This window comes from Rhinoraja longicauda, chromosome 23 (genome assembly GCF_053455715.1).
Source record: "Rhinoraja longicauda isolate Sanriku21f chromosome 23, sRhiLon1.1, whole genome shotgun sequence".
NCBI classification, from domain to species: domain Eukaryota; kingdom Metazoa; phylum Chordata; class Chondrichthyes; order Rajiformes; family Arhynchobatidae; genus Rhinoraja; species Rhinoraja longicauda.
This window is the reverse complement of record NC_135975.1, coordinates 7123263-7195351: the sequence shown is the minus strand read 5'-3', so window position 1 is coordinate 7195351 and position 72089 is coordinate 7123263. Positions and strand designations below refer to the sequence as shown.

The window sequence follows — 72089 nt, the reverse complement described above, 5'->3', positions numbered from 1 at the left end:
AAGGATAATGAAATGAATAAAACATCCCCTCTAGGCGGGTCAACCACAGGCCAGACGGGCACTCCACAGAGTGGCTCAGCTCCTAAACAACAGCACGAGAAGAGTCCGGGAACTCCATCAAGCTTGTCCCACCGAGACACATGGCAAACCCACATACTCCACCTCCATTCCCACCCCTGCCTCCAACCTAAAATATCCTGTGTAGAACAAAGCAATGGAAGGAAACTCGAAAGTCATAGTTTAGTTTAGAGATGCAGTGCTGAAACAGGCCCTTCGGCCCACCGAGTCCGCACCGACCAGCGATCCGACCCCCCCGCACCTCGCAGTTTCCGAGGCAGCAGATACCTGTTCCCCTGTACGCTTCTGGCACATGGAATGTCTGTCGCTGACATTTCAAAGGGTTGACACAAAGCGTTGGGAGTAACTCAGCGGGTCAGGCAGCATCTCTGGAGGATTTCAGAGATTCAAAAGCATTTCTCCAGAGACGTACGTTGGCTGTCCAGCCAAGTCACTCCAGCGCTTTGTGGCTTGTTGTTCGTGAACCAGCATCTGCAGTTCCTTGTGTCCACATCTCCAAGGACCATCGATTCAATCACGGCAGAAAGCCTCAATATCCAATGACAGGACAAACATTCCACACACGTGACGCACCGAGATTTTACTTCCTCTAACCACTGATTCAACAAAACTAGCTGTTGCTTTCCTTTGGGGGTAAAGGAAGACAGGAAGAGGGGAGGGAGATGGGGAAAGAGGGCAGAGAGAGAGAGAGAGAGGCGGGCAGAGAGAGAGAGAGGCGGGCAGAGAGAGAGAGAGACGGGCAGAGAGAGAGGGGCAGAGAGAGAGGGGCAGAGAGAGAGGGGCAGAGGGAACTACACTCGTCCCCCTGCAGGACCTATACATCAGGAGGTGCAGATCCAGAGCAAGTAAGATCATGAGGGACCCCTGCCACCCCAGTAACGGACTGTTCCAGATGCTACGATCAGGCAAACGTCTCCGCTGTCACGCTGTGAAAACGGAGAGGATGAGACAGAGCTTCTTCCCACAGGCCATCAGGACTGTCAACTTTTATAACCCCAGAGACTAAATTTTTGTCGACAATAATAGTAACTTATTAACTTTATTTATATGCTGTAACTGTAATTCTTTTTGTGCACAACCCGCAGGCATTGCCACTTTCATTTCACTGCACATCGTGTATGTGTATGTGACAAATAAATTTGACTTGACAGAGAGAGACGGGCAGAGAGAGACGGGCAGAGAGAGAGGGGCAGATAGAGAGGGGCAGAGAGAGAGGGGCAGAGAGAGAGGGGCAGAGAGAGAGGGGCAGAGAGAGAGGGGCAGAGAGAGAGGGGCAGAGAGAGAGGGGCAGAGAGAGAGGGGCAGAGAGAGAGGGGCAGAGAGACGGGGCAGATAGAGAGGGGCAGAGAGAGACGGGGCAGAGAGAGTGAGACGGGCAGAGAGAGAGAGATGGGCAACGAGGTGGGGGAATACAATCTGGTAGACAGACAGATAGATGGTGGGAGTGGGGGGGGGGGAGAGAAACTGTCTGGAAAGATATACAGCTCGTGGGCCTGGCACTGAAAGTGTCTGTCAAATGAGTAGACTGTGCTGAGAAACATAAGAAAGTAAGAGATGGTTGCCATAGATACAGAGCAGCAGTGAGAAGTCCTTTGAGAACTGAATGCCCTTCACACTTTTCAAAAGATAAGAGCTTTCATCACATCAGATAAATGTGTAAATCCAAGTTGCGCAACACCTTACAAAATAGGAAAGAGATTAGAGGGAGAATGAATCTGAGGTGCACATGTTCTAGAAATTAACACTTTTTAAATTATTTTTTATTTTTAGATCGCCCAAAATGGAGCCAGATCACAAGTCAATGGAACAGCGTCTCCATTTGAAGTCCAGGAACCTCTGTAAACGGGGGACATTATGAAGGATCGTGGCAAGGAACTGCAGATGCTGGTTTACCGAAAAGATCACAATGTGCTTGAGTAACTGAGTAACCCAGTGGGTCGGGCAGCATCTGTGGAGAACAGATTTCTTCCCAAGATGAGTCTCGACCCAAATCGTCACCTGTCCATGTTCTCCAGAGACATTGCAACTTGACTGGAATCACATTCTGTGCAATCCCTCTTCAAACTGACAGGATGCACCAGGTAGTTACCAGCTGGTTATTCTGGCAATAGCTGGTCCAACAATTACTCCACGTCAGTTCTTCATTATGATGTTCAGAATCATCACCAGCAATTTTGAAGAACAACTTTGAAACAAGCCAGCAGTATGAATGTTGATTTCTCCAATTTCAAGTAACCCTTGCATTCCCTCTGTCCCTCCCCCACACAGTCGTACTGCTAGCTTCACTGTTTCCTATCCCCCTCCTCCACAGCCAACAGTGGACCTTTGTGGGCTCTTTGGTCATCGGTGGTGCCTCTGATCTGTTCTGTACCTTTCCATACCTCCTGTGTCCTTGTCCCCTGACTATCAGTCTGAAGAAGGGTCTCGTCCAGAAACGTCGCCCATTCCTTTTATCCAGAGGCTGAGTGACTCTGGCATTTTGTATCTATCCTAGGAGGAAACCAGCATCTGCAGTTCCCCCCTGGAATTGAAACACGCCTCCTCTTCTCAATATGGTGCACATGTTTAAATAGCACAGGATATCCTAAAGGACCTACTAAGCCACACAGCCCTCCCGCCAATCTAGCTTTGACGAAGAGTTCACATTTACACATGGATCACAAAAGCTGGCTCATTGCACAACGTGTTTGAGTTTTTATTTATTGAAGCATGTGTGCGCCATATTGAGAAGGCAAGTTGACTTTGCAACATGAGCCGAAGAATCACAGGAGCCCACAAACTCCACCACCAGTCAGCATCGTGAGTTAGGTTGCTCCATCAAATATCCTTTCACTATCGTGTTCAGGGCCGTCTTAACGCATGGGCCTGATGGGCACTTGCCTGGGGCCCCACGAGCATAGGGGCCCCATGCTGATCTGTGTATGTTAAGTGACTTGCAATAAATAAATACTACTTTAAAAATGTAGGTTCAATAAGTGCTTTTTTCGCAACATTTTCGGTCCCTAAGTGTTTTTTTCGCAACATTTTCCATCCCTAAGTGCTTCTCACAGCGATCTGTAAGTGCTTTTCGCAACAATGTAGCACCCTAAGTCCATCGCTAAGTGCTTTTCGGTAAGTGCTTTTCGCCGGCACGACAGGGGGGGGGCTGGTAGGGAAAGGGGGGTGGGGGAGAGTAACGGTGGGGGCGACGGGGTGGGTGCGTGTGAGTAGTTGTCATAGGGGCCCCAATACTCTGCTTTGCCCGGGGCCCATAATGCTGTAAAGACGGCCCTGATCGTGTTCAACAGAAAAATAGTACTGATTAAATATTTATTCTTGGAAAGCGAAATCCAATATTTCGTGCCCAACCTTTCTCACCCCGAGGCTGTTAACATCAACCCCTGGGTGAAATTTGCAAACACAGATGACTGGCTGGATGAAGAAAGTCACACTTGCTAAAAGACAGGGGGACCAATAAAGGCAAAGCACTATCTTCTACTTTGTCCGCTAATATCGCTATCTTGCTTTGCTAGGTTGTCGCAGATGCACTTAGAAGCACGTAATATTAAATTAAGAAAAGGCATTTGAAGATACCAGAAGATAGTTTTGTTTAACCAATTTATTTACCGTCAGGACATTTGACAGGTAGATTGGAGGCGACAGTTTGACGGCCAGGTAAGCGTGGGAATTTCGCGATGTTTCCGAAGACGGTGTAATCTCTTAGACAGGTGCAAGTTTCACAAAAAACGGAACTTGTATCGACCTGTCGTGATCATTGTTGGAGGGTCAAAGAAAATTTTGGCGATCTGCTACAACTTTGACAGTCGCCTTAAAAATCGCATAACTGGGACTGGCCCTTAACAAGGATAGGGAGCTGTTACCTAGTAAAACCGTAAAGACTGATAAGTCCATGTACAGTCGTGTTAAAACTAAGCATAGGGAATATGACTAATCATACAATAAAATACAATATATCTTTATTGTCATTGCACAGGGGTACAACGAGATTGGGAATGATGACTCAGCAGGTATCCAAACTCGTGACGACTTACAAGGCTGTTTGTGTTGTGTATAGGTATGCTGCTAAAACACTCTGTGAGTGTGTGGGGCCACGAGAGGATCACTAGTATGTAAGTACACTGGTGATCGCTCTCTAACTCACGCATGCGTGATAAAGACTGGTGTTGTATCTGAGTTGACTAATGTGTTCTTTTGTCCCTTAGAGGGGATAGAACTTTTAGAGCGCAGCGGTAGAGTTGCTGCCTGACAGAATCCAGAGACCCGTGTTCAACCCCGACTACGGGGTGCTGTCTGTATGGAGTTTGTACGTTCTCCCCGTGACAGCGTGGGTTTTCTCCAAGGTCTTCAGTTTCCTCCACAAAGACGTACAGGTTTGCAGGTTAATTGGCTTTGTGTGAATGTAAATAGTCTCCAATGTGTTTAGGATAGTGTTAGTGTTAATGTTAATGTTGTTAGTGCTGGTCGGTACGGATTCCATGGGCCACAAGGCCTGTTTTTTGCACTGTGTCTCTAAAATTAAAAATGGCATCTATCTTCTCAGGTAAGTGCAGACCATGGAGATACTCAAACAACAGACCAATGATCAGACAACGAGAGACATCCAAAACTGACTGCTCATGTAGGAGCATGCATGGCTGTTTCAGAGTACAACTGCGGCCACACTTTAACATTGCCTCATCGGCTGTGAAGCACTTCGAGGAGTCTCGAGGGTGGAAAAGGTGTTGAGAACACAAAGTCTTTCTCTCTCCTTTGAGATCTGAATTGACGGTCTCTAGATTATAGTTGGCCGCCAAAACAAGCAACTGTACCCTAGGCAACGTGTGAGGCAGTTCTCAACTTGTTGTCAGTATGAATGAAATGAAGCATTGACCCAGGTCGCAGGTTTTATCCTGGAAGGCAGTTTACATCTACAGTCAGCCTGCTGAATTTACAAGATGGCTCCATGGATGGATGAAGCTGGCAAGGCAATATAAGAGAGAACATAGCATGGGAATGATGGGCCAAAGAGTCTGTTTATGTGCCATATCATGACTCAATAGCTTAAAGCATCATTGCTGTGGTGCTATATTGTTACCGTTTCTTTTGGAGACTGTGGGTTCACTGAATTATGAGAGCAAAGTGGGACCCGGTGGATGGGCTACCGAGAGAAGGTAATATGTATTAGGAACTTTAGAAACTTTAACCGCACCAGAAATGTGGTGACTCTTTGTGTATTGCGTAGGTGAAGTCTTCTGTGTGATTTTATCGGATTGTCTACAAAAACAAGGAATGTCACTGTACCTAGGCACATGTGACAATAAAATTGATTCAATTCAATCATCGAATCATTTGCCTACACAACACCAGTAAACCATTTTTCAGTCCCAAGTGAACTGTTCAGGATTTTTTTCTGAGAAACACAGTTTAGAGCATCTCTTTCAAAAGGAGGAAAAGATTCACTCCAAAATTTAGTATTACGGGAAAAGTGTTCATGATGTGGAATATCTGTGTCTGTGTGGACCTCTGGCAGAAGTAGTGTAAGAAAATAACTGCAGATGCTGGTACAAATCAAAGGTATTTATTCACAAAATGCTGGAGTAACTCAGCAGGTCAGGCAGCATCTCAGGAGAGAAGGAATGGGTGACGTTTCGGGTCGAGACCCTTCTTCAGACTGATGTCAGGGGAGCGGGACAAAGGAAGGATCTAGGTGGAGACAGGAAGACAGAGGGAGATCTGGGAAGGGGGAGGGGAAGAGAGGGACAGAGGAACTATCTAAAGTTGGAGAAGTCAATGTTCATACCACTGGGCTGCAAGCTGCCCAGGCGAAATATGAGGTGCTGTTCCTCCAATTTCCGGTGGGACTCACTATGGCACTGGAGGAGGCCCATGACAGAAAGGTCAGACTGGGTATGGGAGGGGGAGTTGAAGTGCTCAGCCTCCGGGAGATCAGATTGGTTAATGCGGACTGAGCGCAGGTGTTGAGCGAAGCGATCGCCGAGCCTGCGTTTGGTTTCGCCAATGTAAATAAATTGACGTCTGGAGCAGCGGATGCAATAGATGAGGTTGGAGGAACCTCTGTCTCACCTGGTGAAGTAGGGTTGAACTTGGGCCTGGTGGGTCCCACATCAAAGCCCGGTCAATTCAGTAAATAATATTCACACCCAGCAAAGTCACTGAGTGCGAAGCCCACATCCGAACCACAATCCAGTAATGCCAAGACCCCTCACTGCCCAGGCACTACCTTTAATACCAAAATGAATCACACAGGTGCAAAAGGAGCCAACAAATTATCACCACTCTCGACAAGGGCATGAGCAAAGCATCAAGTATTCCTTGGACCTTCTCTTGTGGGCAGGTCTACTGTAGTTTCCAGTTTAATTTAAGAGAAGGCAGGAGAATGGGGCTGAGAGGGAAAGATAGATCAGCCATGATTGAATGGCAGAGTAGACTCGATGGGCAGAATGGCCTAAGTCTGCTCCTATAACTTGTGAACTGCTTATCTACTATCAGTAGATAGTGAAGTGAGATGAGAAAAGTGGGATGAGATTGGTTTTTGACAAACGGTGCTGGTTTATTGTCACATGTACTAAGGTACAGTGGCAAGATTGGCTAGGCATGCTATCCAAACAACAGAGATACAGCATGAAAACAGGCTCTACGGCCCATCGAGTCCAAACCGACCAGCAATCATCCATTTAAGGCAGAAATTGATAGATTTTTGATTAATTTTGGTGTCAGAGGTTATAGGGAGAAGGCACAAGAATGGGGTTAGCAGGGAAAGATAGATGGGCCATGATTGAATGGGAGAGGAGACTTGATGGGCCGAATGGCCTAATTCTACTCCTATCACTTGTGACCTTATGACACGCTAGTTCTATCGCACATGCAAGAGACATTTTTTTTTTTTTACAGGAGCCAATTAACCTACAGGTCGACACGTCTTTGGAATGTGGGCGGAAATCGGCGCACCCAAGGAGAACGTACCAACTCTTTACAGACGACACCCGTAGTCGGGACCAAACCCGGGCCTGTGTCGCTGTGAGGCAGCAGCGTTACCGCTACCCCGCCACTTCCACAAAGACAATTTACAAAAGCAGTGGGAACTCTTGAACACCTGAGGTGCTAAGTAAGGATACCAGGCATATCATTCCTGCACCACTGAACTGGTCTAAACAAAGACAGCTGGCAAGGCAAGGCAGCTCTGAAAAGATAATCAACTCATGCCTGCCTCTCAGTATCTCTGATCCTCATTCATAAATAAATGAAGAGGCAAATGTACTGTGTCCCTGTTTAAAAAAAAAAGAATTTACAAAGCAAAATTCTCAATTAAATGCAGCTTTCTGACAGCATTTCATGGACAATGCAAGAAGCAGATTCAATTCCTTGCCTTAGCTGAGCAGAAAATGTTTAATTAACTGAGGGAACTAAGGGTGGACCGATTCGGGAAAAGTACAAGGTCTTGTAACCATCAGAAACTGAAGAACACGAGACTGTCGGGGGCATAGCTTCATGAGGGCACAATGTTGGAGGTGCCAGCTTTCAGATGCAGCAATAAATCAAAACACCCACTGGCTTCATGCAGAAGATCCCATGGAACGAGGTTGTGGAAGTGCGAAGTTTTCCCTCGTGCCTTGGATAACATTTAACCTTCAATCATCGTTCGTAAAAAAAGGCACGTTGCTGCTATTTGTACCGTCTTGCGCTCAGGCTAACAGCCGCATTTCTCTTCCTGACAGCGTTATACTGGCACAGGTACGTCACTGGCAGAGGAGCACTCTGGAGCATCAAGGTCACGAATGGTGAATGCAAATCCTCCCTTCGTGCAGTTGGAAAGACAGTACCAGTTCATGCCCTGTAGCCCGCTCCACCCAAAAACCATGACAATCAGGTACAACAGTTCTCTCACATCGGCCCACTGAACCGTGGCTAGATCTGGGCTGGACTAATAACGAGAAACTCTCAAACTCGAGACCTTTGGCATAGATAGAGTGGATGTGGAAAGGATGTTTCCACTGATGGGAGAGTCTAGGACCAGAGGTCACAGCCTCAGAATTAAAAGGTGCTCTTTTAGAAAGGAGGAACTTCTTTAGTCAGAGGGTAGTTAATCTGTGGAACTCATTGCCAAAGAGGGCTGTGGGGACCAACTCAGTGGATATTTTTAAGGCAGAGATAAACAGATTCTTGAGTAGAACGGGTGTCAAGGGTTGTGGGGAGAAGGCAGGAAAATGGGATGAGGAGGCAGAGATCAGCCATGATTGAATGGCGGAGTGGACTCGATGGGCCGAATGGCCTAATTCTACTCCTATAACCTGTGAACTTTGAATTATTTAATAGGAACCACGTTGGAGTGATTACTTTTTTGTTCAATCAGCACTGAAGACAATGGAATCAAATGCAAGGAACAGAGTTTACAAGCCAATGGTAGGAACATTGAATTCTACCATTTCAGGTAACTTCTAACTATCCCTCCCCCCCCCCCCCCCCCCCCTCACATTCCTCCCCACACAGAAGTCCAGCCTTCTTATTTTTGTATTAAAGTATTCCAAAAATAATAAAACTATTCTGTTTTTCTAATTACATGCGCAGCACGGTGGCGCAGCGGTAGAGTTGCTGCCTTACAGCCCCAGAGGCCCGGGTTTGACCCTGGCTACGGGTGTTGTCTGTACGGAGTTTGTGCTTTCTCCTTGTGGACCGCGTGGGTTTTCTCCGGGAGCTCCAGTTTCCTCCCACACTCCAAGGACGTGCAGGTTTGTGGGGATCGGTTTAATTGTTAATTAATTAGGGTTAATTGGCTTCGGTTGCAAATTGTCCCTGGTGTGTAGGCTGGTCCTAGTGTACGGGGATTGCTGATCGGCGCGGAAACAGCCCCTTGGTGAAGAAAGTTTGCCCAGAGATATTAACTATGCTTCTCTTTCCACAGATGCCGCCTGACCATTTGAGTGTTTCTCACATTTTCTGTATTTATTTTTGGATTTCCAGCAATCTGCAGTTGTTATTTAAAATCTTTTTTTTCCCTTCCATCTCTCATTCAGTTTGGGTCTCAATGAGACGGGCCTTGGATTCTCTTGGGAGGGGTGGTGAAAACCCAAAAATAAATTCTGGCGGCCTCTTCCAGCAATAACTTCCATGACTTCTCACAACAATAACACCAGACCCTGCTGTGGTGCTCCATTTGATCAAATGGCTTGTTGGCACAGGCGACATCGACAGGCCGGCTGCTCTCCATTGATGTGCACAGTAGTGAATAATAGCTGGAGGCCTCGTAGAAAATAAAACATTTTGTTTTGAGCAGCACTTTAGAAGTGGCGGAAGACTCCAAGTGAAATTAATGACGGTCCTTGAAGAAGATTCTAAAGCTAGATTTAATCCTATTGTGAAGTATTTAATTTCTTGCGCTTTAATTACATTATTAGCCTTTACTTTTGACATTAGAAATTTTAGTCAGCTGGGGGGAAATATTAATTTGAGTTACATGCAGTCCTTGCTGCATTGTTGGTACTTCTCTCCCGAGATGCTGCCTGACCTGCTGAGTTACTCCAGCATTTTGTGAATAAATCGATTTGTACCAGCATCTGCAGTTATTTTCTTATACTACTGGTTGCTCCACTGCGATTTCTCTTCGAGGTATGTCCACTTTGAAGAAGTTCTCCTCCTCTCTTCGACGAGAGTTTAGCAACATGCTCTCTCGCTGCTCCCCCTCTGTGATTTCTCCTGCCCTCACCCATTCCTTCTCTCCCGAGATGCTGCCTGACCTGCTGAGTTACTCCAGCATTTTGTGAATAAATCTGTTGGTATTGATACTTCATGACTTTAATGAAGTTGAGCCAACACAGAAACGAAGCTGCAAAAGACGAAATAACTGCACGGAACACACAAGGAACTGCAGATGTGGGTGGACAAGGTGCTGGAGTAACTCAATTGTCAGGCAGCATCTCTGGAGAACGTGGGTAGGCGACGTTTTGGGTCAGGACCCTTCTTCAGAGCAGTTCCGACGTGAAACGTCACTTATCCATGTTCTCCGGAGATCCTACATGACCTGCTGAGTTACTCCAGCACTTTGGACCTTTGCATGCTTACATTCATGCTTTAATAGTGGATTAACCAATTTGATGCAATGTATCGCCTGTCATGTGGAGGGTGTTATTCAGTTGAATTGGTGTTTTGTTCCCTTTAAGTCCCTGGTTTCATTTCTTTATAATCGTGAAAATACACTAGTCACAGCAAAGATCAACTATCTACCTCAGAGTATTTCAAGATTGCAAACTTCAGTTATTAGGCAAAACAAAGTTTAGATTGGTGAAAGTTTAATAGTTGGTCCGGAAATGTTTGCACGTTATCCATTTCAAGTAGGGCGGGTAAGAAACAAAACAGCATGAGGCCACAAGCCCTTTAGATTTCTCTGCATATTTGACATAGGTCACGACCAAATCAGAGCGATGATGAGGAAACATTTTAAAAGGCAGCAAAGTGTCACGATTTGGAATGCATCGAGGGAAGCGGGTTCAAGTGCAAGTTTCAAAGAGAAGTGAACAAAGATTTAGCGGGATAATTCTGCAGGTCCACAGGGCAAGATTAAAAAATGGGACTTAATTGGAAATTTTTTGGAAGCCAGTACGGTCACAACAGGCCAAATGGCCTGAAGCCCGAGTTCATAGATCTCTCTGACTACAATGTGGGGAAAGTCGGTGAAGCCTGCTTGCTTTGGTCAAAAACGTACAATTTTCATTTTCATTGCACCCAATGGCTACAGGTGTTACAAGGTTAATCACCATTAATCAGTAAGATTTGAACATAAATTATACCAGTGATTTAGAAAATAGGGTGTAACTGTCAGAGGAAGCCGACAGGATTCAGGCAATCAAATCTCACAACGACTGCTGGATTAATGGAACAGCCAGCCTTTGATGGGACATAATGAGATCTTAAAGAGTATTCAAATGAAATGGAGGATTGCCTTTTCTCTAAAATGCCATCTCAAAGAGTTCCAACACTCACTCTTTTTCAGATCTCATGGAAAGAACATAATTGAGGTAGCTTGAGGAAAGATGTGCTCCTCATTATTTCAAACCATCTTGTGCTAATTGTTCCTTGTTTTTTTTGTTGCATATTATCTCCTCACGGACTATATTCCTGAGGCAACTTTTTTGTTCGTTGTCTCTCTTTTCAGAAACTCACGGTAGACTCAGCGCTGCCACATGGAGTGGCCAGTGAAGGGTTTTTGACCCAGAAGTCAATGACAGCAGGTTCTTAAGGCTCCATATATCTCAGTAGCTTCAAAGATACAAACTCTCAGCTACACCACCAAGACCGAGGCTCCCTCACTGGTCCAGCCCTGTAAATGCAACACTGGAGTTATGCGATCCAATGTCCTAAATTGGTTCCTTCATAAAGTACGAGATGTACACACACATACATGCTGACATAAACAAGGTCTGCACTCGGTGTCTTTTCCTTTGCTCTTTGCTCTACCCATCGCACTTAAATTTGGCTTTATTGTACTCATAATGAGTGCCCCCGGAGAGACGGGGGCAGGCGGAGAGACGGGGGCAGATGGGGGCAGACAGAGAGACGGGGCAGACGTAGAGACGGGGCAGACGGAGAGACGGGGGGGCAGACGGAGAGACGGGGGGCAGACGGAGAGACGGGGGGGCAGACGGAGAGACCGGGGGGCAGACGGAGAGACCGGGGGGCAGACGGAGAGACCGGGGGGCAGACGGAGAGACCGGGGGGCAGACGGAGAGACCGGGGGGCAGACGGAGAGACCGGGGGGCAGACGGAGAGACCGGGGGGCAGACGGAGAGACCGGGGGGCAGACGGAGAGACCGGGGGGCAGACGGAGAGACCGGGGGGCAGACGGAGAGACCGGGGGGCAGACGGAGAGACCGGGGGGCAGACGGAGAGACCGGGGGGCAGACGGAGAGACCGGGGGGCAGGCGGAGAGACCGGGGGCAGACGGAGAGACAGGGGGCAGACGGAGAGACCGGGGGGCAGGCGGAGAGACCGGGGGCAGACGGAGAGACAGGGGGCAGACGGAGAGACGGGGGCAGACGTAGAGACCGGGGCAGACGGAGAGACGGGGGCAGACGGAGAGACGGGGGCAGCATGTGCAGTTCCTTGTTTCTACATCAGGGCAACATTGTGGGTCATACAGGTAAGGACTCTATTCCTTGGAGCGCAGGAAGAGGAGGGGTGATCTTATAGAGGTGTACAAAATCATGAGGGGAATATATCCAGTAGATGCACAGAGCCTCTTGCCCAGAGCAGGGGAATCAAGAACCAGATGACATTGGTTTAAGGTGATGGGGGCAAAGATATAACAGGAACCAGAGGGGTAACTTTTTCACACAAAGGGTGGCGGGTGAATGGAACAAGCTGCCGGAGGAGGTAGTTGAGGCAGGTACTATCGTAACGTTTAACAAACATTTGGACAGGTACATGGACAGGACAGGTTTAGAGGGAATTTGGGCAAAATGTGGGCAGGTGGGACATGTAGATAGGACATGTTGGCCAGTGTGGGCAAGTTGGCCCGAAGGGCCTGTTTCCATTCTGTATGACTCTAACCAGCAATGAAAGCAGGAAATCTGATCATTCATTGCTGTTTCTGACAGCCTGCAGTACTGACAAGCTAACAAAGATCAGTGGTTGTGTTTCCCTACCCATCAGCTTCAAGAGCCCTCCCTCTGCCTCTTCAGCCTCATAGGATGTCCTGCAGTCTAATTTTCCCAGTGCAGAATCAACAGCCAAACTCAACACCCATCAATGTGCCATTTCCATTGGTTATTTTGCTTAAAAAAATCCTCATCGGCCAAGCCTGTCGGCCCGGTTACGGCCCGAGCCAAAACCACCAGGCAAGACATGGACAGGACAGGTTTGGAGGGATATGGACCAAACGCGGGCAGGTGGGAGTAGTTCCACTAGGGGCAGGTTGGGCCCAAGGGCCTGTTTCCACCCTGGATCACTCAATGGCTCTATCACTCTGTGCCTCTATGACCCAGCGCCAACTTCCTGAGCCATTACATTGCCTCAACTTAGGTGCTTTGGTAGGCCGATCATACACACCGACAACTGCTTGTAGAAAGCTATTGTGTGTTTCATCTCAACACGGACAAAACAACAAAAAAAACTGCAGCAATTATGCCCGGATTCCTCAGAAAAGTAGGTTAGCTTGTCGATTTGCAAACAGCAACCTATAGAGAAAACCTTGGCTAACACTCCCATGGGGTCCTTCCAATAAAGGTAATGCAATACTAGAGCACAATTTCAAGCCTCCGATTTGATTTCTTTTTGTGCCCAAAACAGCAGTGGAACAAATCGATTTATATTTACTTTGATTATGTTTAAAATTGATTCTTTCTGTTCCGGTTCAGGCTGGAAGAGTGCATTCATTTAGATTAATGACTCTCAGCTCCCTTGGTCACTTCTGTGCAATGGTGTTTCTTTATTTGGATCGCGCACAAGCAATAACAAGAAAGTCAGGGTCATATTTCCCCGACGTGTTTTTCCCTTTTCATTTACATTATTATGTAATACAGAGAACCCACAACTTGTCCTCGGCGCCCGATAAATGCTCAGTTTCTCGTCCGAAAGAGCAAATCCTGATCCAGTTCCTGGGAATCAGTGACAAATAAGTGAAAGGTTAACAATAGTCTAAAACACAAAGTGCTGGAGGAACCCAGCGGGTCAGCCAGCATCCGATGAAGGAAAGAATAGACAACTTTTTGGGTCGGGACCCTTTTCAGATGGATTGTAGCAAGGGGGGGAGGAGAAAGATAGAAAGGCAAGGGTGGGGGCAAGACAAAGCCTGGCAAGTGATAGGTGGATACAGGTGAGATAGGGTGGGGGGAGGGGGAGGGGGAGGAGGTTAATAGGCAGATGGATGTAGATAGTGACAAAGATTATTAAGGGGTTGGACACGTTAGAGGCAGGAAACATGTTCCCAACGTTGGGGGAGTCCAGAACCAGGGGCCACACTTTAAGAATAAGGGATAGGCCATTTAGAACAGAGATGAGGAAAAACGTTTTCAGTCAGAGAGTGGTAAAACTGTGGAATTCTCTGCCTCAGAAGGCAGTGGAGGCCAAGTCTCTGAACGCATTCAAGAGACAGCTAGAAAGAGCTCTTAATGATAGCGGAGTCAGGGGGTATGGGGAGAAGGCAGGAACGGGGTACTGATTGAGAATGATCAGCCATGATCACATTGAATAGTGGTGCTGGCTCGAAGGGCCGAATGGCCTCCTCCTGCACCTATTGTCGATTGTCTATTGTCAAAAAGGTGTCCGATAAGCAAAGGAGTGAAATGTAAAGTCAGGTGAGGAGACAGAGATAGAGGTGGAGTGGATAGTGCACTTGTTCCATGTCAGAAGGTAGTGAGATTTCACTCTCAGAATTGGCATCATTTCTAACACCACCGTATGGCGCAGAGGGAGGATGTAGTAAGGAACTGCAGACGCTGGTTTAAACCGGAGATAAGCACAAAAAGTCGGAGTAACTCAGCAGGTCAGACAGCATCTCTGGAGAAAAGGAAATGCGTGTTGTTTCATATTCCTTCTCTCCAGAGATGCTGTCTGACCTGCTGAGTTTCTCCGACATTTTGTGTCTATCTTTGGTGCAGAGGGAGTGTTGCTCTGTTTGAGCCGCCGGTTTTCAGGCAAGTTTAACTGCGGCTTTGTCTGACTTCACAAGTGGACACTCAGCACCCTCTATATCACTCCAATATTTATAGAATTCACTCCAATATTTATCCCTCAACACAAATTACATGAATTGGAAACACTGAGAACTGCAGATGCTGGAATCTTGAGCAAAACACATAGTGCTGGAGGAACTCAGCTGGTCAGGCTGACGAAGGGTCACGAAATAAAACATCGCCTGTCCGTTCCCTCCACAAATACTGTCTGACCCGCTGAGTTACTCCAGCACCTTGCACTTTGAATCATCTGTACTGATTGTTTTTAGTGTTGCTGTTTTTTGGGAACGTGCCGATTAGCTGCCAGCTTTGTCACATAACAGTGTCTGCACTTTGAAAGCAGCTAGACACAAAATACTGGAGTAACTCAGCGGGACAGGCAGCATCTCTGGAGAAAAGGAATGGGTGACGTTTCGGGTCGAGCCCCTTCTTCAGACTGAGATCGAGGGGAAGAGAGGAACTAAAGGTATGGGAAGGTACAAAGCGAGTCTGGGTTAAAACGTGGTTGTAGAGCCAGATAGCAGGAGGTACAACAGATGGGGTGCAGCATGGGAGGGTGTTGCAGAACTCCCAGCGGAGAGAGGAGAGCCTCTTCAAAGTAGGCATACCTTGAGGAGATTTTGCAGTGCAGCAGGCTATCAGTTGCCTGGCAATATAGGCCCTCTGGGGCGCAGACGGTTCACTAAGCTCCAGGTAAATGAGCATCTTTCCATTCGGAGAGTTGGAATGATTGCCGTCTTCAATTGGGAATCAAAGGACTTGGCTCAGCAGGAAACTTCCTGCAGTCCCACAATTAAACAATTAAACACAAAGGCAGCAAGGATCCCGATTTCACCACTGGCAGCAAATCTGCTGCTCGCTGCACAACCTGCCCAGATTTGCATTGTGGAGACCGCTGGGCATCAACAACAGCCCTGGCAAGAGCGACCATTGTTCCACTGGACGCCAGCCTTTGAAATGAATGCATCGACACAATTATGGCCGTCTTTGAACCCTGGCTCCAGTGGGAGTCCCATCTTCATTTCACAGAGGACGCCTGGCTCCTGTATCCAACAGCTGCTGTTTGGATCTTAACCAGACAAAGTCAGCGGTGGCCCGGCCCAGTTCTGACCGATACAGTGGATTCTCATCAAAGACTTGTAGCTGCCAAGTGAATGGTGACTTTATAGTCATAGAGTCATGCAGTGTGGAAACGGGCCCTTTGGCCCAACTTGCCCACACCAGCCAACATGTCCCATCTACACCAGTCCCACCTACCTGTGTTTGGCTCATATATCCCTCTAAACCTGTCCCATCCATGTGCCTGCCTAAATGTTTCTTAAACATTGCGTTAGTACCTGCCTCAGCTATCTTCTCTGGCAGCTCGTTCCTTACACCCGCCACCCTTGTGTAAAAAATGTTACCCCTCAGGTTCCTATTAAATTTCCCCCTTCCCCCCTCACCTTAAACCAATGTCCTCTGGTTCTCCTTTCCCCCACACTGGGCAAGAGAGTATGCATTTTTTACTGTCAATAATAAACAACTGGCAATTCAGGAACAGATCAACTCAATGGAGTGGCTTTAAAGGCAGAAAAATCTACGCAGACAATTACAGCAACTTTGCAGCAGCTTTGAAGACACTGACGAAGAAGTTTACCAGAATCCCACTTGGATTAGGGAGTACTGGCTATAAGGGAAGATTGGAGAAGGTTCGATTGTTTTCTCTGAAGCATAAGACGTTGAGAAGAGACCTATTCACAAAATGCTGGAGTAACTCAGCAGGTCAGGCAGCATCACAGGAAAGAAGGAATGGGTGACGTTTCGGGTCGAGACCCTTCTTCAGACTGAAGAAGGGTCTCGAACATCAGTCTGAAGAAGGGTTTCGACCATCAGTCTGAAGAAGGGTCTCGACCCGAAACGTCACCCATTCCTTCTCTCCCGAGATGCTGCCTGACCTGCTGAGTTACTCCAGCATTTTGTGAATAAATCGATTTGTACTAGCATCTGCAGTTATTTTCTTATACTACTTGAGAAGAGACCTGATAGAAATCTATCAAATTATGAGAGGGGTAGATCAGGTACAGAGTCAGAACCTTTATCCCAGGGTGAAATTGTCAAAGCCGAGAGGATGTAGCTTTAAGGGGAGAGGAGCAGAGTTTAAAGATGTAAAGAAGAAAAATATTATTATTATTTTTTAAAACGCAGAGGGTGGTGGATGCCTGAAACTGTTATTAGGGGTTGGTGGTGGAGGTAGATGCAACAGTGGCATTTAAAAGGCTTTGAGATAGGCACACGGGTATGCAGGGAGGAAGGGCGGCACGGTGGCGCAGCGGTAGAGTTGCTGCCTTACAGCGAATGCAACGCCGGAGACTCAGGTTCGATCCTGACTACGGGCGCCGTCTGTACGGAGTTTGTACGTTCACCCCGTGACCTGCGTGGGTTTTCTCCGAGATCTTCGGTTTCCTCCCACACTCAAAAGACATACAGGTTTGTGGGTTAATTGGCTGGGCAAATGTTTAAAAAAAAATTGTCATTAGTGTGTGTAGGATAGTGTTAATGTGCGGGGATCGCTGGGCGGCGCGGACCCGGTGTGCCGAAGGGCCTGTTTCTGCGCTGTATCTCTAAATCTAAAATGGATCACGTGCAGGCAGAGGAGATTGGTTTAACGGCTCCATGTTCAGCGCAGACATTGTGGGCCGAATGGCCTGTTCATGTGCTGTACTGTTCAATGTTCTACGTAAACTGTTAACAATTAGGGTACGAATGCTGACAGACCATTAACTGCAAATTATAGTGCCCTCTTCTTAAAGTCCTCAGAGGTTTGCCTTACTTAATCCCTCACACAAGGCAAAGTTTCAATGTGCATCTCTTCAGACACCCAATTCCAGTGAGTGTCATCCTCGACTATTACCCCGCCCCTCCTTTCCCCTGGTTCCACTGGAAATAATGTCCACACCTCCTTCTGGTTCCGCTGGTCATTCCTGAACTTGCTCCTTCAGCTCTTTTGGACTATGCTGCACTTCGGAGCTTAGACACATATCACGCAGTGATTCCCATCTCACAGGCTGGGTTATCAGCGTTCAACATTCAGACAGCAATCGGAACAATCTCTACGAAACATTAATTCACACCAGCTTCTTGGCCAGAAAGACTGTTGGTGGTGCATTATTAATCTGTGCATAATCCCTTCGTCACGGCAGTTAATGGTTTTAGTGTTCTTTCCCTAAATAGCAGCGGTTCCTTCAGGGTAGTGTGATCATCAGATGCCATGTACTCTGCATTGCGTGATCAGCTCACTGTGCAGAGTACAAATTCCTCAGGCCAAGCAATCGTGTATGAATTTCTCCCTCTCAATGCCTCTGTTGATGGCTCAAATATTTAGCAATAACTTCAAATGTTATGGACTTAACTAATGTGCTGGGGGGCATAGACCAGTTAAAAATAGAGTACGTTATGGTTGCCTTCATGCGTCAGGGCATTGAGTGCAAGAGTCATGATGCCACTTTACAGGACTTTGGTTAGGCCGCAGTTGGAATATTGCGTTCAGTTCTGGTCACCCCATTACACGAAGGATGTGGAGGCTTTGGAGATGGTGAAGAAGAGGTTTACCAGAATGCTGCCTGGATTAGAGGGCATTAGTTGCAAGTACAAGTTGGAGAAACAAAGGCTTGTATACACTGGAATTTAGAAGAATGAGAGGGGATCTCATCGAAACATGCAAGATTATTAAGGGGTTGGACACGTTACAGGCAGGAAACATGTTCCCAATGTTGGGGGAGTCCAGAACTAGGGGCCACAGTTTTAGAATAAGGGGTAGGCCATTTAGAACTGAGATGAGGAAAAACCTTTTCAGTCAGAGAGTTGTAAATCTGTGGAATTCACTGCCTCAGAAGGCAGTGGAGGCCAAGTCTCTGAATGCATTCAAGAGAGAGCTAGATAGAGCCCTTAAGGATAGCGGAGTCAGGGGGTATGGGGAGAAGGCAGGAACGGGGTACTGATTGAGAATGATCAGCCATGATCACATTGAATGGTGGTGCTGGCTCGAAGGGCCGAATGGCCTCCTCCTGCACCTATTGTCTATTGTTTATTGTCTAAACTTGGATTGTTTGCTCTGAAGTGTCGGAGGCCGAGGGGAGACCTGATAGAAGTATTTAAAATTATAAGGAACATAGATAGGGTAGACAGTCAGAACCTTTCTTCTCCAGTGTGGAAATATCAAAGATTGGAAGGCAGAGCTTTAAGGTGAGAGGGGCAAAGTTTAAAGGAGATGTGCCCTTAAACTGTGTTTTTAAAAACAGTCTTTTTTTGTTTTTGTGGTGAGTACCTGCAACACATTACTGCGGGTGGCAGTGGAGGTAGAAATGATAGTGGTGTTTACGAGGCTTTTTGATATGGAGGTGCAGGGAACGGAGGGATACGGGTTATGTGCAGGCAGATGCGATTGGTCTTGCAACTATGGCCGGCACAGATAGCATGGGCCGAAGGGCCTGTTCCTATGCTATACTTTTACGTGTTCTATTATACCAGCATCTCCACCAAGTTAAAAGGATCTTGGAAACTACTGTGCAACATTCATGCCATTCTGCATCATTTAAGATAATGGGATAGCCTGGTCAAACCACAATGAAGTACTGTGTCCAAATCTGACTGCCCATGCTTGTAAAAAAAATCAAGGTGGCTCTGGGTGCAACAATGGAAACATTTACAGAGCAGAAGGGGGAATGGTCAAAGTGAGACTTCACTCGAGGTACAGATTCGTTGAGACATAGAGAGGAACGGCATAGAATAGGCCCTGCGAGCCCATAACTTATGAAAGAGAGGGGGGGTATAATTTAAGGGGAACATTAAATTTCAAGATTCGCAATACTCGAACAACAGTGAAAAGATTTTCTATATCAATCAGTGGAGTAAAGCTATGGAACAGAATGAATGCGGAATTAAAACAATGTTCAAACATCATCCAGTTTAAAAACAAATATAAACACATGATCTTTTCTAGGTACAGTGAGGAGGGGGATTAACAGTCACCAGGGGTCTACATATAATAACACATCATTATTTAAATAAGTATATCTATATGAACATATAAGGGTGTATGAGTATTTTTGTATTAATATCTGATACTTGATCAATATTGATTAGGGATTGGGGGTAGGATTAAATAAGTTCACACTTCTTCCTACTCCTTTTCGCACATGTTAAGTAATGGATGAAATTCCTTGTATTCTGTTTTTTTGTTTATTTTGTTTTTTAATTGATGTCTTTTAACATGTTCGAAATAAAATAAAATGAAAATGAAAATGAAAATAACAACAATCAACCATGCATCCAAATCGTTGCCTATCCATGTCCTACACAGAAGTTCTGACCCGAAACGTCACCTATCCCTTTTCTCCAGAGAGGCTGTCTGACCCGCTGAGTTACTCCAGCTTTTTGTGTCCATCCTGCACAGATGCTGTCTGGCCCGCTGAGTTACTCCAGCACTTTGTGTTCTATTCCCACCAACTACTCCCCCCCAGATCCCACCACTCATTTGGACACAACAAGGGCCATATATATTTGGCCAATTAACCTACCAACCTGCACACATTTGGGACAGGGGAGGAAACCAGAGAACCCTGAGGAAACCCACGAGGTCACACAGGGGGAACATGCAAACTCCACGCAGACAGCATTCGAGGTGAGGACTGAACCAGGCTCGAAGTGGGACGATGCTACAAAGCGTCAGGTGGGTCAAACCATCCAGGAATATGACCCATTTTCCTTGGCACTTCCTGACCTGCAGCCTAAATCATAGTCATCAAAACTCGGCGAGTTGGGAGATACGATGGTGGGGAAGCCACAAACTGAGTGACGATAGTTCTGCTCACTGGATCTGTGACTTCCCACCAAATTGTCCTTCAACAAAAGATGGAGGAAGTATATATATTTTTTTTAATGCTGTGTTGGAATGAGGCACAGAAATGGCAGACGGTCCACAAGACTGCAATGCACACAAAATAATGCAGTCCGCTGCACCATGAGGGACCCTCAAGCCTTTCCCGAGCTATTCCTCTCACAAAGCACTGCTCCCATTTAAAGTGCACAGAAGTGCGTCTTCACCTACAGCTGGAGAGAGACTGATGTCACACATTGGAGTCAAAACCCACAACTACATGCAAACCAGTCATGCAAACAGCGGGAAATCATCTCAGGTTTTTTGACTTGTAAAATGTTTTTGGAAGAAAAATAATCCATTGATAAAACTTACCAGCTAACAAATTAATTTTACATTGCAGACTGTTCAAATGTTTCACTTATCCCATGGTGAACTTGGGCAAGTTCTTCTAACCATCCTATATCTGGAAGAAATTTCCGTCCCATCAGTTAACGGACACTTCCATAGTAATAACATTTTCACTGGAGTTCAAGTTGTGGATATCTCTGCTTCCGACATGTGGAGAAATGTAGTGACAAATGTTAGATCAATAAATCTTTTTCTCTTGTATGGAGATATTTAAAAGACGACGCCAATTAACAATCTTCTCGGCTTTCTTTAACAATAGAAGCGGTTAAAGACAGGGTGAAATTGGCTTCTTAACATGAAGCAGGGATTCTGCATCTAAACCTTTAATGCCAACATCACTTGGCAAAGTCTTATGCCCAGGGTAGGTGAATCGAGGACCAGAGGACATAGGTTTAAGGTGAAGGGGAAAAGATTTAATAGGAATCCGAGGGGCAACCTTTTCACACAAATGGTGGTGGGTGTATAGAACAAGCTGTCAGAGGAGGTAGTTGAGGCTGGGAAGACCCAACGTTTAAGAAGCAGCATAGAACAGGTTTGGAGGGATTTGGGCCAAACGCAGGCAGGTGGGACATGTTGGCCGGCGTGGACAAGTTGGGCCGAAGGGGCCCGTTTCCACACTGTATCACTCTCTATGACTCTGTTAGGTACATGACCCCATACCTCAACACAACACAAAAACAAACGACAAAATAGTAAAGTACATTGCCACAGAAGAGCAGGCAGCTGATTATTACTATGCAACCTCATCTTATGCATCAAACAAGAAAACAGTGAGTACCTGGCCAGAAAGAGGAAGTGGCTAAAACAACTATTCCTGAAGGAATTTGTTTAGTTTGGAGATGCAGCATGGAAACAGGCCCTTCGGTCCACGAGACCATGCTAACCATCGACCTCCCATTCACACTGGTTTTATGTTATCAGTTCATTAGTTCATAAGCCACAGGAGCAGAATTAGGCCATTTGGCCCATCAAATCTATTCTGCCATTCAATCATGGCTGATCAATCTTTCCCTCTCAACCCCATTCTCCTGCCTTCTCCCCATAACCTTGACACCCTAACTAATCAAAAACCTGCCAATCTCTGCTTTAAAAATATCCATTTGACTTGGTCTCCACAGCCATCAGTGACAATGAATTCCACAGATTCGCCACCCTCTGACCAAAGATATTCCTCCTCATCGTCCTTCTAAAGGTACATCCTTTTATTCTGAGGCAAAACCCTCCGATCTTAGATTCTCCCACTAGTGAAAACATCCTCTCCACATCCACTCTATCCAGGCTTTTCACTCTTCGGTAAGTTTCAATGAGGTCCCCCCCTCATCCTTCTAAACTCCAGCGAGTGGAAGCCCAGGGCTGCCAAACACTCATCATATGTTAACCCAATCATTCCTGGGATCATTCTCATGAACCTCCTCTGGGCCTTCTTCACCTCCAGCACATCTCTCCTCAGGTATGGGGCCCAAAACTGCTCACAATACTCCAAATGCGGTCTGACCAATGTCTTATAAAGCCTTAATGTTACATCTCTGTTTTTATATTTACTCCTCTCAAAATAAATAGCCAATAGGCGCAGGAATAGGCTATTCGGTCCTTCGAGCCAGCACCGCCATTCAATGTGATCATGGCTGATCATTCACAATCAGTACCCCGTTCCTGCCTTCTCCCCATATCCTTTGACTCCACTATCTTTAAGAGCTCTATCTAGCTCTCTCTCGAAAGCATCCAGAGAATTGGCCTCCACTGCCTTCTGAGGCAGAGAATTCCACATTGCATCCGGCTTCCATATTATTGATTCAACTTGCAAATTGACATTTTGGTAATAAGCTGGCAAACTGAGATTTCCCCTGGCATGCCCCAACTCCAGGGAAAGGCAAGGGAACCATAGAGTCGTACAGCACGGAAACAGGCCCTTCGGCCCAAATCGTCCATGCCGACCAAGATGCACGATCTTAACCAATTCCTTTTGCCCGAGTTTGGTCCATATCCCCCTACACCTTCCCGTCCATGTACCTGCCCAAAGGTCTTTTAAATGCTGATTATAGTACCTGTCTCAACAATCCCCTCTCGCAAACTCTGTGCATTCACAATCAAAATGGGTTGTCTATACAATAAATGGCACGGGAAAAAAAGTCCCACCGATAAACAACCAGGCATGTCTGTGTCAGGCTGTTGTTGGCCTGTCTGCATATTTTGGTGCAATGATCATTATTCAACCTCAAATTCCTCTGTGCTCCCCAGTCACTTGGTCACAGTTTTAAATATCACATGTCCACATATGACTATGTTCCACTTCCTACCTTTCTATATCAGAATCTTTCTATATTTCTATATCAGCTACCATTGGTAATGGAAACTCATCTGGTTCATTTATGTCTTTTAGAAACATAAAATCATAGAAACATAGAAAATAGGTGCAGGAATAAGCCATTCAGCCTTTCAACCCCAAAGCTTTCTACCTTTCTATATCAGAATCAAGATCTGTTTTATCTCATCCTTTCATCAAAATTTGTTAACTTGTTTAACGATGACCGAAGGAAAAAAAAAAGTGTTCCCAGTGTAATTCTGCCAGATGTTTGCAGAACATAACGGAGGAGTCTATGCGGAGGCACAGATATGGATGGAGATAGGCAAGCATACATTTTTACAGGATGCAAATATATCTGAGAAAGGTTTGATAGGGTTAATATGAAGACATTTCTCCCCCATGCTAGAAACAAAAAAAAAGGAGCCATCAACACACAAAAGCTACCAATATTTGTATTAAAACGACAAGATCACGCATTGTATCAAGTTCATCAAGCTGTGTGAAAGACAAAGGAACAATTCAGCTCACCCGTCTCTTTACAGAGAACAGATCATTTCAGATACATGGAGGTCACGAGGTTAAAATGCAGCCGTTATGATCTTTTATGACCTCATTCTGTTCAGCTCGTGCAGTTCGGCCTCACACAGATGTGCAGCAGCATACGTCTAGACTGAAATTCAATAGTCAGCTCCAAATTTAATTTACTTTTTACCATCTCAACCCCAGTGAGTTCTTGCTTGAAGTCAATAAACAGGGCAAGACCACTTGATTATTCTTTACGGCTGCTCAGTCTTATTATCTTTTTCTTCTAAAATGATATGACTGATTTGGCGTTTTGGATGCAGGATGTATAACAGTGCTTCATGCCACAGTTTGTGGATGGGGTTTGGAACCAAAGATGTGTTTCCATACTGCCAAATCAGTCGTCCCCTGCCGTGGCAACAAAGAGACTTCCTGCTCTCCATGATATGCAACACACAGTTAAGTGCCATTGGCCATAGCCGGAGCTTATCACTCATCTCGATCTGCCCTTGAACTGAGTGTCTTGCTTGCCCATCCCTCTTAACCTGGAAGCACATGCAGACCAGACTGAAGAGAAAGAGCACATTTCTTCCCCTCTAAAATTATTAAGGGATTGGACAGGCTAAATGCAGGAAAAATGTTCCCCATGTTGCGGGAGTCCAGAACCAAGGGTCACAAAGTTTCAGGGTATGAGGTGTAGGCCATTTTGGACTGAGATGAGGAAAATCATTTTCACCCAGAGTATTGTGAATCTGTGGAATTCTCGACCACAGAAGGCAGTGGAGGCCAATTATCATATCATATCATATCAATACAGCCGGAAACAGGTCTTTTCGGCCCACCAAGTCCGTGCCGCCCACGATCCCCGTACATTAACACTATCCTACACCCACTAGGGACAATTTTTACATTTTACATTTACATTTTACCCAGCCAATTTACCTACATACCTGTACGTCTTTGGATTAACAATTCACTGGATGTTTTCAAGAGAGAGTTTGATATAGCTCTTAGGGCTAACAGAATCAAGGGATTGGGGAGAGGGCAGGAACGAGGGGAACTGATTTTGGATGATCAGCCATGACCATATTGAATGGCGGTGCTGGCTCGAAGGGCTGAACGGCCTATTCCTGCACCTATTTTCTATGTTTATGTTTTTATGTTTCTAAAAGACATAAATGAACCAGATGAGTTTCCTTTACCAATGGTAGCTTTTCATTCCAGATTTATCTAATTAACTAATTCCTAGTTTCTCAGCTGTCATTGTGAAATTCCATCTCTTGTCTCTGAGGCCATTAATCCAGATACTCAAAGTCTACATAGGTCTGCATTTGTCTCACATCTCTTAATACCTTCGATTAAAAATGTATTGCTCAGGTTCAAAATTAATAATGGATACCGATTTTATTCAATAGTATTAAAGCAACAAAATCTATTTGTTTTTCAATTCATTGATGATGGGATGTGGGAATGACTGGGTAGGCCACCGGACTGTTGTGGAGACCAAGGCACTGGCAGGTTTTAATATAATTATTGACACCGTCTTGATTAGAACGGGTGTCAGAGGTTACAAGAATGAAGGAGAATGGGGTTGAGAGGGAGACATAGATCAGCCATGATTGAATGGCGGAGTAGACTCGATGGGCCAAATGGCCTAATTCTGCTCCTCTCACTTCTGAACCTCTTTGGAGTTTATGGCCCTTCCTTCTTTGCTCTCTAGAGTTCTGGAGCTGGTGCAGTTCTCCAGATGAAGGTATTGCCACCATGCACTTGGGGAGTTTCTGGATTTAGACTCAGCGACGAAGGGCGGCACGGTGGCGCAGTGGTAGAGCTACTGCCTTACAGCGCCACAGACCCGCAATGTAGTATTACAGTTCCAGAGGAAAAAGTTCAATGTCTACAGCAGGGTAGGTTGGAGGATCAGGGTTACATCTTAGTTTATGGGTGACTGCTCAGTAATCTGGTAACAGAAGGCAGAAGCTGTTCCCACTCTGAGGCTATGTGCTTTCTAGCTTCTGCCCAACAGAATAGAGAAGAGGGAATGACCAGAGTGAAAGTAGATCCTTTGGTTTCCCTGAGGTTAGCGTGAATTGTCAATGGAGTTCCTTTAAGGCTGGCATCAAATCATCACCCTGTAGTGCAAAAGCCTTCTTTCACCTCAGGGATCTCATCTCCCTCAGCCTCTGTTCCCCTGAAGGCCCCGCCAAATAGGCCTCAGCTGTATTCTCAGTAAGTTAGCCCACTGGGTTATTATTCTGTACGAGGATGACTGGTATGTGTGAAACAGTTTCAGCTGTTTGTGCAGCAAAGCAACAGCTTCAACATATCTACAATGGGGAAACAGACAGCAGAAGATGCATTATTATCTCCCAGCTGATTCCATACTCCACTCAAGTAACAAGAGATGTGCTTTCTTGTAGGTTTTTTTTTCACACACAGAGGATGGTGGGTGGGTGGCAGAATCATGCTGCCAGGGATGGTGGTGGAGGCAGACACGATAGTGGCGTTTAAAAGGCTCTTAGACAGACATGTGGATATGGAGGGAATGGAGGGATATGGATCATGTGCTGGCAGATGAGATTAGATTGGCTTGCTATTGTGTTCAGCACAAACATTGCGGGCCGAAGGGCCTGTCCCGTGCTGTACTTTTCTACATTCTATGTGGCAGAGGGGGAAAAAAATAGACCATAGCACCCATTCTGGATCTTTTAATCCTCAAGAGTTACGAAATATGCACCTCTGGACAGTTTGCATTCTTAAAGAAACGATAATGCCTCCTTGCATTTCAGTGGTATACAATGATCTATTGATACCATTATGGCGAGTCTGGAGGCTCGTTCTTTGTTAAAGAAGTTTATTGCGACAGCAATATTCGATCACAAAGTATAACGAACGAGATTACAGACAACCATCAATTCTAACTGTTCACTTCGAAGAAGTCTCCTCACTGACTGGTTTTGGGCGCCAAAACCACACGTGACGACGCTGTCCAATCAGCGGGCTCACTCCCTGAACCAATCCCTACGGTCGCACCCACACGTGACCTTGCTGGCCAATCTGAGGGTTCGACTCCCAGGACCAATCTCTATGGTCGCTACACCATGGCAGTTTACAGGTTGGTCTCAATCCACTAAATAAGCCAGCATTGCATGCAGGTATATTAAAGTCTTCCCCACCACCCCCTGCTCGCTCTTCCCATCCCCATTCAAGACGACGGCATCCATCCTAGGACCAAGTTTCAGTTTGAGTTTAGTCTATTGTCACGTGTACCGAGGTACAGTGAAAAGCTGTTGCTGCAGGCTGACCAGTCAGCGGAAAGACAATACATGATTACAATCGAGCCATTTGCAGTGTGTAGATACATGATAAGGGAATAACGTTTCATGGAACGTAAAGCCAGTAAAACCCGATCACGGAGAGCCCGAGGGGTGCCAAAGAGGTAGAGGTCACCTAGAGGTAGTGGGTCCACTTAAAGAAAACTTGTCACTTGATTTTTAATTACATCAGCGAGTTGCAAATTAAAACAGCCATTGGGAGATGTAGCATGGCCCCCCGATACTCTCAGATGCCCACAGGCCTGTGATAAATCCAGTCACAGGGAATACCTGACAGCGCGATAATCATTGACAAGATGGTGACCTTCTTTTGATCCAACCACATCACTAAGGAAATCAAGAGGAAATATCAAAATGGATGAAACCTCTCAGTGCCAGGAGATTCAACCCCCCCCGACTGATGACAAAATGCCATCAAACCTGAAGGCAGTATTTTCTCTTGCAAAATAATTATATGTGGCGAGGCGGGTCTTTGCTCGTTCAGTCTCTGGGTGTCACCTGCCACAGCCAAAACTCACAGCATGCTTCTTACATCATTCAGAATCAAACCGCACAGAAAGATCCCATTGTGTTTTCTCTCCGTTCTCGTTGGAGAAGCCATCAGCAGAGAGGGATGCAAGTATACGTCCAAACGAAGAAAAAAAAAACACAGAAAACGCTGGAAATACTCTGCAGGTCAGACAGCATCTGTGGTGAGAGAAAGAGTTAACCTTCCAGGTCAACAGGGGATATCGTGAACCAGAGGATATAGAGTTAAGGTGAGGGGGGGAAAGATTTAAGAGGAACTTGAGGGGTAACTTTTTTTTTTACACAAAGAGGGGTGGGTGCATGGAACAAGCTGCCAGAGGAGGTAGTTGAGGCTGGGACTATCGCAATGTTTAAGAAACATTTAGACAGGCACATGGATAGGACAGGTTTAGTGGGATGTGGACCAAATGGAACGAGTGTGGGACATGTTGGTTGGCGTGGGCAGGTTGGGCCGAAGGGCCTGTTTCCACATGACTCTGAGACTCTAAAAAATGGAACATGTTTTAAGTTGCAGAGGAGAGGGATGGATGGGGGGGACAAAAGGAACGATTGTGATGCAGTGCGGGCCAAGTGAAATTGAAGGACACAAGTGGCATTGATGCCAGCTAAGAGTGGGTGGCAAAGGCTTGACCGCTCAACTGATCTGTCTGAAGTAGACAAACACAGAAAGATGAATGAAAACAGGGGACAGAGGGGAAAAAAAGTGTAGGAACCGAGAGATAAAACAAGCAATTGTTGGAAACCTAAGTAAAAAGAATGCTCGAAATACTCAGTGTCTGCAAGAGGAAAAGTGGCCAATACTGATATAAATCGGAAAGGGGGGATATCTGAAATCATTGAACCCAGCACAGAATTCTGACATCGATAATATTGATACTGGTTGGAAAATAAGAGGCTCTTCCTCAAGTTAAAGGTGGCATGGTGGGAGAATTGCTGCCTTACTGCACCAGAGACCCACGATCAATCCTGCTACAGTTGCTGTCTGTGGGGAGTTTTTATGTTCCCCACGTGGGTTTTCCCCAGGTGCTCCGGCTTCCTCCCACATTCCAAAGGTGAGCAGGTTTGTAGGTGAATTAGTTGCTGTAAATTGTACCTGGTGTGCAGGATAGAACTACTGTACTGGTGATCATTGGTCGGCACAGACTCGGTGGGCAGAAGGGCCTGTTTCCGCACTGTATCTCCACTGGCTCCCTGTACGGTACAGAATCAACTTCAAGCTACTCCTATTCACATATAAAGCCCTAAATGGACATTTCCCTCCCCCCTACATCAAAAATCTTCTAACCCACCTCTCTAACTCCAGGTCCCTCAGGTCGGCCGACTTGGGGCTACGCACTATCCCGCGGTCTAGGCTTAAGCTCAGGGGTGACCGCGCTTTTGCAGTTGCAGCTCCTAGACTGTGGAACAGCATCCCTCTCCCCATCAGAACTGCCCCCTCCATCGACTCCTTTAAGTCCAAGCTCAAAACCTATTTCTACTCCCTAGCGTTTGAGGCCCATTGTGAACTGTTTTGTATGTGCTGTTATGTTTGTGTGCTACTGTATGTTTCATTTTTTCCTTAGTACCTAATCAGATGTACAGCACTTTGGTCAACTGTGCATTAGGGTTAGGGTTAGGGTTAGGGTTAGGGTTAGGGTTAGGGTTAGGGTTAAAAACGTGGGTTGTTTTTAAATGTGCTATACAAATAAAATTGACTTGACTTGACTTGACTAAACTAAAGTTAACAAGTTATGGGGGGGGGGGCTTCATTGGGGAACGGAACAACGTCGAAGATAAGAGCGAGTGTAGACTTGTAATAGAGAATTAAAATGACAGTCAAGTGGAAGCCCAGTCATTCTCGTGACTGAACGGATCTGCGATGCAAAGCGGTCATCCTATATGCATTGAAGGCGAGACCAATTTGAGAACATCGAAGGCAGTAGAATAATCGGGAGTAAAGCGAATCGCCACTTTACCTGGAAACAGTGCTTGGGTCCCTAGATGGTGGAAAAGGAAGAGGTAACAGGACAGCTGCTACAACCCAAACGCTAGCATGGGAAGTTGAGCTGATAAGATGTCACACGGGAACTCAGAGCCTGAGGGATAAACAATAGTTCCCTTCATAAAAGTTATAAAATGAGCTGTTTTCTCTCAAGTGCTTTCCAAGTCCCATGTCGCCAATCTCAAACCAGTTTAGAAGCTATTTACCAACTGTGATAATACATTTATATAGCACATTCAACAGGCTTAGTGCTTCACCAGGGTGGAACAGACAAAACTTGACACAACATGTTCAACTATTTCCTTCGACTGCTGAGGTTAAACTTGCTTGATTAGTACGGGTGTCAGGGGTTATGGGGAGAAGGCAGGAGAATGGAGTTGAGAGGGAAAGATAGATCAGCCATGATTGAATGGCGGAGTAGACATGATCGGCCAAGTGGCCTAACTCTACTCTTTTAACTCAGGAACACGAGCTTCTTGGAGAAAGTGAGGGTCCAGGCAGCTGAAGGCAAGGAAGTCAAACATAGGGAAATGTAAACCCCGGAGGCCAGAGTAAGAGATGGAGAGATCTGGCAGTCTTTCAGAAGTCGCCAACAATAGTGAGAGTCAGGGCCACTGGATAGATTCAAGGAATTACCACAACTCAGGAGCTGATGTCGGCCAACACAGTGGATCATGGGCCAGGCCAGCTGGATTTGGTGCAATATAAGATATAGTTGGAGGTCTGGGCAAGGGGTTCAGAAAGTGAGTCAGAGCAAGATTGGAAATGACAATGAAGCCAGGTTTAAGCAGGCAACCCAGGAACGGGAGCGGTTGAGTGGGCAGCAGATAATGCTCAGAGTCTACTAGGTTAATTCCCGGAATGGCGGGACTGTCATATGTTGAAAGACTGGAGCGACTAGGCTTGTATACACTGGAATTTAGAAGGATGAGAGGAGATCTTATCGAAACGTATAAGATTATTAAGGGGTTGGACACGTTAGAGGCAGGAAACATGTTCCCAATGTTGGGGGAGTCCAGAACAAGGGGCCACAGTTTAAGAATAAGGGGTAGGCCAATTAGAACTGAGATGAGGAAAAACTTTTTTAGTCAGAGAGTTGCGAATCTGTGGAATTCTCTGCCTCAGAAGGCAGTGGAGGCCAATTCTCTGAATGCATTCAAGAGAGCTAAATAGAGCTCATAAGGATAGAGGAGTCAGGGGGTACGGGGAGAAGGCAGGAACGGGGTACTGATTGAGAATGATCAGCCATGATCACATTGAATGACGGTGCTGGCTCGAAGGGCCGAATGGCCTCCTCCTGCACCTATTGTCTATTGATACCAAGGCTCAACAAACGCAGGCCGCAAAGAACCTAGAACAGGAATCTGAAGAAGGGTCATGTCCATAAATGTCACCCATTCCTTCTCTCCAGAGATACTGCCTGCCCCGTGGAGTGACTCCAGCAATTGGTGTCCATCTTCAGTTTAAACCAGCATCTGCTGCTCCTTATCAACACATAACACAAGAACATATTTTGATAAACACATGGAATCCAATTCTGACCATTCTGATGATAAAATGACCAAGTGCACTCACACAAAGTCACGGATCACATGCTGGGTCCCATGGTCTGTCTCAAATGCATGGAACTGAAACTAGATAACAACGTGGCAACTAAAATTGGGGTTGTGACTCTCAGTTTGGAATAGGGACAAGATGAAACAGTAAGTCGGCCTTGTTTCCTCTTCCCGATGTTACAGTAGAAAGTTCAGACCAAGGCCAAGATAAAATCTGCTCCCATGGTCAAAAGCCTAATGACACTCTCAGTCGAGAACTGCCTGCAACAGAAGAACAAGCCCTAGTTAAGGCACCAAGGAGCTGATAGCCACTCTACAACCAAACACACTGAGAGAACAGAATGCTTTAGAAAGACGTAGAAGGCCTTAAGTGGTAAAAGTGCCATTGTCCCAAATCAGTCAGTTGACCACAGTGTGTTTTTACATCCAAACACACTGATTTTAGACTGTTTGAAAATTGCATTGGATCGCGCAAGTGCGCAGGCTATACTGGCATCAAGCAGCTCCTCAGCTTTCTAATCAGCCTCTTTAGGTCCTTGTTTCCAGAGTGCTGATTGCCAGTGAGCCTCCCCTCTTTATGTTAAGTGCCACCACCACTGTCTCAACCACTTCTTGCTCTTTGACTTCTGTCATGAACAAGCAATCATTAAACCTCATTAGTGTGCATTCAGCGTAACTGACATTCAGGGAAGGGATTGCTAGCAAAACAATGCGGGGACACTGAACTAACGTTTGAACTCGATTTTTGGAAAGAGATGTTGAAACACTCATTGAGTTCAATTTTAATTACATGTTTACTTGTGGATGCATGGCGGCAAACAAATTCCTTCAGTTTCAAGCAGACTGGCTGGCCGTATCACAGCCTGGTTCAGCAACTCAGTCACCCAGGGATAAAAGGAGATGACAGAGAGTGGTGAACGCTGCCCAATCCATCATGGGTTCTGACCTCCCCATCATCGAAGGGATCTGCAGGAAGCACTTGCCTCAAAGACCCTCACCACACTGGCCACAATCTCATCTCACTCCCACCATCAAGGAGGGACAACTTGAAAACAGTGACTGCCAGGTTCAGGAATAGCTTCTTCCTAACAGTTCAACAGTTCAACAGAGCTTTATTTTAACAACTATTAGGCTCTTGAACACTGCACAACACTAACCCCAGCATCTGTGAACTACTACGGGGCAACCTTTGTTGCACTAAAGACTGATCTTTCAACTATTATGTTTATTTAAATATTTTAAATATATATATTTAAAAATTCTTTATATATATATATATACAGAGATTCTATCTATATATATCTATATATATATATCTATATATCTCTCTGTATATATCTCTATATATATATATATAAAATCTCTATATATTATATATATATATATAATCTCTGTATATAATCTCTGTATGTATTATATATACATTATATGTATTATATCTCTGTATATTATATATATATATAATATATATATATATATATATTTATTTTTTTCTATAATCTCTGTATATATAATATATATAATCTCTGTATATATTATATATATATATATAATCTCTGTATATATTATATATATATATATATAATCTCTATGTTTATATATATAATCTCTGTATATATTATATATATAATCTCTGTATGTATTATATATATATATATATAATCTCTGTATATATTATATATATAATCTCTGCACATTGCATTTACGTGCCTGTTAAGCTTCAAGTAAGAAGGGTGGCAGAGTGGCACAGCAGTAGAGCTGCTGCCTCACAGTGCCGGAGACCAGGATTCGATCCTGACTTTTGCTGTCTGTGTGGAGTTTGCATGTTATCCCTGTGACACCGCAAGCTTCCTCCGGGTGCTCCGGTTTCCCCCCACATCCCATAGACGTGCAGACCTGTCGGGTTAGTTGGCTTCTGTAAATTGCCCCCAGTGTGAAGGACATGAAACTAGTGTGAACGGTGATCGACGGTGGGCGTGGACACAGTGGACAGAAGGGCCTGGTTCCACACTGTATCTCTGTACCTCTAAGAATTTAATTGTGACAATTGAACACTCTTGACCTTTCTCAAATCCTCTGTTCAACTTTTAAGAGAATGGTTCTGATGGAAATAAAATTGTCAGTTCAAAAATGCATCGTATATCATGGGACCAACCAGGAAGAACCCATTAAATCAGTATTTTTTTAAATTTCTCTGTCCTTCTCCTCCACTTTCAACTCCGTTCCATCCTCCTCCAGCTGGGAAGAAACTGCAACAGATTCAGGGACAGTTTCTTCCCAGCTGTTATCAGGCAACTGAATCATCCTACCACAACCACAGAGCAGTGCTGAACTGCTATCTACCTCTTTGATGTCCCTCCGACTATCCTTGACCGGACTTTGCGGGCTTTATCTTGCATTAAACGTTATCCCCTTATGTATCTATACACCGTAAATAGATTGATTGCAATCATGTGGTGTCTTTCCGCTGATGGGTTAGCACGCAACCAAAAGGCTTTTCACTGTACCTCAGTACACCTGAAAATAAACTAAACTGAACTGAAACAGTTTCAATTGCAGCCTCCCCCTCCCTTTTACATAGAAACATAGAAAATAGGTGCAGGAGTAGGCCATTCGGCCCTTCGAGCCTGCACCGCCATTCAATTATGATCATGGCTGATCATCCAGCTCAGTAACCTGTACCTGCCTTCTCTCCATACCCCCTGATCCCTTTAGCCACAAGGGCCACATCTAACTCCCTCTTAAATATTTTCAGACCAGTGCTACTCCAGAGCCACTGAAACATTTTTATTCATGAAACGGCAGAGATGGTCTCTCTCCCACCAGTCTGAAGAAGAATCTCGACCCGAAACGTCACCCATCCCTTCTCTCCTGAGATGCTGCCTGACCTGCTGAGTTACTCCAGCATTTTGTGAATAAATCTCTCCCACCATTGGTCTCTCTCCCACTCACATCTAACCGGGGCACAGGGTCTCTCCTCTCGGAGACGGCTCTGGGCAAGACCTGCCCATTACGCGAGAGAAGTGGGCGAGATCGTGAAAGGGTCGGTGAGCTAGGCCAGAATGCTTACCTAGTGTAGAATCAGCAGGAACTGGCACTTTCCACAGATAGAAATGGAGCAAAGGGGGGGGGGGGTGAAAGAAATTCAAAATAACATTGTATTTCCTTTGAGAAACCTATGTTAAAATATCCTACAGGTTCCCGCAGATTTCACAGCTGCTCCAAGAGAAATAATTCAAACCCTAGTGCTTTGGCAGAAGGGAGATTATTCCCCACCCGGTTACTTTCCTTGCTGCAGTAAGTGGGAGAACCAAGAACCACAAAGGAGCACAGAATCAGCAGGTTTGCTCTGAAGATGGACACCTTTGTGGTTGTCCTGCAACAAGCGAAGAAACAGGGCCCTCTGGACATGTGGGGAGGGGGTGGTGCAGAGATGGGGGGAGGGGAAGAGATGGTCAGAAAGAGATCAACCACTTCAGATGCAAGATTATAATTGTTCCCTCGGTGCACTCCTTGAACAATGCAAAGCTACAACTCCATGCCACACTCCTGAACACAGCACGATCAACCTTGGTTTTAATGACCCAAGAAACCAAGGGGCCACAAAGCCAACTCCATTCAAAGAACATCCCGTCCCTTGTCCACATCTGGCAAGAATTTCTCCTCCGCCTCCAATCCTCTCCCTACGTGATATCACTGCTGAAGCATGCAGACCTCCAGGGGACTTTGTCCACGGGATTACAAAAAAGGGATTTGTTCCAGTCACATTTTTATAAATCACCAGAGTCATGCGTTTCAACAAAGTCGGCCATTCAGTGCCAGAGCTCCATCCCGTCCCGAGGGAGTCGGAGAATTGCATTCACCTCAGAACAGTACGCGTCACAAGAGGCCAGGGGCACAGACAATGGTATGGTGGTCAAAAGCAAGCAGCAGTTACTAACTTCACACCAGCAGCTCGAAGGAGCAACACCAGAGGAAAAGGAGAGGTGCTAAAATTACCAAGCAGCAGCACCCCAGGTTAATTAAACGCAAGATAAAACAAGCACTGAGGTGCACGCGTGGAAGATTAGAATCTGAGAGCAAGTAAGGCAGCACAGTGGCAGATTGCTGCCTCATGGAGCCAGAAACCCTAGGTCGATCTTGACTACAGGTGCTGTCTGTGTGGGAGTTTGTATGTTCTGCCCCCATGACCTGCGTGGGTGATCCCTGGGATGGCAGGACTTTCATATGAAGAAAGACTGGATAGACTGGGCTTGTACTCGCTGGAATTTAGAAGACTGAGGAGGGATCTTATTGAAACATATAAAATTCTTAAGGGGTTGGAGAGGCTAGATGCGGGAAGATTGTTCCCGATGTTGGGGAAGTCCAGAACCAGGGGTCACAGCTTAAGGATAAGGGGGAAGTCTTTTAGGACCGAGATGAGAAAACATTTCTTCACACAGAGAGTGGTGAGTCTGTGGAATTCTCTGCCGCAGAAGGTAGTTGAGGCCAGTTCATTGGCTATATTTAAGAGGGAGTTAGATGTGGCCCTTATGGCTAAAGGGATCAGGGGGTATGGAGAGAAGGCAGGTACAGGTTACTGAGCTGGATGATCAGCCATGATCATATTGAATGGCGGTGCAGGCTCGAAGGGCCGAATGGCCTACTCCTGCACCTATTTTCTATGTTTCTGTTTCTATGTTTCTCCAGGTCCTCCGGTTTCCTCCCACTTTCCAAAGACGTACAGGTTTGTAGGTTAATTGGCTTCAGTAAAATTGTCCCTAGTGTGTGGGATCGAACTAGTGTACGGGGTCACTGTCCTAGTGTACGATCACAGGTCGGGGTGGACTCCGGGGCAGAAAGGCTTGTTTCCACACTATCACTAAAGTCTAAAGAAATATGGAATGTTAACCTTGCAATCGACCTTTAGTTCGTTCAACTACAATGCAAGGTCTTCCTGCTTTATAAATAATCCGGCTGTATGTATATGATATGATATGATATGATAATGAAATATGGAGGCGGTGGGGAAGGTGAAAGAGAACACAAGAGGCATAGATGGCGTAGACAGTGAGAAACTTCGTCCCAGGATAGAAAAGTCAAATACTAGTGGACAGAGCTTTAAAGGAAAGAGGGGCAATGTTTAAAGGAGATGTATGGGGCAAGTTCTTTTAATAAAGACACAGGCTGGTAGGTGCCTGGAACTCATAACAGGAATGATTGTCGAGGCAGATATGATATTTAAGAGATTTTTGGATAATCATATGGATATGCAGGGAATGGAGAGATATAGATTTTGGGTAGATAGGTAAGAGATGAACTTGACATTATGTTCGGCATAGTCATTGTGGGCTGTGAAGTGCAGACATTCTAGTGCTGTGGTGATCTACGTTCTATATATTATGATTTGTCAGTGCCCTAAACGTGATGGTTCTTTGCTTACGGTATGCAAAACAAATAATTTCACCGTGACATGCCACATGCGATCATAAACCACCAGTCGACATTATACTGATAGTAAAAGCTGAACAGTCTTCCTCCCTCCAGGAGGTGACTCAAGGGATCTTTAAAACTGCAAGGGAGTTCATTAGCTTCTCTCTCATTATTTTCCTTGGACGCTATCACGGTTATGGAAGATGTGTGTTTCCATAGAACTTTCACAACAACAGATTATTTTCGAACAATTTGTTTCGCAGATGATAAATGCAGCTGGCAATTCACACCAAGCAGAGTCCCCCAGCAACAGAGTGATAATCTGTGAGGGAGGGAGGTTTTCGTGAACTGATATTGGTTCCAAACGCTGGCCAAGACACCGGGATTACTCGAGAGCAGGCGGGTGCGCCGATTCACATTTTAGCCAAGAGGAAGGGTCTTCATTTGTGCAGAGCTTTCTCAGAACAGCTTGGAGAAGAGTCTCTGACACGGTATCTAACTTCACAATCCTTCCATTTCAGGACGGGGTTGATTCCCCCCCCCATCAAGTTACAACTTAACCCAAGGTGCAACCGATGTCACCAGTCCACTTCCTGCACACATTAGAGTCAATTTAAAGTTTGAGAACACGGCAAAGGGGGGTCACACAGCGGCGTGACAAGGCCTTCTTGAAGTGGTCTCCTGTTTCCTGCTCGAGCTGGCCAGCCAATTTCACACTAATTTACACTGCCCAGTTGGCCAAACTGAGACTGCAATCAGTCAAACTATTTGATGCCCGATCACAAGGCATTGTATGAATGATTTCACTGTTGAACCCAGAGACAACAATTCCGACAAATTCCTATTCCGACGAACAGCGTACACGGCAGGAAGTCAGAATTGCCTCCAGGAAAGGTCAATGGATGAAGTGAAGTACGTGACCTTCCCTTTGACAGGCCCTGATCATTGTTCATCCTGTGGAGGGCCTTTCTCGTGAACGCCGATGACGTGAGCAGATGGGAAGAGGACACGGGGTATCGATCCAGTGGAAAAAATTAACTTCCCGAGCTCAGACTCGGCTCCTGTCCAGGCTCCTGTTTAAATGCTAGTGGCCCAGAGTCTAATTCACCAGGAGAGTTTTAAAGTTCAGCTTAGTTTAGAGTTGCAGCGCGGAAACAGGCCCTTCGGCCCACCGGCCCCCACACATCAACACCATCCTACGCTAGGGAGAATTTTTACATTCATACCAAGCTAATTAATCTACAAACCTGTACGTCTTTGGAGTGTGTAAGGAAACCGAAGTTCACGGAGAACATAAAACTCCATACAGAGAGCACCCGTAGCTAGGTTCAAATCTGGGCCACTGGTGCTGTAAGCGCTGTAAGGCTTCACTACCGCGCCACTCACTATTTTCTACAACAACTTATACTTCAACATTGATGAATAAAGAAACACTGCATCCAAGAAGGATCCTGGCATCATTCAATGCGTATTATAAACCCAGTTATTCAAGCACAATTAAACAATATGCCCGAGGGCTCATCAGAGGGTTTCCAGGGTTTACAGGTAATTATCAAAGCACAGCCCTTTTCTGAGGGCTCATGTAAGTTTTAATCATTGAATAAGCAAGCGGACATGATAGACATTCACTTTTCACTGGAATTTTTATGGTAGATGCAGAATACAGCCAACTCGGCCCTTGACCAGGGATATAATTGGAACCCAAATAAAATCAACCCAGCCCTCCGCAGTTGAATCTGGATCTTTTCACACAAAGACCGACGGTGCTCTTGGCCACCGAGAGGGCATTCATTCACGAGTCGTTATCCCTTCGTTTGTCGTGGTCAAGTGGCACGAGTAACTATCAGTGAAGCAGATTGTCAGCATCAATCTACGAGTAAGCAGTGATGGTCTGGAAGCAAGACAAGACCCCAGCACCAACACCTAGACTTGTAACTAGATCACCAATCCCCTTGGAGGCACCACGGTAGCACAGCAGTAGAGTTGCTGCCATACAGCGCCAGAGTCCCTGGTTCGATACCGAGTACGGATTCCCTCTGTGCAGAGTTTGTACGTTGCTCCTGTGACAGCATGGATTTTCTCCGGTTACCTCCCACATTCCAAAGACAAGCAGGTTTTTCGGTTAATTGGCTTCCGTAAATTGTCCCTAGTGCATAGGATGTGAAACTGGGATAACGGGTGATCATTGGTCAGTGCAGACTCGGTGGGCCGAAGGGCCTGTGTCCACGCTGTATCTCCAAACTATACCCACTGGACCCGCCAGCACTGTGGGAGGGTCTTCACCTCATGAAAGGCCCCGATTTAATAAAGATGGCTGGCTCGCTAATCTTCTGAGAGGTTAATTACACGTGGGAAATAAATACCAGTGATGGCCACGTCCACAGAATGTGCAATTAAAAGGTTTATGGTTCCAACAATTTAATGGAACATTGAAACTCGAGAGTAATTGAAGAAAAAATGGTGCATTGAATGCACAGTAAGGTCCTTGCACTTGCTCTGCTTTGGATGAGTGCAATAATCTTCGACTAACAAGCATCCAGATTGGTAAAAGTGCATTTGTCGGAAGCAAAGAAAATGCATCCTGTTCTAGACTTTTTTTTCCCCGCTTCGGTGATGTAGAACAAATAGAAACCTTCACAGCTATTGTCTTTTAAATCAAATTAAAATCATGTTGCACCCTCCCTCCATAACAGGCTGCCAGGAAGTAAAATGCAATCATTTTGCTATTCACTGTTTGTTAGCACTTCCTCGATTGTTGGGATTCAATTAATTAGAGAATGTAATAAATTGTTCTTTGTTCCCCCTTGTTGCAGTCGCTTACACGTTGTGCTGTGCCAGAGCTCCACGTCTCTGGTGTGGTGCTAAGTTCATATGTGGAAGCCTGGTTTGACCACATTCTTATTTAATATCGCACTATGCACTTCCCAAATTAGGGTTATAGGACAGCAATATTAAAATGCGGCTGGTTGATTTTTCACCCGGCTCTGACCAACACCCCTCAAACCGTGCCACTGATCTCAACTACATTGTGCAAAAATACATACAGACACTGACTGTACCTGTTAAAGTCATTGTCACACATCATGGAAACAGGCCCTTCAGCTAACATCCATTCTGACCGAGTTGCCAACCCAGCTGGTCCCACCCATCTGTGCCTGACCATATCTATTCAAACCTTTCCTATTCATGGAAATGTTTGCGTGCCTTTTAAATAACGAAGCTGTATCCTCCTCTACCACATCCTCTGGCAGCTTGTTCCATGCAAGCACCACCCTTTGAGTGAACAAGTTGCCCCTCAGATCCATTTTGAATCTTTCCTCTCTCACATTAAAGCTATGCATCCTAGCCTGGGGAAAGGACTGCGGCTGTTCACCTTTTCTCCTCACCTCACGATTTTATGTACCTCCATTCGGTCACCCCTCAACCCCCTACGCTCCTGTGAAGAAAGTCTCACCCTATTCAGTCTCTCCTTGTATCTCAAGCCCTTCAAGCAAGGAACCATTTGCTCTCAGGCAGAAGAATGGTCCTCAGCCATTAATAACAGAAATAGCATCTGCAGTTCCTTCCTACACAATACTCTGTACTCCTTTCTTTTGCATTCTTTTGCCCCAAGGGCAAAACTAAGTTTAGAAATCCTTCAACATCCAATATCCCCGTACACGGCAAGAACCGAACAGGTTTTCCCCAAAGCATTCAAAAAACATATGTTTTAATTGATTTAGAATGTTTCAAGCTGTTGGTTTTTAACATCAATGACGTGAATGTTGACACAAATGTAGAGGTTAACAATTTAATTAAAATAATCAAGCCAACACCCCTCAAACCGTGCCACTGATGGTGATCTGAATCCATTCCCTTGCCATCCACTCTGTGTACAGTTGACTGTAAGGCACAGTACAATGCCAACTCGATCTTTAAGTTAGCCGATGACACCGGAAGTATAGGAAAGAGATCAAGAACCTTGGGTCATTTTGTCAGGACAACAACCCAACAAGACGAAAGAGTTGGTTGTTGACCTAATAACCAATGGGATGAACACAACCCTGTCCTCATCAACACAGCTGCTGGAGAGATGGTCGACAGCTTTGAGGTTCCTAGACATCCATAATCACTAGCAAACTTTCCTAGTCTCTTCACATTGATGCAGTGATCAAGAAAGCCATCACGATATTTACTTTCAAGGCAGCTCGAGAAGACTTGGTACATCCATGAACATTCTCTGGAGCTTCTGCAGACGTGCTGTAGAAAGTATTCTGATAGGATACATCTTGGCCTGACCTGGCCTGGCGTTTGCTCGTTACTGCCTGAACCTGCAGAGAGTGGTGGACATTGACCGGTCCATCACGGGCTCATCACTACCTTCCATTCAGTCCATCTTCACAGTGCGTTGCATCAGGAAGGCTGGAATTATCCTCAAGGTTGACTGCCGCCCTGGCCACTTCCCTTTCCCTCTTCTATGTTCCATGAGAAGATACAAGAGCTTGAAACCTCAGATGGACAGGCTCAAGAACAGCTTCTTCCTTCCGCTGTCGGAAGGAACTGCGGATGCTGGCTTCTACCGAAGATGGACACAAAATGCTGGAGCACCTCAGCGGGTCAGGCAGCATCTGTGGAGAAAGGAAACAGGTGACATTTCAGGTCGGAACCCTTCTTCAGACTCCGGAATCTTCTGTCTGAAGAAGGGTCTCAACCCGAAACGTCATCCATCCCTTCTCTCCAGGGATGCTATAAACCAGCATCCACAGTTCCTTCCTACACATTACTCTTACCCCAACCTCAGTTCACTATTCCCTTGTACTTTAATGCATTTTGCACTACTTCAGATTGTATTGCAGTATTTGCACTCTCGTATTTATTGATGTGATTATCATTACCTGACCTGACCGACCTCCTCCACAGGCACACTCCCACCTGCACCCCCCGCTCTGCTGCTGCCAATCTCCTATCCCCCCACATCCTGACCAAACTCAGATCCTGGGGGGACAGGGCTTTCTCCATCGCTGCTCCCACCCTATGGAACTCACTACCCCAAACCGTCAGACTCCTCCACACTCACCACATTCAAAACATCACTGAAGTCTCACCTGTTCAGTACTGCCATCAACCACTGAAGGTCACCTCACCTTCTGTCTCCTTTCTCTGTTCGTTTACTTATTTATCTATTTATTCACTTCCCTATGTTCTCTAAATCCCTGTAAAGCGTCTTTGAGTATATGAAAAGCGCTATATAAATGTAATGCATTATTATTATTATTATTATTATTATTACTGTATCTAAACAGTTTAGTGTGCGAGCTTCATGTGAACAAGGAATTCCATTGCACCCTGGTGAATATCATACTAAGAGACAAAGGTCAAACGCACGTATTTGCCACCAGATCTGAACCAGAACAATTAAATACCTACTTGCAGCAACATGAACATTACAGGAACATTAGATGCAACAAAATGGGTATATTTAAGATTATCCTGCTCAACCACTGGCAGTGTTATACAATCGAGCTCCATTTTAAAAAAAGCACAAATATACACCAATGAATAAGAACGTCAGTTGAGTTTTATGGTTCCAAGGTGGTTTCTGTGGCACAGTCTCTATCACAAGTAGTAGTGCACCGTAGACGGTTATGATGTGTTCCATCTGCCATTTAGATGAGACCCATTGAATGTCCACATGTGCTTCTGCCCATGCAGCACAACCTGGTCTGCAATTGTCTCAGTACCTCTTACTACAGAGATTGCACTCTGCCAAGCATATTTTTCTACCAACAACACGATATTCATGTGATAGGAGCAGAATTAGGTTGTTTGGCCCATCAAGTCTCCTCCGCCATTCAATCATGGCTGATCTATCTCTCTCTCCTAACCCCATTCTCCTGCCTTCTCCCCATAACCTCTGACATCTGTACTAATTGAGAATCTATCTATCTCTGCCTTAAATATATCCACTGACTTTGCTTTCACAGCCTTCTGTGGCAAAGAATTCCACAGATTCACCACCCCCCGACTAAAGAAATTCCTCCTTGTCATCTCCTTCCTAAAAGAACATCCTTTAATTCTGAGGCTATGACCCCTAGCCCTAGACTCTCCCACTAGTGGAAACATCCTCTACACATCCACTCTATCCAAACCTTTCACTATTCTGTACGTTTCAATGAGGTCCGTCCCCCCCTAAATCTTCGAAACTCCAGCGAGTACAGGCCCAGTGCCGACAAACGCTCATCATACGTTAACCCACCCACTCATTCCTGGGATCAACCATTGCTGCTGTGTGCATTTTTCTTTTGACAATATCAAATTCAATGGCTTCGCAAACCAGATTCTCACCCCAGGAGTTGAGGTTTTTAAACCGAGCCACGTCAAGAGATAACTTCCCTCTCCCTATTGCGTCAATGGATCTGAGCTTTTCTTGTGCGCACAGCTCAGTTAGGCTGCCCAAGGGTTGGTAAAGATCATGCTATCAGCTGGAATTTTGTTTCCATGCCACTAGTACCTCCTCCTTTCACTGCAAAGTGGGTGAGAATTCAACAATTCCTTTTTCTCACACTGCCCAAAATTAACTGGCTGCTTTATTGATTTTCTGAGTGCGTGTGACTGCGAGCCATATGCATATTTCAATTTATAAGTAGTGTATGAAAATAACTGCAGATGCTGGTACAAATCGAAGGTATTTATTTCACAAAATCCCGGAGTAACTCAGCAGGTCAGGCAGCATCTCAAGAGAGAAGGAATGGGTGACGTTTCGGGTCGAGACCCTTCTGAAGATCAGACCGTAAGGATGTTGGAAAGAATGGAAGGGTCTGAAGATTCTGAAGAAGGGTCGATCCTGACTACGGGCGCCGTCTGTACGGAGTTTGTACGTTCTCCCCGTGACCTGCGTGGGTTTTCTCCGAGATCTTCGGGTTCCTCCCACACTCCAAAGACGTACAGGTATGTAGGTTAATTGACTGGGTAATATGTAAAAATTGGATAGTGTTAATGTGTGGGGATCGCTAGGCGGCACGGACTCGGTGGGCCGAAGGGCCTGTTTCCGCGCTGTATCTCTAAATCTAAATCTAAAAAAAAAAAACTTCATCAATAGACAGAGCTCTTCAAATGTCAGCTTTAGCACAGCATTTGCGTTCGAAAACATATATTTGAATTTATTTTTGTTCCATTCTTTCCAACTGTGGAGAGAAGCAGGTGGTAGAACAAGACCTGAAAATCTCTCTCCAGCCAACAACCATAATAAACATGGTTGGCTTGGAAATCAACCTATTTACACAGAGAGCGATGAGAGATGGGCATTGTAAATATTTACCACGGCCAAATTATTCACTGCAACACTACATGCAAGTACAAGCTGCATCCTTTATGCACACATTTCAGGGAGAATCCTCACTCTCAAAAGTAATATTTTAATACACAATCCTTAAGGTCTGATCAGTAGAATCTGAAATTTTGAGAGAGATTTGATATGTGCACTTCAAAACGCTGACACAGATAGACAATAGGCAATAGGTGCAGGAGGAGGCCATTCGGCCCTTCGAGCCAGCACTGCCAATCAATGTGATCATGGCCGATCATTCTCAATCAGTACCCCGTTCCTGCCTTCTCCCTATACCCCCACATTGCACTAGGTAACCTCGAGGTGGCACAGTGGTAGAGTTGCTGCCTTACAGCGCCAGAGACCAGGGTCCAATCCCGCACGGAGTTCGTACGTTCTCCATGTGACCGCGTGGGTTTTCTTCGAGTGCTCCGGTTTTTCCACCCACATTGCAAAGACGTACAGGTCTGCAGGTTCCCTGGTGTTCAAGGCATAAAATTGGGATACCAGAGAACTAGTGTACTGGTTGGTGATCACTGGTCGGTACGGATTCGGCGGGCTGAAGGGCCTGTTTCCGCACTGTACCTCTAAAAACTAAAAAAACATGTTCAATGTCAAACTGGTGTCAGGAGCTCCAGGACGACAGGTTTCTCTGCTGCCGGACATATATCATTTGATGCACCACCGGTGGTGGTCATTCCCCCATCCTAACCAGCCCTTTGAAAGAACTTTGCAATTAGTCCCACTGCTCCCTCGCTCTCCCTCGCTCTCCCTCGCTCTCCCTCGCTCTCCCTCTCTCTCCCTCTCTCTCCCTCTCTCTCGCTCTCCCTCCTTCTCTCTCCCTCTCTCTCCCTCTCTGAAGACCTGCACCTTATACCTCAGTTCCAAGTGCATGACCTTGCATTTATTTGTACTGCAAGTTCACTCTTATGGACCAATGTGGATCTTATGGACTTACATGGATAGGACAGGTTCAGAGGGATATGGGCCAAATGCAGACAGGTGGGACTAGTGCAGATGGGACATGTTGGCCGGTGTGGGCAAGTCAGGCCAAAGGCCCTGTTTCTTTGCAGTAAGAAATGCAGTGCAGAGTAAAGATGACCATTGCTCCCAGCTATGCTCCGATGTTATATCCCACTAACGATGCTCTCTCACATTTCACACAACCACTCGTACAACAACCTATTTCTATTATTTTCCAAGACCAAAATCCAAAGATAGATAACTTCTAACAGCCAGAATGAGCTGCAGAAAAACATTTTCTCCCTCAGTTGGTTTTAAGCTCCAATTAATACACAGATCAAATAATAAAAGCCAACAAACATTAATCCCACACTAAAATGCACAATGAAATCTTGAAACAATTAAATTCTGACAGTCCAAATCATTAAAATGAATTCAGAACGAAATATTAGTTATAACTTTAAGAGCGTGATCATGTCATCATCAAAGAAAGAATAAAACAGGAGCATTAATACGCGATTGTATAATAATTACTAATTGTGAACATTTAAGGCCAATATTCCTCCAATACAGCCGGGTTAACTGTGGCACATTCCTCTTAAAGATTAATTCAATGCTCCACGTTTTAAAACCGCTATTAATTATGGTTAATGCGAGTCTAGGCAATAACCTGATTATGAGAGGAAGACCTCTTCACCAACAGCGATTTCAAGGATATACAGATTCTTATGTCAGGGAGGATGGAGGACAGTGAAAATCTAACGCAGTATTGAGAACACTCACCACTATCTCAATCTTCACTTTCACATCTTGCTGTGATAGTGCAGGACCACATCAATCTATATTGTCTGGTTAACAATTGTCCTCGGCAGTTTCAATTAATCAATCTTAGTTGCAATTGCTCAGAAATAAAATCCATTATTCGGAAAACTGCCGATATGTTTCAAAACCACATTGCCATCTGATTCACGTGGCTACCAGTTGTTTAGGTTCCTAAATATCCATCCATCTCGACTGAACATGGAATAGGCATGATTATTGACTCTTCTTTGACGACATCTTTTTGGAACTACCAACATAACTGCTGAGGCCTGACCAAGCTGGCCATCCGCGAATCACGGCGCCAGGCGGAAGAAGTCTCTGCCTGAGAACCGGCTGCCTGTCTGCTTTTCTGGGGTTACGTCGGCCCTTCGGGTGGTATTAGAGAAGGACTACGCGCTTTCCACAGGCACCCTGGGAGATTTCCGGGACCGCTGGGCACCGCCGTGAGTGGAATGCATCCTCGACAAGGATTGTATAGTTGTTTCGGGAATATATTTGACATTTAAGAATATTTGTTTAGATAATTGGGTGACTTTGTATTTGGCGGTGGTGGCTTTTGGTATTTGGCAACAATGTTTGGTATTGTTTTGTATTAGAAACATAGACATAGAAAATAGGTGCAGGAGGCGGCCATTCGGCCCTTCAAGCCAGCACCGCCATTCATTGTGATCGTGGCTGATCATCCACAATCAGTAACCCGTGCCTGCCTTCTACCCATGTCCCTTTATTCCGTTAGCCCCTAGAGCTCTATCTAACTGAATATATATATATATATTCTTGTGTACATATATTGTATATATTATTCTCGCAATTTTTTATTTTCATTTTTGTTAAAAAAAAACATAACTACTGACAGCAGAGGGTCAATCAGATCATACTGTAGGTTTCAGGCTTCAGTCTCTCTGGGGTTCAGTCATTATCACCATTCATCATCAAAAACAGGCAACAGGTGGAAAGGACATCAGAAAATTTACACTAGACGAAGTGGTCAATTGCTCCATGTCTGAGAGAATCATACAAGAGCTATCTAAAGTCATCACTCGTTGCTGAACTGGGTCTGCAGCCCTGAGGGACATGGCTCTTCAAGTACACCATGTGCATTATAAACGTGATGAGGTTTCTGGCACTGAGTTTTAGACCCTTAAAATCCTCTGAGTGAATACAAATTTCTCATCTCCCTTCCAACAATCAGTTTAAAGCATTTGGTCTTCAACACTTCTTCTGTGCTGGTTAGAGGTTAATGCTGATAGTTATAAACTGGTCCAATTTCAGTACCTGTACAGCTCTTGGTGGAGAGGTACCCTGAACCGACATCTCAAAATGGGGGGGGGAAGAGAAACTGATGAACGCAGCGGCAGACAAGCGGGCACGTGGAAAGGAGCGCAGCAACTTCAACACACAAACGTGACCTTTGTGACAGAGACTGTCACTCCCGCATTGGTCTCTTCAGCTACATGCAACGCTGCTCTAGCCGAGGTGTGGAGCAAGCAGCCAACAACTAGGATGCATCACCCATGGTCAGCCATGACCGAGGGGGCCTACCTACAGCTCTGGTGTATGGCAATAGTTTGACTATAGAAATATTATGAGAGAATAATAGTCAAAATACAGAGAGATTATTTTGCAAGCATTCTAACCCATGGACCTATCGCAACAATATCCCTTTATATAGTCAACCACATAGAGAATTAGCCAAGCAATAAAAAGGCTACTACATCCAAGTATACATTCCATTGATGATCCTTTACAAATAGTAAACAATTTACTGTTCCTTCCACATGACGGGCTGGTTACTTCTACACATATCTTCAGGGATCAGGTTACCCATTCACCAAGGAATCACATATGTTGTGTACAAAGTATAATGTTGGATTAAAACCCAGAAGTTATCCTTGCACACGAAGGTTGCACAGCATCATGGTACGTGCCTGTGGGGGTCAGCATTTCTATGGAGTGAGGGCAGGCTACAGAGCCAGTGGTCAAAGTGCCAGCACAGTGGTGATTTTGCACTCAAATGTCAATGGCTCCCTGCAGGAGGACACATTGCCTCCTAAGCATTCACAAACTCAAATGACCACAAAACACTCTCAACCTTCGATGTTCAATTCAACTAGGTTCTTTCATTTATCAAGCTGCCAAAAACCACCAGAAGTCCACAAAGTTAAAAACAATTAACTTTCCAGCACTGCTGACCAACTTGTTTGTGTCTTTGCCGGATGTGAAGTTGATTCACCAACTTCCAATGTTAACGAATATCCCGAACATCTCTTGATGCCAGCTCTCCAACACCTGGTCACGAACACCAAATCACACAGATTGAAAAGTCTGAAAATGCTTCACTGTTGTTTGCCAATGAAGTCTGCTTGCTGTCAATTCCAAGCAACTCCAATGCACTGATTCCAGACGAAAGCCTTCAATGAAGGAAACGTGTACAGCAACATCAGGTACAATAAAATGTACTACTCAAGCTTTCAACACCAGACACTGGGCGATGCAAATCCCACCTCACGCATCAACAGCCAAGGGAATGGGGTGGGGGAAAGAAGAGGGAAAGAAGGAATCAGCATTCCTACCTTTTTCAGCTTGCCACTTTTTGTGCCCACAAACACCAGCGAATGGTTGTTGTAAATGTACGAAATCACCGAGCTCATCCTGTCCTTCTCCTCCGAGAACAGGGGAATGCCCTGCATGAGAGTGGAACCACCTAACGGGGCATTAATGTCCAAGCCACAAAAACTGTCGTCGATTGGAACAGGCTGTGGGGAAGAAAAAGAATGCCAATGGTTAAAACTCACTCCAAAATAACATTCAATGTACATTTATCTTTGGAGGCACGAGGAACTGCAGGTGCTGGTCTGCAAAAGAAAAGACACACAAGTGCTGGAGTAACTCAGTTAGTCAGGCGGCATCTCTGGAGAACATGGATTGGTGAGATTTTCGGTCGGGACTCTTCTTCAGACTAAAGAGGTCACCTGTCCATGTTCTCCAGAAATGCAACATGACCCTCTGGCTGACTCCAGCACTTTGTGTCTGCATTTATCTTTGGTCAAATTCATAACCATACAGATTACAGCCAGCACAAAGTCTGGCATGTTGGCGGCTGAGGAATGACCTTGTAGACGTGTACAAAACTTCGAGGAGCATAGATAGATAGGTGGTCATAATTGTTTGTTTTTTTCCAGGACATGGCGGTATAGAACTAGAGAGCACAGGTTTCAGGTAGGAAGAGAGAAAATTAAGTGAAATCTAATACTTTTGTTTATCACACAGTGGCTGGTAAATACCTGGAAAGAGCTGCCTCTATTGATTGTGGACATAAATACCATTATATCAATAGACAATAGGTGCAGGAGGAGGCCACTCGGCCCTTCGAGCCAGCACCGCCATTCAATGTGATCATGGCTGATCATTCTCAATCAGTTACCCGTTCCTGCCTTCTCCCCATACCCCCTGACTCCACTATCCTTAAGAGCTCTATCTAGCTCTCTCTTGATTGCATTCAGAGAATTGGCCTCCACTGCCTTCTGAGGCAGAGAATTCCAGAGATTCACAACTCTCTGACTGAAAAAGTTCTTCCTCATCTCAGTTCTAAATGGCCTACCCCTTATTCTTAAACTGTGGCCCCTTGTTCTGGACTCCCCCAACATTGGGAACATGTTTCCTGCCTCTAACGTGTCCAACCCCTTAATAATCTTATACGTTTCGATAAGATTTCCTCTCATCCTTGCCAAAGGAAAAGGCATTTGGACAGGTACCTGGATAGGAAAGAAATAGAGGGATGTAGATCTCATGTGGGAAAAATGGGATGAATATGAATAGGCAGGAGGGTCAGCACAAACCTCATGGCCCATTTCTGTGCTTTGTATTCTATTTATTTCTTCATTTATCTCTACGATAATTTATGACAGAAAAAAAATTGCCAAATAAGAACCAACCACAAAATATTCAGCATTAATAAGGAGACGCAATGTGTTTTTTTCCCTTTTGGGTAACAAGCTATCACTCAGTTACAGTCACCGCTGTTGGCAACACAAAGCAATACTATTTGATACGCAGAAGGCAGAATGGTTTGGCTATACCCTAAGCAGTACAGGTCCACCACTGATTTTTGGGCAACTGGTAGTTCCGGACAGAACTACACATGAAATCCCCCCCCCCGCAGAAATCCCCCCGAAAATGTGGGGCATAGGCTGGGTGAGGCGGCCAATCTCAAACGCATCGGGACTTCCGCAGTCAAACTTCCAATCGGCGGGTCGAAGTTGCCCACTGAGGCCGGGGCTCTGGAACTACGGCCGGGCTGGAGCCAGCAGATCCATTCCCATAGCGGACTTCCAAAGCCAAATTTGCAGGCCGGTATCTCGGCTCTACGGCAGCCAAGGCGGACCATTCCAGTACCGTTAGACTCCTCTCGGAGGCCGTGACCTCTGTCTGTCCGGCAAAACGGACAATCGGACAAGGCTCTGGAAAGAAGGGTGCCGGAAAATCGGTGGTGGACCCGGACTCGTACCAAGTCCACATTGATCCTCTCCCTGACTGAATGTCATTAGCCTGGGGTTTTCCCCATTCTGAGAATCACACATACAATAATGCATCACATTACAGGAAGATCAGAGCACAATGGAACGTGATCAGCCTTTACATAGGTCAGGTAATCATTTTTTGCACAAGGCAATATTGGTTGAGAGATAAACGTTTGCAAGGACAATTGCGAATATCTCCTCTGTAAAATACAAAAAGATTTCTTTTTAAAAACTACAAGAGTTCTGATGGGGATTTATAGGTGCTGTCTTTGATGAGGTGTTGAACCAATAGTCCCTAACTGCTTCACACAGGTCAGCTTTCCTTAAGATAACTGGTCTTGGATAGCCTGAGCAGTGAAAGTTCCCAACCTAAAGCACTTATAAATAGATTATTGACTCATGCTGTAATTTAAAACCTTGTGTGTTTAGTACAACAGCCTTCAGTTTTAACTTACACTACTAATCAATACACTTCTACTCTCGGTTTCAGAGCGAGCGAGAAGTGTGAGAAACATCGGAAAGGAAATGGGCAAGAATTTTTAACATTCATCTTGTGCCATTGTTAACTAACCATTGAGATCACAAGTGCCTTTCTGCACTTTCTTGTGTTAGCAATTAACTATCCCTGTATTGTTCCCAGTTTTGGCTGAGCATAAAGGGTCGAATCACACTCCAGGGATACAAGCATGAAGTGACCCAGCTGGCACCCAAGGACAGTGCTGCTCTGTCAGAAGTGCCATCTTCTGACAGAAGGATTAAATCAAGGCCTTGCCTATACACAGATGAATGCAATAAACCTCCGCATTATTTCAGAGAAGTAGCAATATCCATCACCGAAAATCCCCAAGCAAATTGCCTGGTCATTATCGCTTTGCTTTACAGGGATTTTTCTGTGCACAGGTTGCCAGCCATATTTCTGACATACTGCAACACTGCTACTGCAAAGGTATTACACTTCCAAAAGTACTTCACTGACTCAAAAGTGTTTTATGGTTTTCTGCTACAGTGCAAAGCCTAATGCAAATGCATTTTTTTTTTTAGAAGGTATAGAGTTTAGTAGCTCCCAGTTGGCAATTGCCCAAATGCAAATGTGATATGGGTCCCAAAGTCCATAAATTAATTAAGATAAATTTTTTATTGGAGATAGGTACATCTTTACAGTCATACATTTTTAAATTGATAATATTGTCAATTATTATTATATTGTCTCCAATACCTTTTGCCCCCTTTTTTTTAAAAAACTAGATAGAACTAAAGAAATAGATGAAGTAAAGAAAGAAAAGAGAGAGAAGCAAAATAAAAACAAAAACAAAAACAAATTATAAAGATAAGGAAAAAGTTAGTTAAAGAAGAATGGAAAAATTTATTAAAATAACAAAAACTTCATTCGAGATATATACGTACATTTCAAAGTATAGCATTTCATCCATTCTTTAGTCCGAGTGCTAGTCAGGTTCCCGTGCTGAACCATTCTGACCCTTTAAGTAATCAATAAAAGGAGACCATATTCCAATGAATAATTCCTGTTTGTCCAACAGGGAAAATCTGATTCTTTCCACGTTTAAGGTCTCCGTCATTTCTATAATCCACATTTTGATTGTGGGGACCGTAGGGCCTTTCCAAAATTTTAGAATTAATTTTTTTCCTGTTATTAAACTATAATCCATAAAGTTTCTTTGTATTGTTCTAAATGTTTGATTTAATTCTAATATTCCGAGTATAATTAATTTTGGATCTGGGTCCAATTGTGTGCTGGTTACTTTAGATATTATGCTAAAAATATTTACCCAGAATTTTTTAATTTTTATACAGTTTGCAAACATATGAAATAATGTAGCTTCTAAATGTTGACATTTATCACATTTAGGTGAGATATGTTGGAAAATTTTATGTAGTTTTGTTTTTGAATAGTGTAACCTATGTATTACTTTAAATTGTATTAGAGAATGTCTGGCGTTTAGTGAACACTGATGTATATGTTGCAAACTTTCTTCCCAAGTATCTTTCGTAATTACTTGGTTTAATTCTTTTTCCCATTTTTGTCTGTATAAGTCCGTGGAGGGAATGTCACTGTCTAATAAGATATTATATATATAAGATATTAATTTTTCTGTATTAGGATGTTTGTTCCAACATTCATCAAGAATTTCTGAATTTCTAATTCGAAAATTTTGGGAGTTCGATTTTACATAATCTCTAAGTTGAAGATATCTGAAATAATCATTTCCACGAAGACCATAAGTCTGTTGCAACTCCTGAAATGTCAGAAAGGTGCCTTCCTTATAAAGTTGTCCCATATTTTTAATTCCATAATCCTTAATTCCATAAATTAACATGATCATTGTTATCCATGATGGGGATAGGGGGAAGGCGGGGGTGGATAGAAATGGTCAGGTGACTGAAGCACCAGTTTGCCACTACAATAATCACGAGAGGAATAGATCAGGTAGATGCACAGAGTCTCTTGCCCAGAGTTGGGGAATCGAGAACCAGAGGACATGGGGGGGGAAAGATTTAATAGAAACCCGAGGAGCCACTCACTCACACAAAGGGTGGTGGGTGTGTGGAACGAGCTGCCAGAGGAGGCGGTTGATGCAGATACAATCGCAACATTTAGACAGGTACATGGATAGGGTAGGCTTGGGGGGGCTATGAACCAAAACACAGGCAGATGGGACTCGTGTAGATGGGGCTTGTCGGTCGGTGTGGGCAAGTTGGGCTGAAGGGCCCCCCGTTTCCACACTGTATGACTCTACGATTTTAATAAAGTGATCCATCCAACAACCCCTCGGCAAATCCTCAGGTCTTACAAACGGATCGAGTTGGGGCACAACGGTGGCTTATTCCTCAGCACAGTGAAGTGCTTTTTACCTAATGTGCTTGGGAGAAAGTGGTTTAATTCTAGACTTTAACAGAGCACAGAGCACTAATCACACGGTGCGCCTCATCACCCAATTGAAATGCACTGCCCAACACCTGCTGCCACGGTGATTTATTTTACACTTCCATTTATGATTGCATGGACTTTATTTAGATTGTAATGACAGTGCTTGGGGTCAGTACTAATACTGCTGAAGGGCACAACAAGGTTGGAACCCTTATTGTCTCTCGAGTCAAACGGCAAAAAAGAACTTGCGTTTATAAACCGCCTTTATATGTCAAGGGAGAGATTGGAAAGGAAACAGGGAGATATAAAGGAGGCAGGGGGCGGGGAAAGAAAGGAAAGGAATCAAAGCCTTGTCAGAACTCTTTTCCCCTCAAGCGCAATCTTTGATTCTCTCACGAATCAAAGGGAAATAAAAGGGTGAGCAAATAAAACTAGAGTCTCCAAATTGCATGCCGAAAATATCTTGGAGAAAAACTGCAGATGCCGGTTTGAATCGAAGGTAGACACAAAATGCTGGAGTAACTCAGCGGGTCGGGCAGCATCTCGGGAGAGAAGGATTGCGTGACGTTTCGGGTCGAGACCCTTCTTCAGACTAAGAAGCGGTCTCGACCCGAAACGTCACACATTTGTTTCTCTCCCGAGATGCTGCCTGACCCGCTGAGTTACTCCGGCATTTTGTGACTACCAGAAATATCTGCTTGAGACAGGACTGGCTGGTGTCGCACGTTAACACACTCATCACCCGCGCACCCAGAACTAACAATCTGAATCCTGCATCAATGTTATGCCCACTTCAAGACAGAAATATGCCAGTACTGTACTGATCTGTGAAAACCAGCACTGATCTGTGAAAAGGGTATTTGTGATTAAATGATGAATTTTGGGTAGATAGTCAGAACCCTCCTTCCCACAGTGGAAAAGTCAAAGATGAAAGGGCATAGCTTTAGGGTGAGAGGGGAGAAGTTTAAAGATGTGCAGGAGAATTGTTTTTTTAAATACACAGAGCAGAGGGTATCTGGAACATGCTGCCAGGGGCAGTGGTGGAGAAAGATATAAAACTGGCATTAAAGAGGCTTTTGGACAGGAAGGATGGGATAAGGGTCATGTGCAGGCAGAGAAAATTAGTGTTACTTGACATCATGTTCAGAGCTGTCATTAAGGGTCGAAGGGCCTGCTCTTGTGCTGTTCTAGAAGATAGATGAGAAGTTAGCATGCAGGCACAGCAAGTAATTAGGAAGGCTAAGAGAATGTTCACCTTTATTGCAAGGCCATGAATGATAAAAATGGGAAAGCTTTGATGCCAATGAGGTCACATCTACGATATTATGTACACATTTGGTCTCCGTGATCAAGATTGTGCAGAATAAGTTCACTCAGTTGATTTGTGGGAGGAAGTGGTGGGCATATGAAGAAGACTAGGCAAGGTGAGTCGATACTCATTGGAGTCAAGTCAAACAGTAGGTGATCTTATTGAAAATTGGGTAGATGCTGCGATTTCAAGTATATGATTTACTTTTCTACATTTGTCCGAGGCTATACGCCTGTGATGATGCTGGAGGCAAGATCGTTCATTGCAGCTCACCAGACTCATGCACAGCACAATATACTTGAACGTAAGAGACATCCTCGAATGGGGGTATCTAGACCTAGAGGGCTTCAAGGGCGGGCACGGTGGCGCAGCGGTGGAGTTGCTGCCTTACAGCATTTGCAGCGCCGGAGACCCGGGTTCAATCCTGACTACAGGTGCTGTCTGCACAGAGTTTGTGCGTTCCTCCCCATGACCTGCGTGCGTTTTCTCAGTTTTTCAGTTTCCTCCCACACTCCAAAGACGTCCAGGTATGTAGGCTAATTGGCTTGGTAAATGTAAAAATTGTCCCCAGTGTGTGTAGGATAGTGTTGATATGCTGATCAGCGTGGTCCCGGTGGGCCAGAGTTTCTGTGCAGTATCTCTAAACTAAAAATTCTGAAAACAAGAGGGTGGCCAATCCAAATGAAGACAAGGAGAAATTTCTTCTCCCCATGGATCATGAATCTTTGGAATTCTCTACCCCAGAGATCCTGGGAGGCAGAGTCATTGAATATACTCAAGGCAGAGATTGACGAACATTTAAACACCGAGGGTGTCTGAAGGCAGTGAGAATGTGGTGCTGATGCTAATATTGAATCAACCTCAATTGTATTAAATGGAGGAGCCAGTTTAAGGAGATGATTGGCCTGCTCTTCTGTTCCTAACTCATCATATAAATGACTCAAAGAGAATCATAAATGAGGACATAAAGAGAAAGGAAGAGGGAAAATTAATTAACAGGAACAAAGGGGTCTGGGGCCATGGATTCCTCTTTATCATTGTTAATTAACTTTCCCCATCAGAATGGCAAAATTGTTGTTATGCAGGCTTGAAGGTGCCCTTCTTAAGTTCATCAAGTTGGACCAGACACCCAATGTTCAAGTTTCTCAAAGATAGGCACAAATTGCTGAAGTAAGTCAGTGGGACAGGCGGCATCTCTGGGGAGAACGAATGGGTGATGTTTCGAGACGAGACCCTTTGTCAGACTGTTCCTCGTCCAGCTTAAGGGCATACACATCAAGATTGTCAAGGTGAATATTGGGACATTCTTCCCTATGACTGCGTGAGTTTCCGCCGGGTGCTCCAGTTTCCTCCCACATTCCAACTACATGCAGGTTTCCAGGTTAATTATCTTCTGTAAACCGCTCCCACTGTGCAGGATAGAACGAGTGTGCGGGGAGTTCATTGGCCAGCGTGGAATTGGTGGGCCAAAGGTCCTGTTTGCATAGAATATATCTCTACACTAAACTAAGATCAGAGAGTTACCAACATTGTCACGGGGGATTTGCACAGTTAATAATGCGCAGTTTGGAGTAGAGGCAGTCCATGTCACATTCAAGGGAGCCAAACAAAGGCGGTGGTGGCAAGACAGAAGCCAAGCCTGGAGCCCCAATGCCAAGTGATGGGGAAAGTTGACAAGGTTAGGTTGCAAAGAAGGCAGAGGTAGGGCAATGGAATCAGACAGGCAGGCAAGAGACAAAACTGTTCACGTCTGGTCAGGCAGCCCATGCTCATTTTGCATAGACATTGAAATATTGCGGTTACTAAGATTGAACAGCAAAATGACAGTGAACTGAAAATTATAATTTAAATAAAATGAGGCAGCTGAGCTAGCTCAGCACAAGACAGAATTGAAACAATACGCTTGCCAATCTGGTGACACGACACTTCGGCACATGGTTCATTTACACTCTTGAACCATCAGAACATTCTACTTTAATATCCGAGCAGTGGCGTGCATAATTCATAAGCCCTAAAGTCACAAATAAATCACCAGCCTTACAAGCAAGGATTAAAAAGAAACATTTGAAAACTTTATATTCCCTACTCAAATTAATTTTATCATGTTTGAAGTAAGCTTTCTAATTTCTACGCTGATACTGCAGAAATGAATCAGGAAATACCAAGTGGCTATTAAAAGATAATGTAGACTTTTGGCACTGCAAAAAATCAAATCATGTACCATTGCAAATGAGCGCTACCCATCAAATGAGGACTACAACCACACATTCTTCACAACCAGCTCGGCACCAAGTCTGTAGCTGTGGATTCAATTTCCATTGCAAAATGTGTACAGAATTTATCATGTACAAGAGGTGGAAGAGCTGAAGGATATGCTCTGGGAGAGTGAAACGAGGCTCAAGTGGACTATAAACCAGTTGGGGCCAAATGTATTTGGATGTCAAAAATTACAGCGAGTCGCATAAAGGACTGGAGAAATCACAATTTAAATTGCTTCCCATCCCCGAACTGAAATCTATTGGAAGTGCAGGGTATTTTTCTGGCCAACACTACTTCCTCAAACAACAAATGTAGGTTATTTGGTCATTCAAAAAGATTATTTTTGTTGGGTGTTTATACAAATGACACAGCTGCTTTCAAATAGATGCAGCAACATCAACTAAACTTCAAAAATCAAACCATTATACTAGATGATGGCCAAAGTAATTACACTATTTAAATGAAATGTTATCGTTTTCTTGATTGCCAATTACATCTTGTTTTCAGAATCTTAGATTTGTCTCAAGGTTTAAAGCCAATGCCTAAATTTCATGAGCTCTTGTGCCAAATGCAAGTGCCCATCTTTGATGCATCTCCAAAAGAGCAAGTGTTTGGCAGGCTACCAACCCATGCCACCTACCGATAAACACGCGTGCTTATTTAATGATGATTGGGGCCCCAGGCACGAATTAAGATTTAAGTACCCCAATACCACAAGCAGTGAACTGAATCAAGTATGAGGGTGCCAATGTACACATCTAGTGTCTGGTCAGACAGTTAACTCAGCAGGAAGCAATTTTTTTTTAAATTGCCATTAAGTTGCAATATTTCTTTCACTTCCGACGACAACCTTCATTGCGACTTGTTCTTTCAAAACCTGCATTGGCAGTGAATACACGCTGGTAAGTTTAGTATCGAGAGCATCTTCTATAGTTTGGGGTAAAGTGCCAAACAGCTCCGATCACTATGCTGCTACCAATATCAGGAGCTTGTCCAATGGCAAGTCTTTGCTGAGTGTACATGCCCTGGATCTACCATGTGGGTGAAGATACCACTTTTCCAAGAGACCTGCTGTCTCAGTTGGAGTAGTGAGCCTCTAGAAACCTGCTTTGGTCACATGATTTAAATGCCATAACAACACACAAGGGTTGATCAAGAGCACATACATTCAGAATAGGGCATCACTGTGGCACAGCTGGAAGAACCGCTGGCTCACTGTGCTAGTGACCTAGATTTGATCCTGACCTTGGGTGCTGTCTGTGTGGAGTTTGCACATTCTTCCTATGACCACATGGGTTTCCCCCCCCAGGTGCTCCGGTTTCCTAAAGACGTGCGGGTTTGGAGGTTCATTGGCCTCTGTAACCTGCTCCTAGTGTGTAGGGAGTGGATGAGAAAGTGAGATAACAAAGAACCAGTGTGGACAGGTGATCAATGGTTGGTGTGGACTCGATGGGCCAAGGGGGTGCTACCGTGCTGTATCTCCAAACCTAGATATTTCTCACTTCAGACATCACTGCAAACAACATCATGTGTAAGAAGGAACTGCAGATGCTGGTTTACATTGAAGATTGACACTAAATACTGGAGTAACTCAGCGGGTCGGGAGGCATCTCTGGAGGAAGGGAATAGGTGACATTTTGGGTCGAAACCTCCTTCAGACGTTGAATCCACTGAACGCCATCATTACATAACACACGTGCAAACGTCACTCAATATCAGAGTCCAAAAGGAACAAAACCAGTGATTACCTGCAAACATTCAGTCTCTCCTTACTTTTGCATGTGCACTCTGTATTGAAGTCCACTTAGGTAAGCCTAAGTAAATGCATAGCAAGTTGTAAACATACCAAGAGCTGGGCACTTACATTACACCCATCATCAGCGGGGAATATCAGAGTATTTTACAGCACAGTGGGACTTAGTGAAGAAAGGTCTCGACCCAAAACGGCACCTACTCCTTTTCTCCAGAGATGCTGTCTGACCCGCTGAGTTACTCCAGCTTTTTGCGTCTATCTTCGGGACTTACTGAAGTCTGGGAATTTGTGTAATGTAGGAAACAGAGCAGCAAATATGTTCAGAGCAACTCCCACAATCAGCATCAGGATAAATAACTAAATAATCTGTTCTGGGAACGTTGACTATGGCGAAAACATTAGCCAGGATACCATGGATAAAGGACCTCTTGCTCTTCAAAATAAACACTGCTGAGGAAAGTTAGTTTAGCATCCCACTACTAAAACAGCTCTCCTTAAGATGTCAATGTGTGTTATCCAACATTGCACCAAGTACAATGTTCATTTTCAAGTTGTCTCATGGATTGTAGGTGTTAGTTAGTAGTCATGGAATCATACAACGTGGAATCAGACCTATCGGCCCACAGTGTCCATGCCAATCAATGGGCACCCATCCATATTAATCGCATTCTCCAGAAATTTGTGTCTAACTTCAAGCTGGTGTCAGCAGCTAAAGTGCTCATCTGGACACATCTTAAATGCTACCAGCAGCTCTCTGGCAATGCATTCCAAGTACTCACCAATCTCCGAGTGAAAAAAAGATTCCCTTCAGATCTCCTCTAAATCACTCACCCCTTCAGTAAATCCATGTCCTAAAGTTTTATTCAGTTTCAATAAGGGGAACAGTTCTCTGCTGTGTACCATGTCCATACATAGAACATAGAACAGTACAGCACAAGGCCCTTTAGCCCACAATGTCCATGCTGAACATGAAGTCAAGTTAAACTAGTCTCTGTCTGCACATGCTCCACATCCCTCCATTACCTGCATAATCCATGTACCTGTACACTCCTAACCTGATGTAACACAATAGGGTTAGAAGGATATGGGCCAAATGCCCCAGGTGGGACTAATGTAGATGGGGTATGTTGATGGATGTGGGCACTTGGGCCAAAGGGCCTGTTTCCACGGTGTAGGACTCTATTCAAAAGCCTCTTAAGTACCAAATCACTCATAATTTTATACATCTCAGTCATGTCCCCTCTTAACTTCCTTGGTCCAGCCTCTCCTTCATATGTTCATGAGTTTAGGAGCAGAGTTAGTCCATTCAGTCCATCGTCTACTCTTCCATTCAATCATGGCTCTCTGCCTCAACCCTATCCTCCTGCTTTCTCCCCGTAACCCCTGACATCCATACGAACCAAGAATCTATCTATCTCTACATTAACAATATCAATTGACTTGGCCTCGACAGCCTTCCGTGGCAATGAATTCCATAGATTCACCACCCTCTGCCTAAATAAATTCTTCCTGCTCTCCTTTCTGAAGGTGCGTCCTTTTATTCAGAGGCAATAATAGCCTCTGGTCCTAGACTCTCCCACTAGTAGAAGCATCCACTCCACATCCACTCTATCCAGCCTGGTAAGTTTCAATGAGGGACTTCTGACTGAAATGCTCCATCACCACACAGTGTTTGCATTGCAACGTGGAGGAGAGGGAGACACAGACACACGCAGACACACAGACACGCAGACACACAGACACGCAGACACACAGACACGCAGACACAGAGACACGCAGACACAGAGACACGCAGAGAGAGACACGCAGAGAGAGACACGCAGAGAGAGACACGCAGAGAGAGACACGCAGAGAGAGACACGCAGAGAGAGACACGCAGAGAGAGACACGCAGAGACACACGCAGAGACACACGCAGAGACACACGCAGAGACACACGCAGAGACACACACAGAGACACACACAGAGACACACACAGAGACACACACAGAGACACACACAGAGACACACACAGAGACACAGAGACACACACAGAGACACACAGAGACACACACACACACACACACAGAGACACACACACAGACACACACACAGACACACACACAGACACACACACAGACACACACACAGACACAGACACACAGAGACACACAGAGACACACAGAGACACACAGAGACACACAGAGACACACACACAGAGACACACACACACAGAGACACACACACAGAGACACACACACAGAGACACACACACAGAGACACACACACACAGAGACACACACACAGAGACACACACACAGAGACACACACACACAGAGACACACACACAGAGACACACACACACAGAGACACACACACAGAGACACACACACACACAGAGACACACACACAGAGACACACACACACACAGAGACACACACACACACACACACACACACACAGAGAGACACACACACAGAGACACACACACAGAGACACACACACAGAGACACACACACAGAGACACACACAGAGACACACACACAGACACACACACACAGACACACACACACAGACACACACAGACACACACACACACACACACAGAGACACACACACAGAGACACACACACACACACACACAGAGACACACACACAGAGACACACACACAGAGACACACACACACAGAGACAGAGGGAGGCAGCCTTACCGCGGGTACACACGGAATGTCCTTGACTTTGAGCCACGCCAGGTCCAACAAGCCCTCGCCCCGGTAGCAGGACTGCAGACGCCTCTTGATGCGCTCGTTGATGGTGTTGAGGACGAACATGCAGAGGACAGACTCGTCTGGGGGTTGGCGGCGCTGTTTCTGGCCCTTGGAGAAGACGGCGAAGAGCACGTCGTCGTGTCCGGCGGTGATGCCCAGAGACTTGGCCAACACAGGCCCAGCCTTGGCCAGGTGGGCAGCCTGGAGGAGCCGGTACTCCACGCCGTCCCTCAAGCAGCCGATGGGCATCTCCACGTAGGAGTTGAAGGTGGTGTCGGCCTGGCAGAGTCGCACCAGCTTGGAGGTGTAGACCCTCTGGCGGGTGGAGCCGGGCCCGGAGTGGACCACCTCGGGCTGTAGTGTGAGGAAGTAGACGAAGGCAGAGCTGCTGAAGCCGTAGATGTAGTAGATGTCGAAGTCGGGGATGACGGTGAAGGTGTCGGAGGGGATCTTCAGGAGGGAGGCGACGAACTCGTCGTGGAAGACGTAGGAGAACATCTCGTCCGCCTCTGGGTTGGAGGCGAGGAGGCGGCTGGAGATGGTGGGGAAGTACTCGGGCTTCCCATCCACAGCGGTGGCCACAAACAGCTTGGAGCCGTCCCCCTGGCCGGCCACGATCACCCCAAACACAGAGCCGCTGTCGTTCACCCCGGACAGGTAGTGTTCCTTCTTGTGGGAGGGCTCGGCCAGCTTGAACAGGTCGTTGAGCCTCAGCACCTTGCAGATGCCCTGGTACAGGCTGCCGCAGGCGATCAGCCGCCTCTCCCCCTGGTCGATCAGCAGCATCTTGTTCACGTTGTCGGTCAGCCGGAGGGGCTCGCTGCAAGGCTGCACTATCCTGGGGGGGTAACAGTCCGGGTTGTCCTCGTCAGGCCCCGTCTGGTGGACCACCAGCAGCTGCAGGTCCCCGGACAGCTTGTAGATCCTGTTCACCGCCCCCAGGTACACGCTCCCAGTGCGCTCGTCCAGGGCCAGGTGGTTGAACGACCAGTCCGCCTTCTCACCTTGGAAGGATTTATACTCCAGACTCGTGGGTCCCAGCCGCCCGCCCGCCCCCACCGACAGCAACAGCAGCAGCAGCAGGTGGAAGTTGAGGCACCCCCTCGCCACTCTGCACGATGCCATCTTGTTCTGCTGGGGTCGTCGTTCCTGTTCGCTGCAAGTTTTACTCCCAGGTGAATAGCTCGGCTACAATCCGATCTTCAGCATGGCCAACCTGAAACATGGAGAGAGACAGAGAGAGAGAGAGAGATGGTAAGAACCCAGAGTATTTATTCACAAAATGCTGGAGTAACTCAGCAGGTCGGGCAGCATCTCGGGAGACAAGGAATGGGTGACGTTTCGTGTCGAGACCCTTCTTCAGAGAGTCGTTCTCCATATGCCCACCATGCCAGGCTATGGGATGGCCGCGTCTCAGCTTCCTCTCCTTGGTACCCAACCGCACCCCCCACCCCACCCGCCCCCCCAACCCACCACACCCCCACCCAACCTCACCCCAACCCAACCTCCACCACTCTCACTCCAATATTATAAGATCATAATAATAAGTGATAGCAGTAAAATTAAGCCATTCGGCCCATCAAGTCCACTCCGCCATCCAATCGTGGCCGATCTATCTCTCCCTCCTAACCCCATTCTCCTGCCTTCTCCCCATCACCCGTGCTAACCAAGACATCCCGCCCATCTCTGCTCTATAATGTCAGGGTCTCTCCTCCACACCCTCCCTCCCCTCCCCTCAATACATTGCCGCCCACACATCAGCCAGGGTCTCCACAGGTGAACACAGGGCGAACCCACCAAGGATTCATCAAACAGCGGCCACTCGACCAGTCAAATTCCACCCACTCACAAATGTCACCAGAAAACAGAAAGGGGAGACCGTGACAGTTCCACGCGGGAACCACAACTCCAATTTTCCAAACTACAGTTAAACATTCCCCGCTTAATCGTCGATTTGTTGCCCCCCCCCCCCCCCCCCCCCCCCCGAATGCTGGAATAAACGGCATTACTAAATAACCAGGAATCAGTCTCTCTCAGCGCCTCGACTAAACAACGCGACCGCTGAAGAAGTCTGCTATGTAACCTGATCAAACACCAGTCAGCTTTCGGGACTCCGCGATCCAAGGGCACAGGTAGAGAGCTGTTGCTGTTACTGCCCCAGCCCCACTCCGGTAATCCCACCGTGGTAGGCTCGCTTTAAGAGCCGTGTGCGGGTCTCCGCCTACACCGGACTCCTATTTGCTCTTCCCTACCGTTTGGGGCAGGCACCGATCCGCCCATTGCCCCCTCGCAAAGCCAATCAGGCGACCCCCCCCCCCCCCCTCCTCCTCCTCCTCCCCTCCCCATCTCGCCATCTCCCCTCGCCATCTCCCCTCGCCATCTCCCCTCGCCATCTCCCCTCAGACTGAACCTTTAAAAGGAGATCCACGCACACGCTTACTCCATTCATTTAATTTAACAGCCCAGGACTTGCCCAACAACAGCACGAAGACCCAACCGGTAAACCTGAATACTGCAGATATCACTGCAACGACCACAACTTCAATTAATGTCACACATCTTGTATGCAACTTTGGCGAATTACATGGGTAAAAAATGTCTAAAGATTCTAGATAGAACATTCAGTCGTAAAACGTTAAGTTTAGGTTTATTATAATAATAATAATAATAATAATGTATTTTATTTATATAGCGCTTTTCATATACTCAAAGACGCTTTACAGAGATTTAGAGAACATAGGGAAATGAATAAATAGATAAATAAGTAAATAAATAAACGAACAGAGAAAGGAGACAGAAGGTGAGGTGACCTTCAGTGGTTGAAGGCAGTACTGAACAGGTGAGACTTCAGTGATGTTTTGAATGTGGTGAGTGTGGAGGAGTCTCTAACGGTTTAGGGTAGTGAGTTCCATAGGGTGGGAGCAGCGATGGAGAAAGCCCTGTTCCCCCAGGATCTGAGTTTGGTCCGGATGTGGGGGGATAGGAGATTGGCAGCAGCAGAGCGGAGGGTGCAGGTGGGAGTGTGCCTGTGGAGGAGGTCGGTCAGGTAGGATGGGGCCAGGTTATGGAGGGCTTTGTAGGTTATGAGGAGGATTTTGTACTGGATTCTCTGGGGGATGGGGAGCCAGTGGAGTTTATAAAGGACGGGGGTGATATGGTCACGGATCGGGGTGTGGGTGATTAGACGGGCAGCGGAGTTTTGAATGTATTGAAGTTTACTGATGATTTTTGAGGGTGCGCCATAGAGGAGGCTGTTGCAGTAGTCCAGACGGGAGGTGATGAAGGCGTGGATGAGGGTTTCTGCAGCTGTGGAGGAGAGGGATGGACGGAGACGGGCAATGTTTTTGAGGTGGAAGAAGGCTGTCTTTGTGATGTGTTTGATGTGTTTGTCGAAGGAGAGGGTTTGATCAAAGATGATTCCAAGATTCCGGATGTGAGGTGAGGTGGATACTGGGAGACCATCAATGTTGAGGATGAAGTTTTGGGTGGATTTGGTGAGCGTTTTTGGACCAATGATGATGATGATTTCAGATTATAGTTAAATGTACCGAGCCACAGTGGAAACCTTTCATTTCTGCATCCTCTCCTAGTGTAGACCAGATAACATTGTTCAGAAATACAACCAAGCCAAGTTCAAATACAACTGATACAGCAAAGGGGAGTTATAGAGAGTGGAGGATGTGATTCTCAGCTCAATTAACGACCACCAAAAATGGGTGGATCAGGAACTAGACTAATTGTTAGGATCTCAAGTAAACTGAGAGGGGCATCGCTCCACCCTTCTCGACCACGCAACGTTAATCCACCGCCAGTCCCATTGCATGGTCGCCCACCGCACAGTGGACGTGCCAGAGGAGTCTCAACCAACTCCAAGTCACAGCGCTCTGTGGGCGCTGGTATTGAGTCCAACGTTAAACCGGCAACAGTTTCATGAGATTTTGGGGGGGGGGGGGTTAAAGAACGGGGTTCGCGAATATGGGAGCCCGTCCTGTTAGTTTTCATGGTCATCACATCTGATCAACCCCTCAATCGCAGCCCCAGTGACGATGGGCTCCGAAAATCCCCCGCCGAACACCGGCCCAAGATAGGGGTCGTTGACCCAACGTTTCCTCAGCTAACCCCAACGGGAGCGGAGGGCACAACTAACTGCCTAGGAGTAACGTTTGTTTGAATTAACCAAAAACCTGAAGTCATAACATTAGCTTCAATGTCAAAAAAGGCGACGACACTGACTTTGATAACCTTGTCAACGTGCTTGGTGCGGATGGATTTAATCCCGGTGATTCTGTCCATTTGAGTGATTAGGATTTTACTGTCAGTCTGAAGAAGGGTCTCGACCTGAAACGTCACCCATTCCTTCTCTCCTGAGATGCTGCCTGACCTGCTGAGTTACTCCAACATTTTGTGAACAAATACCTTCGATTCGTACCGGCATCTGCAGTTATTTTCTAATAGGATTGTACTGTTGCGTTTCTGTGAAATGCGAATTTAAGTATTGATGTGTATAGAGATATCGGTAGGCTAGACTGGGACCTGGAGGTTACTCGGTCAGCCCAAGTCTAGGCTCTGATAACATATTGTTGGGATCCAGGCTCTTTGGTTAAAGGGTAAACTGTAAACTCTGGGCTGGGATATTTTTAGCACAGCGCGTCATTCTCACAAGGATGCAGACACATTCTAGCCGGGTGTCGGGGCTCGCCCAGGGACACAGGCTATTGGGAAGGGACTATTATCCCCCGCCGCTCCATGGAGCTTCTGGACTAAGCCCGGATGGTCTACGATGTCAAGTCTATGAATAGGGAGAATCATTGACTTGCACCGTCTCACAAACGTTTGCGAAGTAAATAACAGTGATTCAATGTCACACTTCCGAGGATCAACTGTGGAAAAGGCAATGCCATCCAACAAAGATTTGACTGGAGAGGAGACTGCAGACAGACAGACAGACAGACAGACGCACAATGCTGGAGGAACTGTCTCAGCGGGAGGTAGCGTCTCTGGGGGGGAAGGAATGGTTGGCGTTTCGGGTCGAGACCCTTCAGACTGAGTGTCAGGAGAGAGGGAGACAGAGATATGGATGGGGAACGTGCGTAAACGACAGATCAAAGGGGACGACGAACGAGGGAAATGTAGAATGGATCCGTGTTGGCCGAGGGGAAGGAATGGATCCGTGTTGGCCGAGGGGATGGCGACAACGAGGCATTTGTACAATGTAATCAGGGGGAGGGTGAAACTAGTCGGAGAACTAGGGTGGGGGAGGAGGGACGGGGAGAGAGGGAAAGCAAGGGTTACTTTAAGTTAGAGAAACCCCCTTCCCCCCTGATCTCTGTGTCTCCCTCTCCCCTGACTGAGTCTGAAGAAGGGTCTCGACCCGAACCGTCACCCATTCCTTCCCTCTAGAGATGCTGCCTGACCTGCTGGCTTGCTCCAACATTTTGTGTCTAACTTCGGTCTAAACCAACACTTGCAGTTCCTTCCCACACAGGAGACTGCAGATGCTGGAGCTTTGAGCAAAACACAAAGTACTGGCGGGACCCAGCGGGTCAGGCAGCATCGTTGGAGGGAAATGGACAGACGATGTTGCGGGTCGGGACACTTCTTCAGTCTGATCATTGGGAAGATTTAGTGAGAAACGTGGACGCGATATCTCGGTCACTTGACGTCGGAATACAAGTGCTCGCTTAGACTGACATTAGTAATTGACATTACTAAACATACATCCATCCCAGCCACAGATACTGCCTTATCCGCCGAGTTCCTCCAGCACTTCGGGGTTTTTTTTTGCTCAAGAGTCCAGCATCTGCAATTTGTTGCGTCCGTATTATTTCAGCGTTAACTTGTACCACGCGGACCCGCGACTTACACCCACTCAGATGGGGTATTTTCAAATCTAATCAAACGCCTCGGCTACCCGAAACGTCACCCATTCCTTCTCTTCCGAGATGCTGCCTGACCCGCTGAGTTACTCCAGCATTTTGTGTCTATCCTCCGCTATTAAATCAGAACGCTGCTTTTAGCTTCGTCAACGCAACCCCCCACACTTTGAAAATCTAACAGCGTGGATAAAGAACAGAGACTGAACTCAAAGCAGCGACTCAAAGCATTCCATCGTCGGGAGTGGATCTTTAACACACAGTGAACTAGCACGGGATTGAGGGGATACCTTTACTCGTTGAGCTTCCATTGAAATTAAAGCAACCAAGCACACTAATGCCTTGAGCAACAAAAAAAAAGACAAAATGTTGGAGTAACTCAGCGGGTCAGGCAGCATCTCTGGGGAACATGGACCCGCTGAGTTACTTCAGCACTTCGTGTTTTCCCCCTCAATATTCCAGCATCTGCAGTTCCTTGCATCTAAAGCACTACTCGGAGCAGTTCCGTGACTACAGCAAACGCACTGTCTCCCTCGTTCTCGTTAAAAAAAAAACCACGCGTCTTAAATATAAGCAGCTCACCACGCAATGCGAGTGTAAGAAAATAACTGCAGATGCTGGTACAAATCTAAGGTATTTATTTCACAAAATGCTGGTGTAACTTAGCAGGTCAGGCAGCATCTCAGGAGAGAAGGAATGGGTGAAGAAAGGCGGGCATCTTTAAACATGAAACTGGGGCGTGCAACACTTGCTCTCGGTCACTTGAGAGTTACCGGCAGCAGAAGCACGGCGTTACTTTCACAAAAGGTCAACGTTTAAAGGCAGCATTACGTTGAGCAAGATGGACACAAAACGCTGGAGTAACTCAGCGGGTCAAGCAGCATCTCTGGAGAAAGGGACTAGTCTAGGTAACGTTTCGGGTCGAGACCCTTCTTCAGGTAACTCGAAGCGTAACCTACCCCTTTTTCTCCAGAGACGATGCTTGCCTGACCCGCCGAGTTACTCCAGCGTTTTGTGTCTATCTCCAGTAAACCAACATCAGCAGTCCCTTCCTGCACATTAAGTTGAGCAATGTATCATAAGGACTGCAGATACTGGTTTAGACCAACGACGGACACGAAATGCTGGAGTAACTCAGCGGGTCAGGTCGGGTAAGGTGCTGCCTGACCCGCAGAGGTATTTCAGCATCTTGTGTGTTGAGTAAGACAGTTTAGGGAGAATAAGGCAGTTTAGGCTCACCTTTCCGCCCAAGTCATTCCAGCGCTACCAGTCACAGAAAGAAAAACGCCACCTGCTTGATATGCAAACAGTGAACTAACTGGATAAAAGCTGCAGCATTTTTTAAAAAACACAGCCAACGTAAACAATAAAATACAGACAAAAATCTGCAGTCTCGCTGCTCACCGACCTCGCCAGACAAGAACCAAAGACAACTCGCTGTGATTACTCACTAGGCTGATACCAATCAAAGTCTCCCGTCCAATTGCAGTCTGTTCACCTGGAGAACGATGCGTCTTTAACACTTCGCTGCCCGTCCCACATCGATGGGAAAGTCCGTTAATCTCCACACAAGTCACATCCAACATTGAGCCCGCCGCCAAATGGGAAGTCTGGTGATTGGTTGCCTGCCTTTTATCGGCGTGCTGGTCTCAGAGGAATCTCAGCAGGAGAAACCGCTTTGGAACCGGGCTCCGGTTTAGTCAGGTTAGGGCGCAGGTACCGGTTAGGGCAGAAAATGCTCACGTTGGCCCGCCTTTCCACTCTCGGTCAATCCACCACCACCACCACCACACACCTCTTCCTGGTCAATTAAATCGATCAAAATCTCGAGAAATTATTACTCAGAGGGGGGGGTGAAGGGGTTAAGAAAGGATACAATTGCTTTCTAGTTTCTGGGAAGGGGTTGCTGATTAATCCGAATCAACGCGACCGCTTCCAATTTAAGAATTAACGAGGTGAAGGTTTTTAACTGGACTGCAATTTCTGTTTTCTACTACACAACAGCCAACACCTGAGCTATCTCGCACAGGTTTCGCTGGCCTGGGTACCGGTTACAAAATGGTTATTTAGATTTTTATGTGGGCAAGTTTGGTGAGATGATCCAGGTATTCATCATACCTGATGATCATATTGAGCGTTTTCCCTTTTTAAATGCACATCCAAGCCAAATGCATCGTAACACCCCACTCGGAACAACGGTGAGATAACGCATGTGGTCAATAATATTGCCCAAACTAGGTTTAAACAATCGTGACCCCACACATTAACAGGTATTATTTCCAGACCAATTACTCCGAATTATCAAAGAAACGGCCTTAAATCAAAGCCCTAGAGTTTTGACTAGTAACTTTAGAGTCTAGAGGAATACATTTGTTTTTTACAAACTTTCAAATAAGGTCCACTACTTTTATTGTCGAAAAGCAATTCTTAGAAATGACTTCCAGGCATTTGTAGCCTATTTTTAAATTTTAAAAAATACTTTAAAACGCGACACTTTGCTTTAAGATATATAAGAAAATAACTGCAGATGCTGGTACAAATCGAAGGTATTTATTCACAAAACGCTGGAGTAACTCAGCAGGTCAGGCAGCATCTCGGGAGAGAAGGAATGGGTCGAGACCCTTCTTCAGACAGTGTCTTTGCTTCAAGACACTTGTTTTTTAAGACTCTAGATCTGAAGAAGGGTCTCGATCCGAAACGTCACCCATTCCTTCTCTCCGGAGATGCTGCCTGTCCCGCTGAGTTACTCCCAGCTTTTTGTTTTGTGTGTCTGTCTTTGCTTTAAGACAAACTGTGTAATCGCCTCATTCCCTTCGCTTCCCACTCGCTGGGGATAAGAGAACACAGCAGACGAAGGGTGCTTGAAACTCACCAAATCTGTCACAACCTGACTCCCAGTTTTAGTTCACTTGCGATGGGTAGGGACATCGACTCAGCCATTGACTGCCACCGTGAGCGGGGCTGAGCGGAGCGTTCACTACAGCCCGGTGTCCTGTTCAGTGCCGGCAGAGGAAGGCGAAGTGACTGTGAGCTATACGCGTTGCTGCAGGGAGGGAGCTAGGAGGGGGAGCACGCCGGGTCCTAGCGCCGATGGCCCTTCACACCACTGAATGAATCATTTAACCTGTCAGAAACACCGTAATGCGATGAAACGCTACGATCTGAACGGGTGCCACAATTCACATTCTTAAGGGGCTCGCGTTGTCGACCCCCCCCCCCCCCCTGTGTCAGTCAGGCGAACAGAGACAACAAACACAGACAACAGAAGCAGATTCATAACTTCTGCTGCCTCAAACGCAAGAAGAAGAAGACATCCTTAAGTCGTTATGTTGCAAACAGAACCACGGCGTTTTTCTTTGCAAAGCACTATCCAAAAGTTACTCAATTACAGGACGGTTATGGGTTTAAATTAAAGCGAAATGACACGCATTTCGGTTCATTTAAACAGATATGTGATTGCTATTTCCGTATCAAGGAAACCCCTGACGATACAGTGGGAGGATTACCTCGGGCCTCGCTGTACAGACGTCCTGGGTCAGGGCCAGTACTAAACGGTGACAGTCTTCATAGTCGCTGCCACACAGCGCTCCGAACTCACGGTATCTCCCACCTTACTCCCAATAATCCCGCTGCTCTGCATCCCCTGTCAATATGGACTCCCCACATACGGTCATTTCTAAATCCCTCTCCTTCCCTCCCCCTTCCTCTTCCCCCACCCCCCTCTCTCTCCACCCCCCTCTCTCTCCACCCCCTCTCTCTCCACCCCCCCCTCTCTCCACCCCACCCTCTCTCCACCCCCCCTCTCTCCACCCCCCCTCTCTCCACCCCCCCTCTCTCCACCCCCTCTCTCTCCACCCCCCTCTCTCTCCACCCCCCTCTCTCTCCACCCCCTCTCTCTCCACCCCCCCCTCTCTCCACCCCCCCCCTCTCTCCACCCCCCCTCTCTCCACCCCCCCTCTCTCCACCCCCCCTCTCTCCACCCCCCCTCTCTCCACCCCCCTCTCTCCACCCCCCCTCTCTCCACCCCCCCTCTCTCCACCCCCCCCTCTCTCCACCCCCCCTCTCTCTCCACCCCCTCCTCTCTCTCCACCCCCTCCTCTCTCTCCACCCCCCCTCCTCTCTCTCCACCCCCCTCCTCTCTCTCCACCCCCCTCCTCTCTCTCCACCCCCCTCCTCTCCCTCCAACCCTCCCCTCTCTCTCCACCCCCTCCCCTCTCTCTCCACGCCCCCCCTCTCCATGCCCCCCCTCTCCATTCCCCCTCCCCCCTCTCGCCACCCCCCTCCCCTCCCCTCTCTACCCCCCTCTCTCTACCTCCCCTCCCCTCTCTCTCCACCCCCCCTCTCTCCACCCCCCCCTCTCTCCACCCCCCCTCTCTCTCCACCCCCTCCTCTCTCTCCACCCCCTCCTCTCTCTCCACCCCCTCCTCTCTCTCCACCCCCTCCTCTCTCTCCACCCCCTCCCCTCTCTCTCCACCCCCTCCTCTCTCTCTCTCCACGCCCCCCCCTCTCCATGCCCCCCCCCCCTCTCCATGCCCCCCCCTCTCCATTCCCCCCTCCCCTCCCCTCTCCACCCCCCTCTCTCTACCTCCCCTCCCCTCTCTCTCCACCCCCCCTCTCTCCACCCCCCCTCTCTCCACCCCCCCCTCCACCCCCCTCTCTCTCTCTCTCCACCCCCCTCCCCTCTCCACCCCCTCCCCTCTCTCTCTCCACCCCCCTCCCCTCTCTCTCTCCAACCCCCCTCCCCTCTCTCTCTCCACCCCCCCCTCTCTCCACCCCCCCTCCCCTCTCCACCCCCACCCCCCCCCCTCCTCTCTCCACCCCCCCTCTCTCTCCACCCCCCCTCCCCTCTCCACCCCCACCCCCCCTCCCCTCCCCTCTCCACCCCCCCTCCCCTCCCCTCTCTCCACCCCCCCTCCCCTCTCTCTCTCCACCCCCCCTCCCCTCTCTCCTCCCCTCCCCTCTCTCTCCTCCCCCCCACCCCTCTCTCTCCTCCCCCCCACCCCTCTCTC

At 46.3% G+C, this 72089-nt stretch overlaps 1 protein-coding gene across 1 annotated transcript; it reads right to left on the bottom strand.

The window, feature by feature from the left end:
• Nucleotides 1-43671: 43671 nt before the first annotated feature.
• Nucleotides 43672-70103, bottom strand: LOC144605069 (plexin-A4-like). Its single transcript, XM_078420114.1, has 4 exons — nucleotides 69953-70103; nucleotides 61151-62423; nucleotides 48307-48489; nucleotides 43672-43697 (listed from the first exon to the last, which is right to left on the bottom strand). The coding sequence occupies exons 2-4, from the start codon at nucleotides 62330-62332 to the stop codon at nucleotides 43692-43694; spliced, it is 1371 nt and encodes a 456-aa protein (XP_078276240.1). The 5' UTR covers nucleotides 62333-62423; nucleotides 69953-70103; the 3' UTR covers nucleotides 43672-43691.
• Between the last annotated feature and the right edge of the window lie 1986 nt (nucleotides 70104-72089).

Coding starts and splice junctions, on each gene's coding strand:
- LOC144605069 (XM_078420114.1), bottom strand. CDS start 62,332: ATGGCATCGTGCAGAGTGGCGAGGGGGTGCCTCAACTTCCACCTGCTG. Junction 48,490..61,150: donor ACATTCCGTGTGTACCCGCG/GTAAGGCTGCCT, acceptor TCTTCCCCACAG/CCTGTTCCAATCGACGACAG.